Raw genomic sequence first — 72,089 nt, 5'->3', positions numbered from 1 at the left:
GCATACAAACAACAAGCGGAAGTTACATGTGTGGGTACATACGTCTACTAAAAGTGGCTGGAAGAGCCTGAAAAGCTACAACGACCCTACCATAGGAGCCAAACCACTATCTGGGTTCCCAAGCTATTCCATGAATGCCAATGTCAAGAGGAAAACATAAAGTGAACAACGTCTATCTCTGCAAATATGTAAATAAGCAAAAGTGAGTACAATGGTACTCAACAAGACTTACTTCAGAACTAACTACTTATGCATCATGTATCAACGAACGGGATTGTGGGGTTTACTGCAGAAATGCTAGCTTTGACCTTTGGCTAACCTAGACTGCGACAATGTATCATACCTCTCTCGTCTCCCTATGAGAAATCGCACACGAGTCCACATGTCCACCACATCAATACACCATCATGGATCCTCTCTCATCATCCTATGAGAAGGCCATCCATAGCACTCACACTTAACTAGACCATTTTAGAGTTTCCGTTAAAGTTTTCTATGAACCATGCAAGTCTACAAGTAGTTCGTATCCGAGGACGTGGCTATTCGAATAGATAGTTTACCCTCCAGGGGTGTAATTTGTCACACATTCTCCAGCCAGTTATCGCATGCGCACATCATGCACCTCGACAACCTTCAAGCAGAAGCCCAGCGAGGGAGTTGGCCACAGATGTTAACTTACAATCACTCATGTCCAAGGCAGTCACTTATCTGAGTTGGAACCCATAATGGAAGTCCGACCGAGGTTTCCAACATGGCCTCAATCGATGTGAGCAGGGCTCCAAGATGGTCCCGATTGGGCCGTTCATCCACTTCTTAGGCCGTGCGACAACCTATGAACATTTCGAACTACTGCGACTCCTAGACCGAGAACAAAGTAGTTAATAGGTCGAGAGAGCTCGAGTTACCGGAGCCCAATGTGCAGTAGTAGCTAGTCTTGGAACACCAACACAAGATCTCATGTACTAAGTACGGCGTCAATGAGACAACCCACCATGTACTCTTACACGGCCTCTCATCGCTACCTTTACCAAAACAGGTTCACATGCTTAACTCTCATCAATAGGACATGTTCATTCCAACTCATCATCCAGATGATCACACCAACTCAACTCTAAGCATACCATGCATAACTGTGTAATGGCCCAACATGGCTCAAGCATCTACCAAGTATGCTAGGTTGCTTGGTTTAGCTATTTACTGTGACAATGACATGTCATGCAAAGGAATGGGTTCATCTACTGTAACACAAATAGCAGTTGAATCATCTTGTCCCAATGCATTGAAATGAGAGCAAGAGTGAGAGAGTGCTATTGTATCGGAATGTTCAAGGGGGGGGGTGCTTGCCTGTTTATCAGAAGAACTCAATTGTTCTTCGATGTTGTCGATAACTATGACTCATAAGTCTATCGGCAAGGACAAACAAGGAACAAATTAAGCACAACAAATGCTTCACATTGATGCATGAGCAAGGCATGTTAACATGTTGATGGTTTTGTCTAATGCAAGTGACCACAAATTAAATGGATGTTATTTGACCAATATAGATCAATTCTAACTCCATTTATAAGCATTTAAATGCCTTTAATGAATTGACCTAAACAATGTGTATAAGTTGTTGAAACATGCATGAAATTGATACCATCAGATTCCTTGGATTTTTATGAATTGTTTTCATATATAATTTATTTCATTTGGAGCTATAGATTAATTTCTATAAATATTTGAAGTTTATACAATTGTCTGGAATTTCCTGAATTGATTTTATCCAAAAAATCTTTAATTGCATCACCCTAACGTCATCCTAGCATCAACAAGTCAAAGCTGCCCAGTACAGGTAAAACCTGACCAGTGGGAGCCACTAGTCAGTGACCCATGGGCTAAACCCAAGCTGACCGGGGTTTGACGTGCTTCTGGGGCGCACTGTTGGCGGGTGTGGGGCTTAATTAACACACATTTAGGCCCTAATGGCCATGCCACGTCGGCACTGGCCGGACTGTGTCCGGCGGCGACGAAACCCGTGGCAGAAGTTCGCCGAAGTTGCTCGAATTAGCGCTATAGAGCACCATTTCGTATGCGGTCTGCGGCTACAACGAGCTGGTGAAGCACCTCATCCAGCAGGGGTAGGAGGAGTAGTTGGGGTGGCCAGAGTAGGCGCCGACGGTGAAGCTTACGGTGGCTAGAGCTTGGGTCAGCATGGACTTGAGGCTAGGGGTACGGGAGGACAAGATGGAGGTGGCTACGACAAGCTAGCGAGGTGCAGAGCATGTTTCCGTGCTCAAACGCGGTCGATAGCTGTTGTGGCCATGGCTGCACCACGATCGATGTCAAGCACCTCTCAGCTCTGGCGAGGGGGCTAGCTTGGGGACGCGAGGAGGACGAGTGTCGAGGTTTTGTCAAGACATATGTCCTCGTGCAAGGACTTAGGTGTGAGGCCATCGCAACTATGTGGCGGCTTGATAGGGGTTGGTTGGAATCGAGGGACGCGGGTTTACCCAGGTTCGGCCACTGTGATGGAGGTAAAAGCCTATGTCCTGCTTGTGTTTCAATGATGAAGATGATTGCTACCTCTTGAGCTTGCGTTGGTTTTTCCCTTGAAGAGGGAAGGGTGATGCAGCAAAGTAGCGATAAGTATTTCCCTCAGTTTGAGAACCAAGGTATCAATCCAGTAGGAGTATCAAGATGAGGCACCAATGTACCTGCGCAAAAACAAACAAACTTGCACCCAACGCTATAAAGGGGTTGTCAATCCCTTCACGATTATTTGCAAGGTGAGATCTGAAGGTGAAAAGTGAAACAAAGTATTATTGGTATTTTTGTAGATCTGAATATATGATGTGAAGTAGACCCAGGGGCCATAGTGTTCACTAGAGGCTTCTCTCATAATAGCAAGTATTACGGTGGGTGAACGAATTACTGTCGAGCAATTGATAGAATCGCACAAAGTCATGACGATATCTAAGGCAATGATCATACATATAGGCATCACGTCCGAGACAAGTAGACCGATATTGTCTGCATCTACTACTATTACTCCACACATCGACCACTATCCAGCATGCATCTAGTGTATTGAGTTCATAACAAACAGAGCAATGCCTTAAGCAAGATGACATGATGTATAGGGATAAATTCATGCAATATGATATAAACCCCATCATTTTACCCTTGATGGCAACAACACGATGCGTGCCTCGCTACCCTTTCTGTCACTGGGTAAGGACACCGCACGGTATGAACCCAAAACCAAGCACTTCTCCCATTGCAAGAATTATAGATCAAGTTGGCCAAACGAAACCCATAACTCGAAGAGAATTACAAGGATACGAAATCATGTATATAAGAGGTTAGAGGAGACTCAAATAATAATCATAGATAATCTGATCATAAATCCATAATTCATCGGATCTCGACAAACACACCGCAAAAGAAAGTTACATCGGATAGATCTCCATGAAGATCATGGAGTACTTTGTATTGAAGATCCAAGAGAGAGAAGAAGCCATCTAGCTACTAGCTATGGACCCGAAGGTCTGTGGAACTACTCACGCATCATCGGAGAGGAAATGGTGTTGATGAAGAAGCCCTCCGAGTCCTAATCCCCCTCTGGCAGGGCACCAGAACGGTCCCTAGATGGGATCTTGCGGATCAGAAGCTTGCGGCGGCGGAAAAGTATTTTCGTGGCTCTCTTCTTTGGTTTCGGGATTTTAAAAAATTTATAGGCGAAAGAGGTAGGGTAAAGGAGGCACGTGGGGCCCACAAGCCTGCCAGGCGCGCCCCCCTAGGGCGCGGCTAGGGGGCTTGTGAGCTCCCACGAGGTCTCCTGCCTTGGTTCTCAAATCCCCTGCATATCTTTTGTCATGGAAAAAATCATCCGGCAGGTTTTATTCCGTTTAATATTCTTTTCTGAAAAAGTTCAAAAACACAGAAAAAACAGAAGCTGGCACGAGGCACTGAGTTAATAGGTTAGTCCCCAAAAATATATAAAATAGCATATTCATGCATATAAAACATCCAATGTTGACAATATAATAACATGGAACCATCAAAAATTATAGATACGTTGGAGACATATCAAGCATCCCCAAGCTTAACTCCTATCAAGTATCCCCAAGCTTAACTCCTGCTCGTCCTCGAGTAGGGAAGTGATAAAGACCGAATTTTTGATGTGGAATGCTACCTAACATATTTGTTCTTTGTAACTTGTTTCTTGTGGCATGAATGTTCAGATCCATTAGATTCAAAACAATAGTTTACTATTGACATGAAAACAATGATACTTCAAGCATACTAGCAAAATAATCATGAACTTTTGAAATAACAAGGCCAAAGAAAGTTATCCCTACAAAATCATATAGTCTGGCTATGCTCCATCATCCCCACACAACGAATTTAAATCGTGCACAACCCCGATATTGGCCAAGTAATTGTTTTCGCACTCTTACTTTCTCAAACTTTTTCAACTCTCACGCAATACATGAGCGTGAGCCGTGGATATAGCACTATAGGTGGAATAGAGTGTGGTGGAGGTTGTGAGGAAAAAAGGAGAAGATGGTCACATCGACTCGACGTATCAATGGGCTATGGAGATGCCCATCAATAGATATCAATGTGAATGAGTAGGGATTGCCATGCAAAGGATGCACTAGAGCTATAAGTGTATGGAAGCTCAAAAACAAAACTAGTGGGTGTGCACCCAACTTGCTTGCTCATGAAGACCTAGGGAAATTTTGAGGAAGCCCGTCATTGGAATATACAAGCCAAGTTATAAAATGAAAATTCCCACTAGTATATGGAAGTGACAAAACAAGAGACTCTCTATCATGAAGAACATGGTGCTATTTTGAAGCACAAGTGGGGAAAAAGATAGTAGCAGTGTCCCTTCTCTCTTTTTCTCTCATCATTTTTTTGTTTGGGCTCTTTGGCCTCTTTTTTCATTTTTTGGTGGGCATCTTTGGCCTCTTTTTTTATTTCCTCACATGGGACAATGCTCTAATAATGATGATCATCACACTTTTATTTACTTACAACTCAATACTTAGAACAATGATGACTCTATATGAAATGCCTCCGGCAGTGTACCGGGATGTGCAACGATCTAGCTTAGCGTATGACGTTGAAACATCTCGCTAGCTATCTTACGATCATGCAATGGCAATATGAAAGTGACGAAACATGTCATGAGACAGAACGGTGGTAGTTGCATGGCAATATCTCGGAATGACTATGAAATGCCATAATAGGTAGGTATGGTGGCCGTTTTGAGGAAGGTATATGGTGGGTTTGTGCACCGGCGAAAGTTGCGCGACACTAGAGAGGCTAGCAGTGGTGGAAGGTGAAAGTGCATCTATACCATGGACTCACATTAGTCATGAAGAACTCATATACTTATTGCAAAAGTTTTTATTAGTAATCGAAACAAAGTGTTAAACGCATACTCCTAGGGAAAGGGTTGGTAGGTGTTAACCATAGCGCGATCCCAACCGCCACACAAAGGATGACAATCAATAAATCAATTATGCTCTAACTTCCTAACATAGCGGTTCACCATACGTGCATGCTACGAGAATCACTAACTTCAACACAGGTATTTCTAGATTCACAACACCCTACTAACATAACTCTAATATCACCATATCCATATCTCAAAACTAATTGTGAGGAATCAAACTTCTCTTACTAATCAATGCACTTGAATATGAAAGTTTTTATTATATCCCCTTTGGATGACTATCATATTTGGGACTAATTGCATAGCACACGCCAATTATCAAGTTACTTAGAGAGAGCACTCTCAAAATGATATAATTGAAGATCGAGAGTTTTTATTTCTTCAAAATATGACACCCCCGTGCTCTACAAGAATTTAAGTGAAGCACTAGAGCAAAATTGTCTAGATCAAAAGATATAAGTGAAGCACATGCGAGCTAAATTGCTTCACTCAAAAGATATAAGTAAAGCTCATTGAGCATTCTAACAAATTCACGATGAGTGCATGTCTTTCTCAAAAAGGTGTGCAGCAAGGATGATTGTGACAAAACAAAAATCAAAGACTCCTATAATACACAACGCTCCAAGCAAAACACATATCATGTGGTGAATAAAAATATAGCTCCAAGTAACGTTACTGATGGATTGAAGACGAAAGAGGGGATGTCTTCCCGGGGCATCCCCAAGCTTAGGATTTTTGGTGTCCTTGAATTTGGCTTGGGATGTCTTGGCCATCCCCAAGCTTAATCTCTTTCCACTCTTTATTCCATTGTCCATGAGAACATCACCCAAAACTTGAAAACTTCACAACACAAAACTTAAACAGAAACTCGTGATATCATTAGCATAAGAAAACAAACCACCAACTCTTTAGGTACTGTAGTAAATTTAATTCCATTTAGATTGATGTTATATTACTGTATTCTCACTTTTCCATGGCTAGTACCCCCCGATACTAACCACAGTTTCGTCAAAATAAGCAATCAACAGAACAAAAAACAGAATCTGTCAAAAACAGACTAGTCTGTAGCAATCTGTATACTTCGTATACCTCTGGTATCCCAAAAATTCTGAAAAATTATGAAAATTAGGGAAATTTGCATATCGACCAGCAGAAAAAAGATTCAACTCAAAAGCTCTTTCTGGATAGGAATTAAAAATAATTTTGTGAGCACAAAGTTTCTGTATTTTTCAGCATGATCAAACAACTATCACCAAAGCTAATCATAAAGGTTATACTTGGCACAACCACTAACTAAAACATAAAAAACACAATCATAATAGAATTATGATGGTGTGGACACAAAAAAACAGAAAGTGAAAAGCAAAAAAAATTTATTCATTGGGTTGCCTCCCAATAAGCGCTATCGTTTAACGCCCTTAGCTAGGCATAACGATTTCAATGATACTCACATAAAAACAAGAATTGAAGCACAACGAGAGCATCATCAAGAATGTGAAAATCACATCTAAGTTTAACATACTTCCTATTCATAGGAATTTTATAGGAAAAAAAATTGTCAAGACAACCAATAGTTATCATATGCAAGGAAGAACAAAGAGACAATAGCAATCTCAACATAACGAGAGGTGAATTAGTGATATGAAAATTTCTACAAACATATTTTCCTCTCTAATAATAATTACATGTGGGATAATATTCAAATTCAACAATATAACTATCACATAGGATATTCTTTTCATGATCCATATGCATGCAAAGTTGACGCTCTTAAAAAATAGTGGGATTATCATCAACTAAAGTCCTGACTTCTCCAAACCCACTTCCAATATTATTGCAAACATTATTATCAATATCATATTCTTCATGAGGCTTAAACAAATTTTCAAGATCGTAAGAAAAATCATCACCCGAATCATGATCATTGCAACAATTAGTGGACATAGCAAAACTAGCATCCCCAAGCTTAGGGTTTTGCATATTTTTAGCATGCTTGTCATTAATAGAATTTATAGTGAAACCATTGCAATCATGCTTTTCATTCAAGGATCCCTCGTGAATCACTTCATAAATTTCTTCATCACAATTTCCAGATTCACGCATCTCAAGCAAAACTTCATAAAGAAAATCTAGTGCACAAAACTCATTAGCAATTGGTTCAACATAATTGGATCTCTTAAAGAGATTAGCAAGTGGATGAGGATCCATATCAATAGATTTTTAGCAAGCGAAGATGCAAGCAAATAGAAGCACATGGCAACACAAGCAAACATAGCAACAAAAGGGCGAACGGAAGAAGAGCGAATAAAAAGGAAAATCTTTTTGGTATTTTCGGAAAATCATTTTAGAAGTGGGGGAGAGGAAAACAAGAGGCAAAAGGCAAATAATGTAAATGCAAGAGATGAGTTTGCGATAGTTACGTGGTATGCTTCACTTGAATACTCCCCGGCAACGGTGCCAGAAATCCTTCATGCTACCTCTTGAGCTTGCGTTGGTTTTTCCCTTGAAGAGGAAAGGGTGATGCAGCAAAGTAGTGATAAGTATTTCCCTGAGTTTGAGAACCAAGGTATAAATCCAGTAGGAGTATCAAGATGAGGCACTAATGTACCTGCGCAAAAACAAACAAACCTGCACCCAACGCTATAAAGGGGTTGTCAATCCCTTCACGATTATTTGCAAGGTGAGATCTGAAGGTGAAAAGTGCAACAAAGTATTTTGGGTATTTTTGTAGATTTGAATATATGATGTGAAGTAGACCCGGGGGCCATATTGTTCACTAGAGGCTTCTCTCATGATAGGAAGTATTACGGTGGGTGAACGAATTACTGTCGAGCAATTGATAGAATCGCGCAAAGTCATGACGATATCTAAGGCAATGATCATACATATAGGCATCACGTCCGAGACAAGTATACCGATAATGTGTGCATCTACTACTATTATTCCACACATCGACCACTATCCAGCATGCATCTAGTGTATTGAGTTCATAATAAACAGAGTAACGCCTTAAGCAAGATGACATGATGTAGAGGGATAAATTCATGCAATATGATATAAACTCCATCTTTTTACGCTTGATGGCAACAACACGATGCGTGCCTCGCTACCCTTTCTATCACTGGGTGAGGACACTGCACGGTATGAACCCAAAACCAAGCACTTCTCCCATTGCAAGAATTATAGATCATGTTGGCCAAACGAAACCCATAACTCGAAGGGAATTACAAGGATACGAAATCGTGCATATAAGAGATCAGAGGAGACTCAAATAATATTCATAGATAATCTGATCATAAATCCACAATTCATCGGATCTCGACAAACACACCGCAAAAGAAAGTTACAACGGATAGATCTCCATGAAGATCATGGAGAACTTTGTATTGAAGATCCAAGAGAGAGAAGAAGCCATCTAGCTACTAGCTATGGACCCGAAGGTCTGTGGTGAACTACTCACGCATCATCAGAGAGGCAATGGTGTTGATGAAGAAGCCCTCCGTGTCCGAATCCCCTCCGGCAGGGCACCAGAACGGTCCCCAGATGGGATCTTGCGGAGACAGAAGCTTACGGCGGCGAAAAAGTATTTTCGTGGCTCTGTTCTTTTGTTTCGGTACTTTAGAGAATTTATAGGCAAAAGAGGTACGCAAAGGAGGCACGTGGGGCCCACAAGTCTGCCAGGCGCGCCCCCTAGCGCGCGCCTAGGGGGATTGTGACCTCACACGAGGTCTCCTGCCTTGGTTCTCAAGTCCCCTGCGTATCTTCTGTTATGGAAAAAAAATCATCCCACATGTTTTATTCCGTTTGGACTCCTTTTAATATTCTTTTCCGAAAAAGGTCAAAAACACGGAAAAAATAGAAACTGGCATGAGGCACTATGTTAATAGGTTAGTCCCAAAAAAGATATAAAATAGCATATTCATGCATATGAAACATCCAAAGTTGACAAGATAATAGCATGGAACCATCAAAAATTATAGGTACGTTGGAGACGTATCAATGATGATCTCGATTACAAGGATGCGGAATCGCTATCTCTAGTCTCGAGGGTTTCTAATCTGTTTATCTCTAATGACTTGAACTTGTCCATCTTGGGGCACCTTACGCCTCCTTATATAAGTGGAAGGGGTAGGTTTACGTGTAGAGTCCTACTAGGAGTAGGACTAGGACTAGACTCTCTTGAATCCTAATCCAGGTCTTGTTTCCATTGTGAGGGACTCCTTCCTTTCCTTGGGCCTTCTCTGTGAACCGGCCTTACCATAAGCCGCCGTCTTGGTCGTTGGGTCTTTGTTGTTCGTCTTAGTCGCTTGCCAGGTGTATGAGCTGCCCTCCAGGTCACTAATGAGTCGCAAGTGAGTCGCCAAGTCCCAACCGGGTCATACTTCAAGCCGGGCTACACCGTATATCCCCGACATTAGCCCCCAGGTTAGCATGAATTTATTCATGGTAATCTCCTAAAATAAGAATAATAAATATATTTAAAGGACCGATTTGCTCCTTGGCCATCTTATTTTAATGAAGTGGCTTCTCAAAAATCCTGGTTTCTTTGAGCCGTCTTCACAATCATCTTGCAGTTATGTGTCCTTTGCAATAAAATACATATGCCATTGAGTCGGCCTCCAATGCTTTGGCTTGATGACAATTTTGGGAATAAGAAATCCACATGATGTTGAACCAACTTCTGTTGCTTCGGCTAAATAAAATTATTGGGATGAAAAATCCCTCTCATGTTGAGCCGGCCTTTCATACAATTGATATCTTGAAAGTTCTCTTCAATTTTTTTGATATATCCATATTACCTGTAGACCCAAGATCCAAGTTTATTAGTTCATGATGACTTGGTGATTTGCAATAATATCTTTGACTATGTAGCCCCCCAAATGTCGGGTTGTCTTGCCTGCAGCAGCCTGGGACTTGTAACTGTCTTATTCTTTATAAAGCTTCAACTGGTGTAGCCTCCCAGGGCCGGCTCATCAGTGTGTGACGGGCCGGGTCTTCAATTTGGACCTCATAATCTGTTTAAACAACTATATGTTGTAGCCCCCAAGTGCCGTGTTGTCTTGCATGCAGCAACCTCGGACTTTGGAAATTTTTATCTGAGTGGTCTAGCCCCCAAGTGTCAGGTCGATTGTTTGGAGCGACTCGGGACCTGCACGTTCTTCTCCATTGAAAATAAAACATCATATGCTGTAGCCCCCAAGGACCGGGTCATTATGCAATAATGAGCAGGGACTTTGTAGATCCGATTATGTAAAGTTGAGCAGCAATGTGTAGCCCCAAGAATCGGGTCATTATAAAAATGATGAGCCGGTTCTTCCTTGAATCCATACTTGAATAAAGAGTGACCTGTAGCCCCCAGGGCCGGCTTACCTCCTTGAAATAGTCGGGTGTGTTGATGATGTGATGATTTGAAAAAGCAGTTTGCATTAGCCCCCAAGTGTCATGGTGCATGCTTGCAGCGACATGGGACTTTCATACTTTGATGTAGTCTTGATTTGAATAATGTATCCCCCAAGTGCCGGGTCGTGTGCCTGCAGCGACTCGTGACTATTCCTTCCATTGTAAAATAAAATCTTATCCACTCTGTGAACTGTTGATGTCTTTGTGATGAAAGAAATCCTTGACCGTGGTTGCAATGTAGCGCAGCAAATATATGTTTGAGAAATCCATACGTGTTGTAGTTTACGACAGAGCAAAAGTTGAAAAAATCCAAGAGCCGTTTAATTAGACGAACCAACATTATATGTGATGGGCCAGCTCTTAAAAAATAATCAATTCTTCCGAGCAGACTTAAAAAACCCCAATCATTGAACACTGGTTATGATAAACCATGATGAAGATACAACCATATTGGCTATCAAATATTTATTTGCTCCTGCACAAGTTTATGCTTTGACCCAGTTTGAAGACCGACATGTATGTATGTATGATGCATGATGCAATAGTGAGTACTGTTTTTTGAGAATAGGTAACACCATATAATGGCATCAAGTTACTTTTAATAAGCCCGCTTAGTGAGACTCGACAGGGAGACAAGCTTGCAAGGCTCTAGTCATGTCCTAAGCTGGGATTTTGCAATAACCCTTATGATTTAGACTGGCCGATCAGGCTCAAGTCAAGCTTCAATGAAGCGGATTTCATGAACCCATGGGTTTTCTATTTTCCATATGCCGGCTCCCGCACGACAACTCAATGTTTTAACCTTGACAAGTTCATGGTCCACAATGGATTGACTCGCCAAGAGTACACAGGGCCAATAAGGGGAGTCGCACAAACATACAGTCTAGTATAACCATTATAAAGCCGTAATTTTTCACACACCAAGAGGGTGAGAAAGCTAAACTCAGTGAGTTGGAAGCCCCCAAGTGACCCATGATCAGGGAAAAGCCAAGCATAGGATTGTAAAAGACACTGCTACTACTGCCAAACAATTTGGGAATGAGTGGACACCACATAAGCCTACTTGATTCTCCTCACCACAATTGGTGCCTATGTTTGAACTGTGCATCATGGTAACTGGTCCTCTTTGGCTCATAACACCTATGTTTGGACGGTCACATCATGGCGGCTCATCCTCTTTGGCATCGTTAACGTCCATGTTTGAATGACCATATCAAGGCGGCTCATCCTCTTCGGCGACTGTTAAATCATCCGGCAATGAGGCAGGTCACCCATGTTTGAACTGTCGCATCATGGCAGCTCGTCCTCTTGGGTGACTTTAGATCTTTTCGCCAATGAGGTAGCAACCCCCAGGACTGGCTTAACTTTCCTATAGTGACCTAGGGTTCTCGAATTGTTCAGTCCAGCTGAATGTGCCGATCCATGTCTGTATAGCCCCCGAGTTTTAAGTCGACTCAAGGAGGCGGCTTGAGAGTCTCTATACTTGATTGTGACATAAGCCGACATAAGGTTGATGGTTGAACGATGGATTTATCCGAATTGGAGACGACGTGGTGAACTAATGATCGAAGTGACGCTCATCGAATGTCTTTGGCAAATATTGTGGCCAAATTGAGTGTATATGCTTTTTGACCCATGCTTCATTCTCATGTAGTCCGGCTCTCCTGGCTCCTCCAGGGCCATTTTTCCTTTTTCTTTGCTGCTTGCTTTGAATTGCGAGCTCAATAATGGCGGGCTCAATTGTAGCTTCACCACAGATGCTCCTTCATGACAAGCCCTCCTGTTTCTTTTGTATATGTTGAAGTAGATAGTATTAGCAGGATAACAGGCCAATGCATCCACCCTTTGAGTAACCCGACGTGAGTGGGAACTGGTACGTGTTTTGATGATGTTGTGCAAGACATGAATGCCGTTTTCTTATTTTGCTCCAATATTGTTGGATGAGACAGACTGCAGGGGTGGTTCGCATGTGTTTGTTGGGCGGCTCGTACACATGAGCACTGCACCGGCGTATTGATGTAAACCAGACTGCGGGGGCAGTGTCTTGCGCGTGTCTGTTGGACGGCTCGTACATGCGAGCACTACATCAGTGGGTCGATGTCGTCCAGACCGCGAGGGTGGCGTCTTGCACGCGTCTGTTGGGCGGCTCGTACAAGCGAGCACTGCACCGGTATGTGGACGTAGACTGGACTGCAGAGGCGGCATCTTATGCGCGTCCATTGGGCAGCTTGCATAGGCAAGCACTGCACCGGTATGTTGTGTTGAATGTGAGAGCTATTTGGCAATTTGGCACGGACGCGAGAATCGGTTGCGGCATTATAAGCCGCCTTGGTTGCGCGTACGTGAGAGTTGGTCGCGTCATTGTAAGCCGTCTTGGTTGCACGGTCATGAGAGTTGGCTGCGTCATTGTAAGCCGTCTTGGTCGCTCGGACGTGAGAGTTGGCCACATCATTGTAAGCCGTCTTGGTCACACATACGTGAGAGTTTGCCGCATCATTGTAAGCCAGCATGGACGGTGAGTAGCCTGTGTCGATATAGACCAGCGTGGACGGTGAATCGCCCGTGACGATTGTAGGCCGGCGCGGATAGTGAATCGCCCGTGGTGTTGATTGACACGAACTTCGTACTCGCCATATGATGCTGCTTTTGTAATGAATAATTGTTCTCGGTATAAGAAATATCATAGGACAAAATAGTTATCCTTTAAAAAAATGTACTGATAAAATAAATAAATAAGATGGATATCACCTGATATTTTGGCGGGATGAACGCGAATGTTGTTGCAGGATAGAGCTGGATATTGTCGGAAAAATATAACCCGCATAGTTACATTTATTCTCCTGTTGATCCAACCAGACTTCCACGTCTCTCTTTTTCTCCTCAGTTGGTTCTTTCTTGGGCAGTCCCAGTCGATCCTTTCTCCGCCTCCACGCGGGGAGCCGGCACGCAGGGAGTGGATAGGGCGTCCGCAACGGCAAGGTACGGCGAGGCACGCAGAGGGCCGGCTTGAGGTGCAGCGCACTGGTGAGGTTGGGTCGCCACGGCGAGGCCATGCCGGAGGCTATGTGAAGTGGAGCCAGCCGGAGCGGTGCAGGCACGTGGGGCGTCGGCGCGGGGGGAGCAACGCAGCCAGAAAGTGGCCTAGCGGGTAAGGTTGAGCCGGCCATGATGCGGCGGGCGGAGCGAGGCCGAGGTGAGGTGAAGCCCTAGGACAATGTGATAGCTGTAGAGCGACCCGGGCTAAGGCGAGGCCAGGGCATGCGAGGTGGAACCTATCGGCTCTGGTGTGTTGCGGATGCAGCAGGTCGGAGCAGTGCGCGGCGCAGTGAGGGCGGAGCTGCGGCGTGGCGGGGCGACTCAAGCGCACGCGGCTTGCCCGAGGCCGCACGGGAGCTTACGCGCGTCGGAGAGGAAACCCCAGGCTACTGTGGCCTGCGGTTGTGGCGAGCACTGGTGGAAAAAAGGCCTTTGGTCGCGGTTCGCAACTGCCATTAGTCGCGGTTGCGCAACCGCGACCAACTAAGCGCGACTAAAGCCCCCCACCTTTAGTCGCGGTTCTTAAGAAACCGCGACTAAAGGCCCGTCCACGTGGGCGCCAGGCGGCCGTCGGGGCGGAGGACCTTTAGTCGCGGTTCTTCTGGCCAACCGCGACTAAAGGCCCCCGCGCCCCCCCTAAACCTGTTTTCTCTTAAATTTGTATTGTTTTATTTCTTTTGTGCTTTATTTTAATTTTGAAGGAATTTCATATATTCTACGGTACTACATAGATGCATATGAATGTACAATTTCAAACAAATTTGAAATTAGAACCAAAAAGAATTCAAGAGGAATATACAATATATATTCAATATCATCAGATGACCATATACAATTTTGAACAAGTTTCCATACATAATTTAATGCATATAAAGTTCTACGTCCTCGTAATGGTGTTCTCCTTTAGGATGGAGGACTTCCCTGCTGAACCATCCAGCTAGTTCCTCTTGAAGTGGTCGGAAGCGAGCTTCTGGACTAAGCATCATCCGGAGGTTATTCCTCTTAGCATTGGTATCACTCGGAACCCGCTCAGAGGTGTATCTCCGGATCATCTCACAGACATAGTATCCACATAGATTGGTCCCCGCTGGCTGAATATCCCCAGCATTCTTCGGCTTTGACCTTTTGAATTCTAGCTCTTTTTTGAATTCACCGACCTTTGTATCTACGAACCGTCTCCAAACCCTACGAGGCAAAGAAAATTAAATGAACAAGAGAGTTATTAGTTACTTGATATTAGGAAATGAACGAAATAGGCCGATCGATATAGAGCGCAAATGAATGAAAATAATTACTTCTGCAGCATTCTTCTCATGCCGCCCCAAAGCTTTGGATCCATATTCAGAGAGTCGTGGACGAGACATTCTGAGGTGTTAACTTTAATTACTAGCAGAATCCAGTGGAACCTGCGGACACGATACATGCACAGTACGTCATGCATAACTCATCGATTAGCCGGCCACATACCATGCATGGAGTAAACAAAAGAGAATGTGCTCAAGACAGAAACACTCACCCAAAATGGTAAGGAAATAGAATATCACTTTTGAGTTCCTGCTTTGTAAGAAACTGCCACAGGTCTGCCTCCATGTCGGCGGGGTGATGCTCCAACACATGTCCATTAACGATGTGTGGGTCAATGAACCCAACATCATGGATGTTCCTTACTCTGCATTCCTTAATCTTCATTCTGCATGTATAATAGCGGACACAACAATATAGTTAGGACATATATATAGTGCAGGCAATATGAACGAGATGGGGTAGAAATAAATCACTTACAGAACGTAGCAACTGATGATAGATTTGTCGAGATCGCGCAGATTGAAAAGCTGGAACAATTCACTCAGTTCAATTTGTACATAGTAATGTTTGAAGTGATGCTCATGTCTAACTTCCGCATAAATATAATCTTTGGCGCTTTTATTTTTTATGTAACCCTTGTACCATTTCAGCAGACCTTTCATTTGTGGAGGTAGATCCTTTTCCTGCGCAGGCTCGACGAGAGGCCCATTCTTGACATATGTAATTACTACCTCCTTCACTGGCGCCTCATCAAGGCCTAACAGTTCACGAAGAGTAATACCTAAGTTGGCCGCTTGTTCTCTGGCACTCGTTGCAGTCAATCCCTGTGCTGCCGCAGCTTGTATGATCTCGGGGGCATCCGGACCGGCGGCTTCCACTATAAGCGGGGCAATCGATTGTTTACTTTGTTCCCCGAGCTGGGCAACTTGTTTCCCGCTTTTTTTACTTTCGGCCTTCTCCCGCTCTTTGTTCTCCTTGAACATGAGTGCCTGCCTGCGAAGTTCACGTGCATAGTCGTCAGGCAGATTCTTCGCGGCTTGGGACGGTGTGCTCAAAAATGACTTAGCCCACTTCTTTTGCTCATCAGAAAATACTGGCTTGGGCTCGGGCTCTCTTTTCTTCTTGCAGTCCGCCTTCCATTTCTCCAAATCAGCAGCCGCGGCCGTGTCGACTTCCTCGGCACTACGTTCCCAAGGCCTTGTGGGGAGAGGCTTCAGTGATGGCTCCGGTACCTTTGTGGTCTTAGGTACATAAGGGTCCGGGTTAATAATCCAGGACTGCTTCTGCTTCTGCTTCTTTGCCGGAGGTGGATTGGGGGGCGGCGTCTGATCACCCGCCGGACGAGGACTGGGGGGCGGCGTCTGATCACCCGCCGGACGTTGTGGACTGGGGGGCGTCGGCTGACGTGACGGAGGTGTAGGTGAACCGCCACCACCACCACCACCACCACCACCGCCACCGCCACCACCACCACCGTAGGGGGGTGGACTTGTTGTCCTTGGCGCCTCGCCTGGAAACTTGATAAACTTCTTTTGCCATAGAATGAAATGGCGCTTGACATCTCCAAGTCTTTTCTCCCCTTCAGGTGTAGCAATGTCAATCTCCAGGTCCTCAAACCCTTGGACTATGTCCTCCACCGTGACACGAGCATAGCCATCTTGAATGGGGTTGTTGTGGTGGAGTGCTCCAGGTAAACATGGTAAAGCACTGCCGATGGCTACCTTCATGGACATGTTCCCGATAGGATAATACAGATGACATTCTTTCATCTCCTTTATATCGTCCACGGGGTAGCGAGGAGGCTCCGGTGCAGTAATTTCGACCACCAGAGGCTCCGGTGCAGTAATTTCGACCACCAGAGGCTCCGGTGCATTAATTTCGATCGTCGGTGCATCTGCACCAGCCGGTGGGGCCTCCGTGGAAGCCACGCTGCTTCTCCGCTGCTGGCTTCCGAGATCCGCTGGATGATCTTCATGCTGCACCCGAGCTGCATCTCTTTCGGCTACTAGTACACTCATGGTTTTCTTCATCACATCCATTTCCGATGCCAACCGCGCCACAACATCTGCTTCCCGATCCATCTTTCTCTTACGGCTTCTGTAACCGTACGGGTCATCGTTCTGGGGGAACCCTATTTTCCACGGAATGTGCCCCATGCCTCGTACACGTCCTCCGTGTTCAGGATTCCCGAGGGCTTTTGTCAGCGCGTCGTTCTCTCTGTTGAACTTGATCTTCCCCTCTTGAGCATCCCTCATTGCGTCAATAAGGGCTTGGGTGGGTTTAATTAATTTGCCCCGGTAAACACACTCCCCTGTCTCCGGGTTCAGCGTTCCCCCATGCCCGTACCACCAGCTTTTGGCCCTTGGGTCCCATCCCTCCGTACCTGGACGGATTCCTCGCGCCCTCAGCTCGTTCTCCATCTTCTCCAACCTAGGCAACAAAATGCGATACCCTCCTGGCCCCATAATATGATTGTACTCCTTCTTAGCCGCATTTTCCTTATTTTTTTTCGATATTTGAATGAACTGCTCCGATTTCTTTTGCTTCACAAATTCTGGCCAATCATGTTTCAGTTTCTCATATTGTCCTTTGAAATCCGGAGTCTTGTTCTGCTTGACAAAGTCATGGGCTAGATTTTGCTTGAATTTCCGGAATGCGTCGGCCATCTTATGAAGAGCGAACTGTTTGACTAGCCTCCTCCTCTCCTTGTTTTCCTCAATCTTGTTACCCTCCTCATCGAATTTGTTGTATTCCGGAGGTAGAACGAAATGTTCCATAAGCTTCTGGAAGCAATCTTTTTTTGTTCTCTTATCGACAAAAGTGAAACCTGCAGCAATTCGTGCCTTCTTTGGCTCATTCCACTCCTGGACGGTGATCGAGACGTTGTCTCTAACAACGGCTCCGCATTGGCTGACAAACTTGGTGGCGTTCTTGCGGGGCTCCAGCGGCCTGCCGGTTGCACTGTCGACAACCTCGATGGTGCATGTTTCTCCTTGTTTCATCGTCTTGGTTGTGCCACGCTTTGACGACGTACTCGATTGTTTCGACGATCCGGCCGAGGGCTAAAATAAGAAAGAGAGTCGCGCGCGTTAGTACACACATATTTATTCAAATCAGTTAGTTTGTATCACCAGAGGCTCAATGTATATATATACCTCGGCGCCGGAGGTGGTTGCTATTTCCATTTGAAGATCGTCGTTTATCGACGTTTGTTCGGCATCATCTTGCTGACGGCGCCCTTCATCTTCACCGTCAAGGTTCAGATAAGAAGAGATATCATCTTCTTCTTCTCCGGTCGGCACATATAGAATATCGCCGTTTATGATGCCGAACATATGTGCTTCACCGTCCGGATCATAGTTGTCCATAATCGGGTCAGCTCTATCGTCCGCCATTATGTCAGTCCTGAAAACATGTAGTAAAAACAAATTAATTAAGTGAAGAAGGGGGGCGGTGGCGGTGGCGGTGGCGAAAGGGCGGTGGCAAAAAAATTCTGGCCCGAATTTTCAAGCCCAATGGGCCAAGCCCAAAAATTCTGACATATGACATGGCCCAATTTTCACATATGACATGGCACGTGTTCGGATGCAATAAAATTAATATAAATTTTCAAGCCCAATGGGCCAAGCCCAAAAATTCTGGCCCATAAAACTCTTTTGCATTTTGTTGGACCACACGTTATATACAATACATTATTTCCACAATATATTTCTGATCTATTTTTTATTGTCTCATCTTTTTACACAAGAAATTTGAACTAGGGAATTTAAAAAAATGACATTTCATTGATATATAATTAGGACTGGATGCTGTATACATATTTCTTTTATTGACTCAAGTCACTAAGATAAGATTTTTTTACTCGTAAATTTTAATAATTGATACTTCATGAACCAAAAAATATGTGGCCAACAAGTTAAAATTAATGGAAAACATCAAAATTACAAGTTCAGTAATTGTATTTGACATATCCATATTATAAATAGCATTTTTATATGGTCATTAATATAGTATTATAATTATTATAAATAGCAAAATAAGCACTTAAACCTGCATATACATATTCAGATAACATATGTTATTTGATGTATGAATCCCAAATTTATACAATTAAAATTACACTTCAAAGCCACATGGAGACCAACTTGTTTTTTGGTGATGGTTAACACATTATAGAGCAAAGTACTTCTCTAAACAAAATATCTTCAAAAGTTAAGAAAAACCAAAATCATAATGCTTCATAGATTGTCGGTTCCCTAGATGTGCAAGATCAAATATATTTATTTCTTTCTTTTATCTCATTCGAAGGAAGGCATGTGAGTGAGACACCCTTCAAGATCGACGTTCAAGATCGACGTTCGTTCTTCCAAGATCGACTTGTTCAAGATCGACGTTCGTTCTTCCAAGATCGACGTTCGTTCTTCCAAGACGGCGTTCTTCCAAGGAAGCGAGGAAGGCGGGCGCGCGGCGCGGGAAAGATGAAAGGAACCAACCGCGACGGCGAGGGCGGCGACGGCGGCGACGACGGCGAGGGCGACGACGACGGCGAGGGCGACGGCGGGCGGCGTCGACGAGGGCGAGGGCGACGGCGGCGGCAGGCCTTCGGCGCGCGCGCGACGGTTGGAATCGGAGAAGACGAGAGAGATGGAGAAGACGGCGGCAGGGGAGGCGACCCGCACTGTATTTATAGCCCCCCCCTTTAGTCGCGGTTGGGGACGAGACCCGCGACTAAAGGTACCCTTTAGTCGCGGGTCGCCTCCCCAACCGCGACTAAAGGGTTTTTGGCGGGTTTTTTGCCTTCCCGCGCCCCCCCCTTTAGTCGCGGTTGGGGAGGCGACCCGCGACTAAAGGGTAACCTTTAGTCGCGGTTGGCCAGACCGACCGCGACTAAAGGGTAACCTTTAGTCGCGGTTTGCCAGACCAACCGCGACTAAAGGCCCCCCCCAAATCTTCTTTTATTTTCAGAACCTTTTATCTTTTTCTTTTCAGAAAAATCATCATTGCTTTTATAGAAACTTCAAACATTTTATTTTCTGTTTTCTAAGCATATTTTCGTAGGAAAAATATGCATAGAGACAATACTTCTCGCCCGAGCCGTGAGCGCGCCGCCCCTTTCTTCTCCTATCCGCCCGCTGAGAGGATTCCTCTTCTTCCCGCCATTTCTTCCCTGTCTTCCCGCCTCTTTCTTCCCGCCACTTTCTTCCCGCCTCCTGTCTTCCCGCCTCCTGTCTTCCCGCTCCCATTTTTCCCGCCATTTCTCACTACATATATGTAGCCCGGCTTGGCCAGCATTATCACATCTCTACAATCTCTCATCACTCTCTCATGGCTTCCACCGCACCCACTCTAACCTACCAGCAGGTGGAGGAGCTTTGCGCCTCGAACTACCCTTGTCCACCGGGCTACCGCGTCCCCACCGGCTGGAGCCTAAGCGCCGGCGGCGTGCCGGTCCCTCCCGTCCCTCAGGGTACTGCGCGCCGGGCGGCCATCACGAACCACTACTACCTCGACCTCACGCCGGAGCAGCGGATGAATCCCCGCTGGCATCCCGATAACCAGCATACTTGGGACGCCTTCTTCATCAATCGGCGTGAGAGGGCGCTCGCCAGGTATGAGGAGGACGGTCTGCCTCCTGGGAACTTCCACGAGGCCGGCCGTCGGCTATGGTGGTACGGCCGGACTCTGCAGAGCGTCATGGACTACATCACGGCCGGCGATATCCCCCGCCTGCGCTACCCTCAGTTCGAGCCACGAGCGCCGCCCGACGACAGCGACGACAGCAGCGACGACGACGGCGGCAACTTAGAAGGCGACGACTACCAGTACAACGACGACAGCGGCTATGAAGACTACGAGTATGCATATTATACGCCTAGGCAGGAGTATGACTAAATCACTCCAAATTTCATGTATCATCAGTGGTATCTCGAATCATTCGAAAATGGACACCAAACACATCACGGGTAATATAATTCACATGATCCATTCAACAAAGTTTGGTACAATAAATTATTACACATCATTTCTTCCCTTGTGTCCCTGCTTGCTTACGATTGTGCCGTATCCATGGAGCATCCTCATCATTTAACTTAATGCTTGGGTCGGTGTTCACTTTGAAGGGCGGAATTTCAGCAAACATATTATAATCTTCTGACATGTCTGTCTTGTCCTCCACTCCCACGATGTTTCTTTTCCCTGAAAGAACAATGTGGCGCTTTGGATCATCGCATGATGTACTGATCGTTTTCTTATCTTTCCGTTTCCTCGGTTTGCTACTCATGTCCTTCACATAGAAAACCTGAGCGACATCTTTCGCTAGGACGAATGGTTCGTCAAGGTAACCAAGATTGTTGAAATCCACCATTGTCATTCCGTATTGCTGGTCCACCTTTACCCCACCTCCTGTTAGCTTGAACCATTTGCACCGGAACAAAGGGACCTTAAAGGAGGGTCCATAGTCAAGTTCCCATATCTCCTCTATGTAACCATAATATGTGACCTCTTGCCCATTCTCGGTTGCTGCATCAAAGCGGACACCACTGTTTTGGTTGGTGCTCTTTTTATCTTGGGCGATCGTGTAAAATGTATTCCCATTTATCTCGTACCCTTGGAAAGTCGTTATAGTCGAAGATGGTGTCTTGGCCAACATGTACAGCTGATCTACAACATCATTGTCATTCATTAAATGTTTTCTCAACCAACTGCCGAAAGTCTCCATGTGGGCCTTCCTAATCCAGGATTCAGGCTTCCCCGGGTTGTCAGAGCGTAAAATATTCTTGTGTTTCTCAAAGTACGGAGCCACCAAGCTGGAATTGGTCAGTACAGTGCGGTGTGCTTCAGTCAGAGAATGGCCGTCCATACATATCGTTGATTTCCTTCCGATCGTGCCTTTTCCACTTAGTCTCCCCTCGTGCCGCGATCGAGGAAGACCAATCGGCTTAAGGTCAGGAACAAAGTCAACACAAAACTCAATTACCTCCTCATTTCCATAGCCCTTGGCGATGCTTCCTTCTGGCCTAGCACGGTTACGAACATATTTCTTTAATACTCCCATGAACCTCTCGAAGGGGAACATATTGTGTAGAAATACAGGACCGAGAACGAAAATCTCTTCGACTAGGTGAACCAGGAGGTGCGTCATAATATTGAAGAAGGATGGCGGGAACACCAGCTCGAAACTGACAAGACATTGGATCACATCGTTCTGTAACCGTGGTAGAACTTCTGGATTGATTACCTTCTGAGAGATTGCATTGAGGAATGCACATAGCTTCACAATGGCTACTCGAACATTTTCCGGCAGGAGCCCCCTCAAAGCAATCGGAAGCAATTGCGTCATAATCACGTGGCAGTCGTGAGACTTCAGGTTTTGGAACTTTTTCTCCGCCATGTTTATTATTCCCTTTATATTGGACGAGAATCCAGACGGGACCTTCATACTGCTCAGGCATTCAAAAAAGATGACCTTCTCTTCTTTGGTCAGAGCGTAGCTGGCACGACCTTGAAACCATTCCGGATGCCGGTCATCAGGGTCTTTCAAACGTTGCTGGTCCTGCCGTGCTTCCTTTGTATCATTTGTCTTCCCATACACGCCCAAGAAGCTTAGGAGGTTCACGCAAATATTCTTCGTAACGTGCATCACGTCGATTGCAGAGCGGACATCTAGGACTTTCCAATATTCTAGCTCCCAGAATATAGATTTCTTCTTCCACATGGCTGCGTGCCCGTCAGCTCCCTTCGGAACTGATTGTCCGCCAGGACCCTTTCCAAAGATGACTTTCAAATCCTTGACCATATCAAATACCTCAGCACCAGTGCGTTCCGCAGGCTTCGGCCGGTGATCTGCCTTGCCGTTGTAATGCTTGCCTTTCTTTCTTACTGGATGAATTTTCGAAAGAAATCGACGATGCCCAAGGTACACGTTCTTCTTACAATTTGGCAAATGTACACTTTCAGTCTCATGTAAGCAGTGCGTGCATGCATTGTATCCCTTATTTGACAGTCCCGAAAGGTTACTAAGAGCAGGCCAATCGTTGATGGTTACGAAAAGCAACGCTCGTAGGTCAAATTCCTCTTGTTTGTGCTCATCCCACACACGGACACCACCCCACAGCTGTAAAAGTTCATCAACTAATGGCCTTAGGTACACATCGATGTCGTTGCCGGGTTGCTTCGGACCTTGGATGAGCACTGGCATCATAATGAACTTCCGCTTCATGCACAACCAAGGAGGAAGGTTGTAGATGCATAGAGTCACGGGCCAGGTGCTATGGCTGGAGCTCTGCTCGCCAAAAGGATTCATGCCATCCGTACTTAGAGCAAATCTTATGTTCCTTGCGTCAGCTGCAAAATCTTTGAACCATCTGTCGATCTTTCTCCATTGCGTTCCATCTGCGGTGTGTCTCAACTCCCCGTCCGACTTACGGTCCTCTTTGTGCCATCGCAACAACTTGGCATGCTCTTTGTTCCTGAACAGACGTTTCAACCGTGGTATTATAGGAGCATACCACATCACCTTGGCGGGAACCCTCTTCCTGGGTTTCTGGCCCTCAACATCGTCACCAGGGTCATCGCCTCTGATCTTATAACGCAATGCAGTGCATACCGGGCATTCATTCAAATTCTCGTATTCACCGCGGTAGAGGATGCAGTCGTTGATGCATGCATGTATCTTCAGAACCTCTAAACCTAGAGGGCAGACAACCTTCTTTGCTTCGTACGTACTGGTGGGCAACTCGTTATCCTTTGGAAACATATTCTTCAACATTTTCAGCAAGTTTTCAAATGCCGAGTCAGCTACACCTGCCTCTGCCTTCCATTTCAGCAAATCCAGTGTGCAGCCCAGCTTTTTCAGACCATCATCGCATCCGGGGTACAGCGCCTTTCTGTGATCCTCTAACATGCGATCCAAATTCTCCCTCTCCTTTTCAGTTTCGCAGCGTCTCCGTGCATCAGCAATGGTCCGACCAAGATCATCAACGGGATCATCACGTGCCTCTTCTTCACCTTCCCCTTCACCTTCAGCATCCTCCATGAAAGTATCACCGAAATGAGCAAGATAGCTTTCATCGATGAAATCATCCCCTTCTTCATCTTCTTCCATTATAACCCCTCTTTCTCCATGCTTGGTCCAACAATTATAGCTTGGCATGAAACCGTGCCGAAGCAGATGCATGTGAACATCTCTTGAGGAAGAGTAACCCTTCTGATTCTTACAGTTAACACATGGACAGATAACAAAACCCCCCCGCTTGTTCGCATTAGCCACTACGAGGAAATCTTTCAAACCCGTACTGAACTCGCCGGAGAGTCGGTTAACGTACATCCATTGCCGATTCATCTGCATTATTATAATATAAAATATATAATTAACCATCATGCATATTTTATCAATGACACATCAAAGGTTCATCAAGTTGCTAACCGCGATCGAGGAGTGTGGCTCCAACACTTCATGTCATGTTTGTTTCATGCTCTTGGGGCATTTCATCAAACACCTTATGTGCATAAGAGGAACCAAAAGCAAACCTAAACCCTAAGTGTGAAGAGAATGGCTCTAAATGGCTAAGTGTTGGCTGCTGGATGGGTATATATAGGGGAGGGGCTTTAGTTGCGGTTGGCCTGGCAAACCGTGACTAAAGGTGCCCGAAGGCCTTTAGTCGCGGTTGGCCAGGACAACCGCGACTAAAGCCCCTCACGTGCACCAGCTGACCACCGAGCGCCCTGGGCCCAGGCCTTTGGTCGCGGTTCACCTCCAGAACCGCGACTAAAGGTCCCATTAGTCGCGGTTCCTACAGCTTCGCGACTTATGGGGCTGGACGGAAGCCTGTTTTTCCACCAGTGGAGCCGGTGGTCAACGAGCGTGTTGAGCCGGACCGCTGCCGAGGATCGGCTCGGCGAGGCTTCGGAGGTGGAGGCGAGGTGAGGCGTGGTACATAACCGGCGTAGTGGGGAGAGGCGGAGCAGTGGCGAGGTGATGCAAGGCACCGGCTAGCCAACAGCGGGGCACGGTAGCTGCGGCAGTTTGGAGCAGCGCGGGCGAGCAGGGACGAGAGCTGCCCGACGCGCAGAGGCAAGCAACGGCGGCGGCCCAAGGTCGCGGACGAAGAGCTTGGAGAGGGCTGTGTTGAATCTGAACTAGCACTCAGTCTTGCCCTTCACATGATGATGGAATCGATGGATCAACTTTGTTTTACATGAAAGGGTGTGTCTAGGTCTCACTCGACTAAGACTTCGCCAAGTCTCAGTCGGCTCAGACTTCCTAAAGTATGAGTTAAGTAGTATAGTATGTAGAAAGAAAAAAAAACTGAAAAAAATTATCTGCACGAATCTCAATGCAAAATCAACGAATTATATTATCGCGAAGTCTCAGTCGACTGATTTTTATCAAGCCGTACATGAAAGGTAGTGAGCAGCATCACAACGGATCGATGGATTGTTGAATATGTTATCGCGGCTGCTTCCGACGCCTTGATCTATCCTCGAAGCAGCGGAACTCGAACCCTCGTCGGATTCGACAAAAACGCCAGGTCGCGTGCGACGGCCTGGACAGAAACCCTAGAGGCGGTGGTAGGTGCGGCAGCGTCGCCGACTCGGACACGATGCGTGCCGAGTTTTCTTGGATGCGAGGCGTCGTAGGCTAGCTCGACGGGGCGAGGCCGCGGTGACTGAGGTGAGCCGACCCTGTGTGGGCGATGGAGGTCGAGTCCGCAACCATTGTTGTTTGAGCAGAGTAGTAGTAGTTTTTGATCTTCTCGACGTAGTGCAGATACTACTCGATTCTTTGAATTTTAATTAATCTTCTTTGCTAGGAAAAATTAGTAGCATCAATGGTTGATGAATTCCTCAGCACTCAAAGCCTGGGATGTGGACGTGGAGCAGCGGAACTTGGCGACAACAGGTGCACCCTCGTACAACAACTTTGCAATGGAATAGGTTTTTGGTGAAGCACGGTTGCTGCGGGGACTTGATTCGACGGCAACGCGAGGCGCGCGGTACGCTTTACTCCTGTAGATCTTGGACACGACGGTGTGCCTGACAGAAATCCTATCAGTCTCGGCGATTTCGGTGAAAACTGCAACTTGACGAATCGCCGGACAATAGCGGCGTATAAACCGCAACCCTAATTTCTCTTTATCTCACATCTGGTTATTTTGATTGTTCGTCGATGATGCGATCTTCCGTGTCGGCTCTTTTTCATCTAGTACATCGCGATCTTATTGATCCCTGAAGATATCCTCCAAGAACACACCACCAACATGCTCGGCCCCACGATGGGCGCAAATTGTCGTGGTTTTGTCACGACATTTGTCCTCGTGCAAGGATGTAGTTGTGAGACCATCACAACTATGTGGCGGCTTGAGAGGGGTTGGTCGGAATCGAGAGACGCGAATTTACACATGTTCGGCGCCTCCGACGGAGGTAAAAGCCTACGTCATGGTTGTGTTTCATTGATGAAGGTGATGATCTCGATTACAAGTATGCGGAATCGCTATCTCTAGTCTCAAGGGTTTCTAATCTGTCTATCTCTAATGACTTGAACTTGTCCCTCTTGGGGCGCCTTACCCCTCCTTATATAAGTGGAAGGGGTAGGTTTACATGTAGAGTCCTACTGGGAGTAGGACTAGGACTAGTCTCTCTTGAATCCTAATCCGCATCTTGTTTCCTTTGTGAGGGAGTCCTCCCTTTCCTTGGGCCTTATGTGTGCACCGGAGTTCCCATGAGCCGCCCTCTGGGCCGTTAGGTCTTTGTTGTTCGTCAGAGTCGCCTGCCGGGTCATGTATGAGCCGCTCGCCATGTTACTAATGAGTCACCAGCGAGTCGCCAAGTCCCAGCCGGATCATACTTCAAGCCGGGCTACACCGCATGGTATATCCCCGACAACGAGAGAAAGAGGGAAGCATGGCAGCAGCTGACCGCGGTGCGAATGGAAGTGATGGCGAGGTCGGAGGTGGTCAGGAGCTCGGAAATTAACGATGGCACTTCTCGGTTGCCGACGGTGGAATCGGCGAAACTATAATGCTGCACGGGCTCTGGCTTTGATTCCTCCGACAGGAAGGAGCTGTTCGAGGAGACAGATGTGTTGGGAAGCTCGGGGAGGCGGGTTAGCCATGGTGGCTGCGGTGGTGCTCGACGGTGACGACTGTGGCGACCGGGTCCGAGGGATAGTGAACAAAGAGTGGACAGCGCGAATGAGGAGGGGGAATGAATTCAAACGGCATCGACGAGGTCGTCCGAAGTGTCGTGCTGGACATGGACAGTCCAAGCACATAGGTAGGAGGTGGAGGTCTCGGGCGTGCTCGTGCTGCCACGCCTCGTTCTCCTAGCGAGAGGCGGATGATGACTCGCGGGCTGGGCTGGGCCGGATGCCTCCTGGGCATGTAAGTGGCCCAGGTATTTCCTCTCTCTTTTCTAATTTATTCTGTTTTTCTATTTTTTGCAATATGGTTTGATTTGAAAAAATAATATCAAACCACATTAGTAAATCCTGAAAAAAAATATATATGTGGTCTAATTGGAATTCATCACTGCCACACATTAAGTTTCAGAATATTTGGATCAATATTTTATATATAGCAAATATAACCCAACGCAAATTTTTTTTGGTTATTTTAAAATCCCAATATAAAATGTTTTTGTGATCCCAAAATATTGGTTGACAATTTTACGTCATGCCAATATTTTATTCGAAAACCAAGGACATTTTTTGGATTATTTTGAAGCAATTTTCATATTGCTTATTTGATAGAATTTGGTTTCTGAGGCTTGATTACTTCCTCATTTCAATTTGAAAATAAAATAAAAATGCATGCATGAATGCATTAGCAATCAAACTTAAACTTGGGCTGTGACAAAAGATTCACAGAAAATAGCTACTATCTCAGAGTCAAGGCCATATTTATTGCTAAACTCGTGAAAGGGGGTAAGTAGCTACTATCTCAGAGTCAAGGCCATATTTATTGCTAAACTCGTGAAAGGGGGTACTCTCCATGAAATATTTAACGCAAGAAAAATCAAGCGTTATACCTAACTCATTACCTTCATCGAGTTCCCAATCTTCATAGTTGTGTTTAGTCCTTTCCAAAAGATCCCATGTGAATTCAATAGTCTTCTTCATATAAGAACCAGCAACACAAGTACCAAGTAATGTTCGATCATCATGAGAAAGCCGAGCATAATTTTTTTTGTACTCAATTGTAATGCCCCAAGTGTAGAACCTACCCTATTTGGCATCTGTTGCATGTGGGACCACATTGTCAGAGTTATGATGATGTCACTTGTGTCTATGATTCCCTGTGTCACCTTGTGTCCCTTGCATATCTTCCATGCATGCGTAGCATAACATATCATAACATCTCCTTGTCCTTGTGATTTCATGTGTCTATTATTTATTTTAGCTTTCCCTTACGTGCATGCAATCCATAATACTTCATTTCATGTCTTGTGTGCACGTATCTTGCTAGGGGTGATTGTGTGATCTCGTGATTTCATGTGTTGATATTGCACATGTGAATTTTGTGGTGTGAAATAGTGGAGTGTGGTGCTTGGCTTTCTTTTCAAACCCCATTGTTAGAGACAAACCTTTTCTCTCTTTTATTCCACTTGTGCTATTTCAACTTGCTCCTAAACTGATTTGAAAAAGTCTGTTATTTAGGGGATATTGTGGGTGTTAAGTGGTGCAAGTTGGTGATTTTAACAAAATATTTTAAGCAGGGGCAAGGATAACAAAACAGAGGCATTAATTCTGTTTTTAGAAATATTAATTGCTCCTAAAAATCTTGACCTCATTTTATTTAAATAGGTCATACTTTTATATGACCAGGAGGTATTTCCTTTTGATTTTATCCCAGTAGTTTTTATCTTGTGTTAGTTTTCCCTTTCTGTGTGGTTTTCTAAATAGAACCCCCCCCCCAGCGAGTTCTCCTCTGCCCCGGCGAAGCATGGGCCTTCCCCCCTTCGGTGGCCCATGTCCCTCTCCGTCCAGCGAGAGCCCATGCGCGCGAGACCCCCTCCTCCTTTCCTGACGCCGTCACTCCTCCCCCGCGCGTCTCCTTTCCGTCAGAACGAGAGAGAGAGAGGGAGTTGACGGTGCCGTGGCACAAACGTCGAGGGTCCCCTATTTAGCTGGGCGTCCGAGCCCTCCCCTCGCCTAGGGTTCCCTCCGTTCCCTCCTGCCGCCGCCATCTCTCTCCTTCCCCTCCGTCTCTTCCTTCCTCCCCAAGTTAAGCTTCTGTAGGAGCTACAGACAGAGAAGACCGCAGCTCCTCGCCGGCGTCCGCTGCGCCCCCATCTCCGTTCGCCGCCATCGCCATGCCAGGGAGCTCGGGATGGATCCCCGTGATCCATTCCCGGCGCTAGGAGCCCCGGGGACCGACCACACCAACGGGGACGAGCACGTCAAGGGCGCGCCCACGGCGACCTCTCCCTCTTCTTCGGCTTGGCGACAGGAACCTCTCTGGCTTTCTTCTTCCTCTCCAGCGGCGCCAATGTCTCCGACTCGACCCCCCTTCCTTCCCAAGGTGAGGCTGCACCTCCCCCTTCCTTCCTCCTCCATAGCCCAGCTCGGATCCGACCTGGGGCGCGTGCATATCCTCTGTTCGTGCAGCAGCTGTAGTAGGTTGCTGTGGTAGTGGTTTGATCTTCATAAAGTAGTGCCTGTGGGGGTGCTACGCAGAGGGGGGCTTCCTCCGCCCTCGTGCCAGCAGCGCCGCGGCCAGGGAGCCTCCCCGTCAACGTTGGCGGGAGCAGTTTGGTCTGCGTGCGTTGCCTGCTGTGTCTCCGGCGAGTAGGTTAGTTCAGAGTGGCAGATCAGCACGGGAGAGTCCCTTCATCTTTCTTTCTTGCGCGTATTAGTTCAGATGTCGTGCCGTAATCCAGTGGTAGTGGTGCTGTGTGCCTGATGAGTAGGGTGTGGGTTCGATCCCCCCCTCGGCGCTGTTTTGATTTTCTGTTTTTTTCCTCTACGGTAGCCTATCCCAGCAGAATTGTTTAACCTTCTAGTCTGTCCTTCTGTGTCGAGCTGTTGCAGGCTAGCAGTGTGGTTGTGTTGCAATACCGAGGCAGAGGGTGCAGGGTTCGATTCCCCCACACCCCCTTTTTTTGTTGTTGTTTCCCTTGTTGTTTTCTCTTGTATTGCTAGATGTGATGCCATGTTATTGCTACATCATGTGCCAGTTATTATTTTCCCTCCTCTCTGTTGCAACTTGTGTAGCCTAGTATACTTTGGTGATGGTCATATTTGTAGTGTGTGTGGGTGCCTCCCCCTCACCACATGTATTTGGTGTGTATGTGATGCACTAGGTTGCTAGCTATGATTAGCATGTGTAGGTGGAGTTTGCTAGTTAAGTATGGGAAGATTCTTATGGGGGTTGCACCTTGTGGGTGACATGACTCCAAGGGTGTTCCTTGTGGTGCATGTGAGAGTGTGCACCATCACATGCCCATATGTGAGGGTGTGCATACTCTCTTGTTAGCATCGGAGTTATATTATTTGTTGTGCTTGATGCTAGTGATAGTGTGGTAGATGTGTTGGTGTTGTTGATGTGCATGACACAAACATGGGGTTCAAACCCCCATGTCACTTTGTCATTGTGCACATGAACTCAACCTATGTAGTTGTTATCTTAGAAGGGTACTTTATGGGGTGCATATACAGTTTTGTTGAAAGTTTGAACCTTGATTCCATGGAATAGGTGGAGCCCTAGGGCATGAGTATTTGTCTGATAGTAGTAGGGGTTTTTCTTTACACCATAGTGGTGTCAATTACCTATTGGTGTTATGTGTGTGCAAACTATGCCTAGACAAAGTGGGCATGTGGCTGAAAAATTCCAGATTAGTGAACTCTGAAATTTCACTAAGTCTGGGATGCTGGAAACATTTTCTTCCCTTATAGATGAGGATGTGCTGGTCATTCTGTTGAGAACTAGCTTTAGTTCAGTGCTAGGATTTTGAACCTGGTATGTTTGTGAAGCTCCCTGTCAAATTTCAAATCATTTGGAGTCCAGTAGCTTGTGTTTTGATTGCTGTCAAAAAGCTTCAGAACAGAGACAGAAACTCAGGTGCAGGAATTTTCACTAAGTCCCTGAGATCTGATGGTTTTGGGAAAGTTTGTGGCCTTGTATCTTCTAGAGTTTAATTCCTTTTGCTGTGATTCTTGCTGCTGCTTGTAGTGTTCTTGGTTGGAAACAGCCACATATATTATTTTTCATGTTGGAAGACACGTAGCTATGTTGCATGCAGCACCCAAAGAGCTAAGATGCAAATTATGGCAGATTATGTAGTTTTGTCATTTTGATCAAAGTATGTGCTTAATTGATGTTGTGGTGTTCTACCTTGCTCCAATTCATTCATGTTGGTTTCCCGTTGATCCGTAGCTCTGTTTGCAATGTTCTTTATATGGTTTTGCACCGTTTTCACGAGCCGCATTTGTTCATGTCATTCTCATGCATGTCAAAATAGCTTAGTGTTCAGTTCTGTCCAGAAACTTGCAGTAGTTTACTTTGCTTGTGCTAGTGATAGAATAGTGGTGCATGTTCAAATTTCATCTCATGCATCATGTGATTGTCGCATATTGTGGTGCTGCTGTTCATTGGCTGTTATTTTTATGTTGGGTAGCACCAGGATCGGAGAACGAATACGTGGAGTCAGGAGAGTACGTGCAGGACGAACCAGAACCATTGCAAGCTGAGGATATCACAGGCAAGATGATATGACCTTGATTCCATGTCTAGACTTGTTATGTTAGTTTCGTTTCCATGTCATATTTCTCGCTGCCTACCACTGAAATTAAATTGCCTCTTCATATGCCATGAGCCCAAACACCGTACTCCTTCCTAGCAAACTTGTATGGCTAAGTAGGCTTGCTCAGCTACTTATGTTAGCGTTGCTAGTTGCAGGTGTTTTGACTCATATGATAACGTGAGCTTGATATCATTATATTATATTCTTCTATTTATTAATGCACCTATGTACTTGGTAAATGACGGGAGGCCTAGCCTTTTGCCGGGTGCTTTGTTCTGTTATTGCCGCCTTAGTTACCGGTTACCGGTGTTTGATTCCATAATGATCGCTCCTAACATGTTCGGGGTTGTTATGGGGACCCCCTTGATAAATCCCGTAGTGCTAAGGCTTGTCCGGCAGGACCCAACATTGGTACTATTTGCTAATCACCTAATAAACTGCATAGGGAATAGCTACCCCGAGGAATTTAATCAACATCCCGGGCCAGTGCTCCTCTTGAGTGTTGGTCCAAACTAGAGCACCGTGCGGGGCCATCCCGGGGCAACTCGGGAGATTTCTCTGGCCACCGTATGCTTCGCTTATCCGGCGTGTCCTGAGACTGAGATACGCGGCTCTTATCAGGGTCGTCGACACGTCGGGAGGTCCTGCTAGCCTTGTCTTACCTTAGCGGTATATCTTGCGTATAGGAATCCCAGTGAAGCCTTGGGTTCCCCCAGAGTTGAGGTTTTCCTCTAAGGAATCCGACGAGATAACGAAATTCGTGATAGAGGATGCCTTTGTGGCCTGTGTTCGTTTGTGATGGACTAGTTGGAGCACCCCTGCAGGGTGTAATCTTTCGGAAAGCCGTGCCCGCGGTTATGTGAGAACTTGGAATATTTTGTTAACATCCGGTATTAGAGAACTTAAACATAAATTAATAAAACTGCCAACTGCCTGCGTAACCGTGACTGTCCCTTCGAAGATCTCCCTTCAATCGGGAACACGGTGGGGTTATGAATGCCGTAGGTAGGTGTTCAGGATCACTTAGTGATCAAGTAAACCCGACCGTTAGTATAGACCACCTTTACTTCTCCTTTGCGTAAGTTAGCCACTTATTCAAGCATAGGATGCTGCAGCCTGATACACTTCACCCCTACTTTACCCAATAACATGACTAGTTCTGGCATCAAGGTCTTAGATTGCTAAGTCCCCGTGGCTCACGGATTCCTCCGAAACTCCCAGCAGGTACAGGTACCCCAGAGACAGATGATCCCGACGGCACCCAGCTGGCGTGGCAGTACAACGAGGAGACAGACCGCCTTTACGTGAACTATCCAGAGGACTGAGCCGTGGTCGTGATCGTGGGCCTGCAGCAGGGTAGCATAGCATTTTCCATGTTTTGTAGTCCGTACCGGAACTACCTTGTTTGTATCTATGTTGTACTCTGAGTTATTAATAAGAAGACAGTTGAATCCCGAATTGTCTACTTGTATTATTATTTTGTGCTATGTTACTTGCTTGCGAAACGCTTAGCTGCGCTTCTTTCCTATTCGGGGGCCTCGACCCCCAGATCGGAAAGAACCGCATCTTGGTCGTTACATCAATTCTCTTGGAAGTTATGGTTGGGGAAAGTATGCATCATAGATTGAAGCCTCCCCAAGCTTGAGCGATACTTTCTTCTTTGTTAGGCCAACAATTCTAAAAAAATTCTGATCATGATTGAGTAGATACATGGGATAAAACTTTTGATGAAATTCCAACTTCGAGCAATTCTAGTCCCATGGTCCAATATCATCCAATAGCCTGTACCACATTAATGATTTTCCCTCCAAATATAAAGGGAAAACTTTCTTCTTCACTTTATTTCTTGACAGACCTGAAAGCTTAAACAATCCACAAATCTCATCGACAAATATCAAATGGTAATCAGGATGAGTTGTACCATCATATGTATTAGATAAGAGTTTTTCAAGGTTTTTAGAAAATTTCGAAGGGATTTCATAATAAATATTGTCAGTAGGTTCAGTATGTTGAGGAGAAATTTTCTCATCTTCAATTTGGGGCGAAGATGCCCCAAACAAACCACTCAAAGTGTGGCCGTTCATAGTGATAATCATTAGTAAATTTCAGCACACATAGAAAATGTTTCCTTACCAATTTCCAATTACCAGAGGCGCTTCACTCCTCCACAACGTCGCGAGAAAAGAGTCTTGATGACCCACAAGTATAGGGGATCAATCATAGTCCTTTCAATAAGTAGGAGTGTCGAACCCAACGAGGAGCAGAAGGAAATGATAAGTAGTTTTCAACAAGGTATTCTGTGCAAGTGCTATAAGTAACAATGATAAATTGTTTTGTAGCAACATAATTTTTAACAAGTTACGAGTAACAATATTAGCAATGGTGCAGAAAGGTAGCCCAATCCATTTTATAGAAAAGGACAAGCCTGAAAGTTCTCTTATATAAAGCAAGCGCTCCAGAGGACACATGGGAATTTCGGTCTAGTCATGTCCATCATATTGAGTTGATTCACATTCGCTAGTTTGATGATTTGATATGTGGGTGGACCAGTGCTAAGGTGTTGTTCTTACTTGAACTAAAAATCTACTTATGATTACCCCCTCTCGCAAGCATCTGCAACTATGAAAGAGGAATTAAGATAAATCTAACCATAACATGAAACATGTGGATCCAAACCAACCCCTTATGAAGCAATGCATAAACTGGGGTTTAAGCTTCTATCACTCTCGCAACCAATCATCTAATTGTTACTCTGAAGTGACTTCTCTTAGGCCCATAACATGGTGAAGTGTCACGTAGTCGACATTCACTTGGCACCACTAAGAGAAGTAACAACACCCATATCATTAAAATATCGAATGAATACCAACTTTATATGATTAGTTATAACAAGACATCTCCCATGTCCCTAGGAATAATAATTACTACTCACAGATCATCAAAATGTTCAAGATCAGAGGTGTAATAATAATAATTAAGGATCTGAACATAATTTCTTCCACCAAGTAATCAAACAAGCATCAACTACAAGATGTAATCAACACAACTAGTAACGCACACGTACCAATCTCAGGTTTTGATATATAGACTGAATACAAGAGATGAACTATGGTTGGAGGTAAGATGGTGCTCGTGAAGTTGTTGATGAATATTAGTCCGCCCATGAAGGAGGAAGCATTGGTGATGACGATGGCTTCGATTTCCCCCTCCCGGAGAGAAGTTTCCCCGGCTAAATCTCTATGCCGTAGAGCAAAAGGGCCTCTACCAAGCTTTCTGCCTCAATACGGCGCCACGTCATCCCGAAATATGAGTTATTATTTTTTCTATGGTAAAACAGACCATATAGGAGAAGATGGTTGCAAGAGGGCCAGCCGGGGCCCTACAAGCCATGAGGGCATGACCTGGGGGGGGGGGGCTGTTGGCTTGTGCCCAGCTGGTGGCTCCTCTACGGTATATTTTTAGCACACAAATTTTCAAATATTCCAGAAAAATTCTTCGTAAAGTTTGAGGTCATTTGGAGCACATTGATTTTTCTTCCTTTTTCTCGGTTTCCTAGTTCAGAATTCCAGCTTCCAGATATTTCCCTCTCAGTGATGTAACTTGTATATTAAAATAGAAAGAGCATAAGAATTGTATGTTAATAAGGGATAATGGGCAGGATCAACACAAATATCAATAGTAGTTCATGATGCAAAATGAGCATATCAGCTGACATTTTTCCACAAGACGTGTCACCGGGACTACCACCTATTAGAGGGATTGAGCATTAGATTGACTTAATTCCTGGTGCCTCGCTGCCCAGCCGTATGCCATACTATACATCCAGAGGAGATGTGCGTCAAGTATACGTGGTTCTTGACAGAGATTATATATGTGAATCCCGTAGTCCTTGTGCTATTCCTATTATTCTAGTGCCAAAAAATGATGGTACATCACGTATGTATGTTGATTGTAGAGGTGTTAATCATATTACTATTCGTTATTGTCATCCTATTCCTAGGCTAGACGATATGCTTCGTGAATTAAGTGGCTCTACCATCAAATTTGTATGAAATTAGGTGATGAATGGAGAAAAGCATTTAAAACTAAGTTTGGATTATATGAGTGGTTAGTCATGCCTTTTGGTCTAAGCAATGCACCTAGTACTTTCATGAGATTAATGAATGAGGTTTTACATGCTTTCATTGGATGATTTGTGGTAGTATATTTTGAAGATATAATGATTTATAGTAGATCCTTGGAGGAACACTTATAACATATAAATGCTATTTTTATTGCTCTACGTGATGCACATTTTTTTGGTAACCTTGGGAAGTGCACTTTTTGCACCCATCGAGTATCTTTTCTTGGCTATGTTGCTACTCCAAAGGAAATTGAAGTTGATAAAGTCATGATTGAAGCTATTAAGAGTTAGGCGCAACCCAAAACGGTCAGACAAGTGAGGAGTTTTCTTGGCCTCGCTGGTTTCTATAGGTGTTCTCTAAGAGATTTCAGAACCATTGCCGCCCCTCTCAATGAGCGTACAAAGAAGGATGAGCCTTTTTCTCGTGCTAGCGCACATGAAGAAGCCTTCACGGTATTGAAACATAAGTTAACACATGCTCCTTTACTCCAACTTCCTGATTTTAATAAAACTTCCAAGCTTGAATGTGATGCTAGTGGAATTGGATTGGGAGGTGTGTTATTACAAGATGGTAAACCTATTGTGTACTCTTCTGAAAAATTGAGTGGGGCTAGTTTGAATTATTCTACTTATGATAAGGAATTATACGCTCTTGTTTGTACTTTGGAAACATGGCAACATTATTTATGGACCAAATAATTTTTTATAGATTTTGATCCTGAATCTTTGAAACATAGTGAGATTCACGCAAAACTAAACCATAGACATGCTATATGGGTTGAATTCATTGATACTTTCCCTTATGTCATTAAACACAATAAGGGTAAATAAAATGTTATTGCTGATGCATTGTCTCGTCGTTATACTATGCTTTCACAACTTGACTTTAAAATATTTTATTTGGAGACCAAAAAAATCAATATGTGCATGACGCTGAATCTAAAGATGTGTTGCAGAATCGTAAAGAAGGGGGAACCTGGAACAAGTTCATCATTATTCATGCATTTGTGGTCCGTGCTAACAAGTTATGCATTCCAGCTAGCTTCGTTCGTCTTTTGTTGTTGCAGGAGGCGCATGGAGGAGGATTAATGGGACATTTTGGCATGAAGAAGACGGAGGACATACTCGCTACACATTTCTTTTGTCCAAATATGAGACGAGATGTTGAGCATTTTGTTGCTCGCTACACTACATGTGAAAAAGCTAAGTCACGACTCAATCCTCATGTTTTATATATGCCTTTTTCTATACCTAGTGTTCCTTGGGAGGATATATCTATGGACTTTGATTTAGGTTTACCTCGAACGAAGAAGGGGAGGGATATCATATTTTTTGTCGTGGGTAGATTTTCCAAAAATGGCACACTTTGTACCATGTCATAAAAGTGATGGTGCTTCTAATGTTGTTGATTTGTTCTTTCGTGAAATTATTCGCTTGCATGGTGTGACAAATACATTTGTTTCTCATCGTGATACTAAATTTCTTAGCCAGTTTCGAAGATGTTTATGGGCTAAGTTGGGGACTAAACCGCTTTTTAGTACTACATGTCACCCCCAAACTGATGGACAAACTAAAGTAGTCAATAGATCGTTGTCTATTATGCTTCGGGATGTTTTGAAGAATAACTTAAAAATGTGGTAATAATTCCTGCCTCATATTGAATTTTCTTATAATCATTCATTGCATTGTACTACTAAGATGTGCCCTTTTGAAATTGTGCATGGTTTCTTACCTCGTGCACCTATTGATTTGTTACCTCTTCAATCTTCGGAGAAGGTAAATTTCAATGCTAAACAACATTATGAATTGATATTAAAAATGAGGTAACTAAAGAAAATATTGAGCGTCTGAATGCTAAATACAAACTTTCTGGAGATAAGGGTAGAAAACACGTTGTCTTTGTACCTTGACATCTTGTTTGGTTGTATTTGCGTAATGACAGATTTCCCGATTTATGCAAGTCAAAGCAAATGCCATGTTCTGATGGACCTTTTGAGGTGTTAGTGAAAATAAATGATAATGCATATAAACTTCAGCTGCCTGCAGAGTTTGGGGTTAGTCCCACTTTTAACATTGCAGATTTCCAGCCTTATATTGGTGAGGAAGACGAGCTTTTGTCGAGGCTGACTTGATTTCAAGAAGGGGAGGATGATGAGGACATCAATACCATTGTTACACCCACAACACCTACTGTTATACATAGTGGACCAATTACTAGAGCTCGCGCATGCCAATGGAATTACCCAGTAATTTTGTTTCTTGAAAATCCTTCTAATGTTCATGAACAGACGATGCTACCTAAATTAGATACTTTTGTTTTACTTATGAATGAAGGACCTAGCATGGACAAGAAGGATGAATGTTGGAGCGGGATCAAGTATGGAGGAGAAGGTGCGCACGTGGGAAAGAACAATGAAGTTTCTAGTGGTGATTTTCGCACTTTGAACCACCATAAAGGAAGTATGAAGGCTTGGATAAAATATACAAGATGCCACTTCATAAATTTCGTTCATAGGCTATTACATGTCGTGCATCACCTAATGTTTTGGGCAGACCCATGTAATTTCGAAATACCACTTTATAAGTTGTTTTTAGAGCCCGTATGTGTGGGAAAACTGAGATAGGGTTGGTTTCAGACCCCTCCTCCAAGGGGTCACGAAATTCCCCTCTATTCCCTCATATATACATACCTTAGGGCGCCATTTACACTTGAGTTTTGTTTGGATTACAAGTTCTCCATAGCTGCAACGTCGCGTCTTTCGTTTGTGTTATATGCCCACACCAATACATCACAGAACCCCACTTCATTAATAAAGTTTTCTTCTTATATTCTCAATATCCAGATTGCAATTTTAGTTTCTTGCTTGTTCTTCGTATGCGTGCATGAAATAGACCTTTGTGGTCAGGTAGATCATGCTCCGGCGTGGTCAATAACCTCGCAGAGTTGGTTTAGAGATTGCTAAGGCGCGACATACTGACCTGTTTGTAGTGGTATCTCAACAAAAGACATACACAACTTCGCCTCTATGAGCGACGGTCGCTTGTTGATGTCGTCTTGCTCAAAGTGTACTTACACCAGAAGAGTACTCGGAAGAGTGGCGAGTGGAGTGGCGCCGGCTTTACAATGTAGATGTTGAGGAGGCACGGTTGACCATCAAGGCATGAAACTCGTCCCTTTGGCTTGATATCATGGTGTCTAGGTGGTCCCTCATATGCTCCTTGGATTCGTGCAAGGCCGTGGTGAGTTACTTGAGGCGGTCATTCAAGGCATCCTGCGATTGATGCATAGCTTTTTGTGCGCCAAAGAAGTGTAACTTGGAGACGTTGTTGTTCATTTTGTTGTCTTGTTATCCAAAGGCTGGCTTGGGTATGCTTGACCTATCCGTGACCACTGAAGCAAAGGTAAGTGGAAGAATGAGAAGAACAATACCAAATTTACCTTTCCCAATGTTGAAAATGGATCAATGATCACTCAATATGGTTTAATGGAAATAGTAGAATTGGTACCGGATCTTGTCGAACTCACACATACACAAGTAATGCTTATGGAGTAGCTTGGTTAGGAAGGTGGCACAGAATTCAAACAAAAGTGAGTCAAGGTATTGATAATGTTGAGAAAGGTTCACAAATTGCAAGTAAAAAAAATAGATCAAAACCTATGGTATCAGTTAGAACACACACACGAAAGATAGATGGGATTCGCACAACCAAGGAATGACCAGAAAATGTGATACCACCAGAAAGCTCTTGTTGCACAGATACAAGAGAGATGCTAGTACGATTGCCCAAATGGAAGGATACACACTTGTGCACAACCTATTGGAGACAAAACACGTCATCTTCCTATCCCAACTATGCTATGTATGTATGATCCGAGATGATGTATATTATTACATGTGGCCTGATGATATTGCTTATAAGCTCGTTGCATTTATTTGCTTAAAAGCTTGTCTTTTTTTGTATGATGGTCTTGCCACTTTTGTGAAATGCTCTATCCAAGATAGTAATGATCAAGGCATGGGAGTAACTTCTGACACAAAGTAAGATATTGAGATGTTTGCATACAATTGAAGGTATGCGGCGTATGTAACACTAAGGTGCACAAGTAAGTGGCCTAAAATTCTCAATTGCTAGTGTCGGTAGGTAAGTAACACAAAAGGGTCAGGCTATCAATGCAATGGCAAGGAAATGATGTCGTTGAAGTTGCCATCCATGCTTACGGTCTTGCTGATGAGAAGGTGGATGTTGTTGTGGTGCATGCATCTCTAGTTCGTTGGCAAATATGTCGCTGCACTGAGGGCGAAGATGCCTAGCTTGTAGAAGCATTCAAGTTGCAGAAGGCGACTGGGGGTAGGGGTTGTATCAGTCGATGGACCGGTTGTACTAGTAGAACGGTCGTAGAGCGACAGTTCACTGGTTGTACCAGTGTTCACAGGAAAATTCTCATATTTTGATTATGGGTAGAAAAATTTGAATTCCAACTCGGAAATTGAAGGGGAGAAGAAATTTTTTGGGCTGGGATGAGGAATTTCGTGGTGGGAAAGGTAGGGTGATCTAGATCTACTTGCTAAACACGAAATCCATGGATCAAATTCAACAAAATCTCACAAAAACAATGACTATTTTTTGTTATGGCTATTTTTGTGGGGATTTATGAAATTAGGTGAAAATAAACAAAAATAAGGTAGAATTTGGGGGGGGGGGAGGGGATCCAAGGTGTGAATCAACCTGTGGTCTTATCCAAGATGATATAGGGTGCAACCCTAGTGTTGATATTCTTTACACTTGGAGGTGGGTAGGAGGGAAAATCAACATGAACACATGAGGGAAAACTCTAAAGACAAGTTCCAATCACACATCCACTAATCCCAGAAATGCACAAGATGATACAAGATTCAAATCCAACGAGAGGAAATTGTAAATAAGATAGTTCTTCCCACAAGGGGGCCTTGAATCCTAGAAGGATCTTACCACAAGGGGCCTTGGACATCCACTAGGGATCTTCTCACATGGAGGCCTTGATCTCCATGGGAGAGGTAGTGGAAGGAGACAAAGCTCTAGTTGATCACATATGCTTTGCTAACCTATTTCGGAGCTAGGAGACGAGTATTTATAGTCCAAGGGGTATGTTCGGGTTACATGAGTTGTGACTCTTCCTATTGCATCGATGGCGGGCTGTTGTACTGGTGGATGGACCGGTTCTACCGGTATTGGCGGTTGTACCACTTCCTGGTGGCATCCTAGAAGTCGGGGGCCGGTTGTACCGATGGTTGGACCGGTTATGGAGAAACGGGCGGAACAAACGGGACGGTACCGGTCTCGAACCGCATCACAACAGAAGCTTGGGCGATGTTGGAGAGGTAGTTGGCGGGAGTGGACCAGTTGTACCGCTTGAACAGTAGTTCACCGGTTGTACAGGTTATCCTATGTTGGGGGCAATCCATCTCCATGTTCTTGGGGTCCATCTTGCTCCTTCCCTTCTTCTTGGTGTCTAAGTACACAAAGTGTTTGTGTTTGAGGTAGCATCCATGTCTCGAGGGTGTCAAATGGCAAATCACTAAGGAGATATGTCACCTCGGATTCGATGGCACGAGCACTGGTTCTTGTCATTGGACCACTTGGATCTTGAGGTGTTGGTCTCCCAATTTCATATGACTTTGATGGTATCCACTACAAAAATAAGCTTTGGAGAAAATTGTAGAGCTAATTAATTCAATAAGCATATCATCTAGCCTAGGAATAGGATGAAGATAAAAATCAACACACATACGCGATGTACCATCCTTTTAGGCACTAGGATAATAGGAACAACACAAGGACTAAGGGATTCTTGTATATAACCTTTGTCGAGCAGCTCCTATACTTGACGCATAATCTCCTTCATCTCTGCTGGATTGGTATGGTATGGTGTACAGTTGGGTAGTGATGCACCGAGAATTAAGTCAATCATATGCTCAATCCCTCTAATAGGTGGTAATTCCAGTGGCACGTGTTGTGGAAAGACGTCAACGAACTCCTGCAAAATGTTAGCGACATCAGGAGGTAAAGAGGGAGGCATGCACTCGAATGAAAATAATACCTCTTCGCACACAAATGCATAGCTAACAGATGTAGTAAAATCCAGCTCAGTAATATTAGATTTGGTGACAAGTAAACATCCACTCTTCAATTTTATATCAGATGTAACACTTGATGAAGGTTTATTAAGCTTATTGTGTTGCTCAAATTCCTTTGCCACAATATGATTTTCACTCTTATTTAGCTCTTGTTTTGCTTTACTAGCTCTAGCAATGTCATCTTTCATAATGTATTGAGGAGGCATAGGAAGAAAAGTCAAATTTTGATCCTTATGAACTAGAGTATACCGATTTGCCCTACGAGGGTGTACATATTTTTTTATCAAATTGCCATGGTCTACCAAGTAAAACAGAGCGTGCTTGTATGGGTACCACATCACAATCAACATAATCAGAATATGTAGGAATGCTAAAATGCACACAAACACTACGTGTTACCTTGACATTTCTAGTGTTGTTGAACCATTGGATGTAATAAGGATGATAATGTGGTCTGGTGGTGAGAGACAACTTCTCAACCATCTCCATGCTAGCCAAGTTGTTGCAAGGCACTCTATCGATGATGAAATGAACAAAACGTTCCTTCACAACTCCCTTTATGTGGAACAAATTGTGCCTCTTTTTTTGCTCAGCCTGTGTTACCTGCACACTCAAAACACATTGAGAACCTAAACTTTCATACATGTAAGTGTAGTCAGCACCCATGTTTTGTGTCTCTTGTTGAGTACCATTTATACGTCTCCAATGGATCTATAAGTTTTGATGGTTCCATGCTATTATATTATCATTCTAGGATACTTTTTGAGTAATTATTTACCAATTTATATTATTTTTGAGCACTAACCTACTCACCCAGTGCCCAGACACAGTTCCTATTTTATGTGTGTTTTTTGTTTTGCAGAAAATTGACTCCAAACGCGATAAAACTTTACGGAGATTTTTTTTGGAATATATGTGAATTTTGGGAGTCGAAATTGATGCAAGACGGCGCCCGAGGGTCCCACAAGCTAGCAGGGCGCAACGAGGGGGTGGGGTCGCGAACTGATAGCTTATGTCAAGCCCTTAAGTCTGTTGGAGCTCTCCTTTGGCCGCAAGAAATATAATTTTCCTATAAAAATCCCAAATTTCAGCCCGATCAGAGTTACATATCTCCGGATATTTAACAAACGGTGAAGGGAGAGAAAACAGGTCATGAAAATGGGAGAGAAACAGTGAGAGAGATCCAATCCCGGAGGGGCTGGTGCCCTTTGAGTGTCGTGGCAACCATGGACCAGAGGAGAAACCCTCCTCCCACCTAGGGAGGAGGCCAAGGAAGAAGAAGAAGGAGAGGGCTCTCCCCCCTTCTCTCCAAGTAGCGCCGGAGCGCCACCAGAACAACCATCGTGACGATGATCTACACCGACAACTTAGCTACCGTCATTACCAAATCTCTTCTTCTCTATGCAGCGGTGTAAAAACTCTCTTCTCCGCTATAATATCTACTTGAACATGGTGCTTAATGCTATATATTATTATCCAATGATGTGTGGACATCCTATGATGTTTGAGTAGATTTGTTTTGTCCTATGGGTATGATGTTATTGATATGAGTTATGTGTTGAGATGGTGCTGTCCCAAGGTGTCTTCTGTGAGGCGCACACATGAAGGATTAACGCTGGAGGGTTTGCAATATGTTCATGATTCCCTTAGAGTGGGTGGCTGGCGTGACAAAAGCTTACACCCGAGTAAGGGAGTTGTGTGCATATGCGAGTAAAGAGGACTTGATATTTAATGCTATGGTTGGGTTTACCTTAATGCTTTCTAGTAGTTGTGGATGCTTGCTAGAAGTCTAATCATAAGTGCATTTGATCCACCTATGGAAAGTGTGTTAGCGTATGCCTCTTCCTCATTGGATATCATAAGTATCTATAACGTTATATTCAATTGCCTATGGACAATATTTTTCTTGCATTACACAAAAAGATTTCTACTAAACCGCCCGTAACTTTTTTTCCACGCCCTTTATTTTCTTGCAAAACAACACCTAACTTTTATTTAATTGGTCTTTGTTACCTTGCAAAACTATCTATTATGCCTAGTAAGTACTTCTAGTTTCTTTCCACTTGAGGGATTCCGGTACTAAGGGGTTCTCGGACCGTCGGCCTATCTCTGCGGGCCGGACTCGTGTGCCACTTCGGGAAGCCGACGACATATACGAGGAAGATTCCTCAAGACTTGGTGATCAAAACAATGACTGCTCTCCACCATCGTAGCCCACTAGGACTCTTGTTATCCTAGGCCTTCGGTGTGTTATATAAGATGAGGCCATGCTAGTTGATAGATATTCATTAGACACAATGCCTACATCATTAGGGTTTAGCCACAACTTACGATCTCGAGGTAGATCAACTTTGTAATCTTTACTACTTCATCAATACAACAAGAGCATGATGTAGGGTTTTAGCTCCATCAAGATGGCCCGAAGGTGAGTAAACACTTTCTCCTTCGTCCCGTCTAACCCATCGATCCAACATCCACAACTAGGGACCCCCTATTTGAGATCCACCCGTTTTGACACCGACATTGGTTCTTTCATTGAGAGTGTCGCCGTGTGATCGACAGAAGGATTGGTGGCTCGTATGCAGATCGATTGCAGATTTTTCTGGACAACGAATTTGTGTTTGTCCTCTCCATTTCCTCGGGCACCGCTTTGACAATTGCTTTGGTGAAATTGTGCGGAATGTATATACAACAACCCTGCAAAATTTCATGGCGTTCCAATGGAGGAATATCCGGCGATCTCCGATATACCGGAGCCATGTCGAATCTAGACGGGAATGTGGACGAGTTTAGGGCGAGAAGTCCAGTATCAAGGTCGGACATCCATTGGAAAATACCATTGTTCATCGGCTGCATAATTTATATATGGACCACCCTCCCAATTCCAGCCTGATCCGACCGTGCAAACTCCGAGAAACATCCGATGCGTACAATGAATTTTGGATCTATTTTCTTCGCGAAAACGAATCCGACCCGAGTTCATCTTCCTTCATGAATGGGGTTTTGGACATCCTTTTTGATGGAACTTTTTTTCCAGGTATTATGTGATGTTCTAAAATAAACGCCCATAAATCTTCAACCATTTTTAGGCAATCTTCACCATTACGCTTGTGTCAAATCATCCCGGCAATGTTGCTTCACGACTGCCGACCTGCACTAGACATATCATTGCTTCGTCGAGCCAAGGTCAATCCCATCGGATCAACACCTCATCGATCCGACCAAGACTTCTGCATCGTGAGGGCCAAAAAATCCCTAGAGGATCTCGTCACCCACGGATTGCACGGGTCGGGCGCACTGTTGCTTCATCAAGCCAGCATTGACCGCATCCCAAATTTTGACGTGTGTCGGCATCGACACGCTGTCGCTTCTTCAAGCCAACATTCAACAACCGACATGCGTCGACACGTCGGCTGGCATGGGGGCTCTAGTGCCACCTTACCAAACTACTATGTCACCTCGGGTAGACCGGAGGCTTCACCATCTCTTCATCAACCTGCTCTGTGGACTTCGGCATCATCGACCGACCAGCTTCGTCATCTCGGCTGGACTCAGGGCCTCGCCTTGCCTCATCAGCCGTGCCACATCGCAACTTCATCAAGCTGAGCTCTTCTCTCGGGCACCTCGGTGCTCAGGCTATATTTTTTCTAATTATTACTTACTTCACTTATGTTAATTAAGTAGATGATTTTTATTATTATTTGATATTACTTTTGGCTAGCACTATTTTATGTGCACATGTGATCGGCTCTGAATATGTTAGACAATCACCTCCACGCGCCGATGTTGTCTTCACGCCTCCGTCCATCGAATTGCGTCGTCAACCTGGTCGACTAACATGGGGGCTTTGCTGTCACACTGCCGAACTACTTTGTCTCCTCGGCTAGACCTCGGGTTTCGCCTCGGCCCTTCTGAAGTGTTGTGTTGTCACATCATCATGTGGAGCTCTTGGTGAGCTACCTCGTGACCGGATTGGGGGATATGACCTTGACCTATGGATCTTGCAAATATTGGAAAAGATTGAATTAACTTGAAGGCAAGCAAACTGGTTGAAAATAATTTCATGACAACTCCGGTTGAAAAAATAGATTAGCATTCCCATAAAAATATGAGAACACCACTTACGAAAGAATAAAATCATCACTCGACATCGAAGCAACTCAAATTACCATATTCTAACAAAACAAAGGATGAGGCTTGCAGATTAAGCCGGAAACAAATACATAACTCACCATGCATTTGTTGGAAGGATAATCCTAGGTAACTACTTGAATTCCCCACCTGAGAACTTCAGAAATCTTTCTGGTTATGCAATCTGGTCCAACAGATATACGGAGCAATTACTAAGTAAATCACTCAACTCCTAGAAATAATACAACACATCGAGTGCATCACATAACCAGAGGTCTTGGAAACTCATGTACCTCAAACCCCTCGTAATCACAACGATACCAATTATGGTAGTATTAGGTGACACCAAACTCCTCTCGCCACAAATAGTATTGAAGCATTTTCGAACATCCTCCATCCTGAGATACTAAGGAAACTAAAAGATAACGATGTGTCAAGAATCCCCTAGAGATCTACTCCTCGGAAACAGGAGGCACCAAGTACAGAATTCCGTCGCATCGGTATCATAGAGATTCCAAAATACCCGCGTTATCCTAAAAATATTTTAGTAAGAAGAGGAGTAGACTTCAAATTCCTACGTCAAGATTCCTCATGAGAGCATAGAAGAGGGGTAAAAAGAATCCTACTCTCCGATATATAACTAGATTCAAAGTAATTTTTTACTAGACTTGACTGAGCCAAGCTTGATCAATCAAGGGGTCCTAGGTCGCCAGTGCTCATATACCAACTTGTAATGCCCAAGATGCGGTACGATCCGTATTTTGGCTCGAGGGACTCGACAAGTATAGAAGTGCATCTCATCATTTCACAAGAATGGATATTGTTACAAGTACATGTAAAGAAGAGATGAGTATATGGAATTGGATTACACTCGTCACAATCAAATCATGATCATCTCAATACAAACTTAAATTCAATCACCATGTAGAAGATCAGGGTCCATCTACGCACGAAATAAAATGATAAAAATGACATCCATGTTTTCCATACCACGGTGCTGGTGTGGAACCTACCCTATGATCGATGATGAAGAAGAAGAAGAACTTCAATCAACCTATACCTGCAACTATTGTTGTAGCAACCTTTGAGCCACAGAGACTCAACAATCTCATTTCCAAAGGTATCAAGACTAGCAAAGCTTAATGGGTGAGGCTACCGCAAGCACTAAGCATTTATTTGAGTGGCTAACTTACGAGTACAAGAATAAGAGGGGGGTGATCTACGCATAAACGTATGTGAACTAGTAATGATCAAGAAGTGATCCTGAACACCTCTCACACCCCAAAATTTTTGCCATGATTTTTATTATTAAAATTTGGCCATGGTTATTTTTTTAAAATTGTACTTTTGGGTTTTCTGCTATTTTCAGGTCGCTTCTTGCTTTAGTTTATAAAAGATCCCTTTCCTAAAATAGGAGTTTTTGGAAAAGTTTATTGACTTCAGTGTTGCCTCAAATATTTTTCCAATTATTTCCAAATCAAATGAAGGAATTTTATAAATATTTTATTTAGGGTTCATTTATTCAAAAGAATTACTTCTAAGGCCTGATTGGAACTACGTCCATTTGATAACTTCTTTTGTAAATTCCACAAAAACTTGGAAATGACCTACTATGTGTTTTGATTAATTTTATGAAAAAATCTAGCCAAGTGTTTTGGAATAAGTGAGCACATTATCTTTTTTTCTATTCTGATCCAATTTGGTGCTTTGTACTACAACTCCTAGTTACAATTCTTCAAAAATTCTACAAAAATTTGGCATGGTCAAGGAGTTCATATAAATAAGTTTTATGCAAAAACGTAAATTGGTCTTTTGAAAATTTTGAGCACCACCTCCTATTTTCTGTCCTGGACCAGTTTTACAGTTTGCACTGCAACCCTATTAATTTCTTGCCCAAAGCTTTTGAGAATTTTACTACTTGCAGAGGACGTTGCAAAAACCTTAAGTCCAGAAATTCAGCCGAGTCGCATTGTTTGAGACCATGTTGGAGCATCATTTTGTTTTTCCCGAGAATTGCACTTTTGCAAATGTTGCACTGACAAGTTTCTTAGTTTTGCAAACTAATTATGCCATCTTTGTTGGCATCCAAGTAGATCCCAAACTAGAAATTTTGGTGGCCAGAAATCTTTTCTAGACGCCCTTGGCATTCTGTCAAACACCTGGTGCCCCTAACGAGGATTGACATGCCTTTTAGAGTGTATTGTGAAGTTAGCCCTAGGACCAAACCAGCATGTCCTCTAAACGTGTTCCATCCCCATCAGTGGATACAGAGACTTTGGGATGCAACCAATGGCCCTCGCATGCCCTGGTATTATGTCGAACACCTTAGGGGCATGCCAAGAGCGCGCTCCAGAGCGTGGCTCTTGCAGCCAGTGCGTCCGAGCCGCCGCGTCTCACCTAGTCTTGCCCCGTGGCCTTTGCTCGCTCGAGGAGACACTCCCCGACCCCTCCCACTTGCTAGAGTCACGAGGCCACCTCCTGGAGCACCGCAGCCGTGCCGGCCGTCGAAGCAGCAGCACCTGCTGCGGCAATGGCAGCGCAACCGTGCCCTCTGCCATGGCCAGCACCGCCCATTTGCTCCCCGAGCGCCACGTGCCCTTGGGGCACTCCCTCTGCATCGTACAGTGATGCCCAGCTCTCCTGCCGCCCTCTGCTGCCCCTTTGCTATCACCAAGAAGTGTCACCGTCATTCTTATCCAAGACCGACGCGGGAACAAACACTCCACGACTATAAATGGAGCCCCCGAAGCCTCATTGTACACCACAAGCCCCCTAGCGATCATAGCAAGGCTTCCGTAGCACCAATTTGGCTGGTGGCCGTCATCTTCCCCGGATCCGGCGAGCTTCGGCCACCACAGCCCCGGTCGAATTTGACCCAGACAGGGCTCTTCTTTCCTCTTTCACGCCACCATCCGCCTTGCCCCAATCTCGTGGTGCCACCCCTACCTTTCAGCCTCAACCACGAGCCACCTAGCCAAGTTTTCCCTTCTGCCCGAAGCCTTCGCACCCTCGGAGCTCGCCGCCGGCAATTCCGTCCACTCCTCTGGTCATGACGACCACCTGGAGGACCAGACCAAAGGGATGGATCCATTCCCGCCCTCGGAAGGACCCTAGGAGGTTCTGTCTCACAGAGAGGACCGTCGGAGCCCAGCCTTCCCTTCGTACTAAGGAGGAAGACGAGAGGCTTGACCGTAGTCAAACCTACCCATGGGCCCTCTTTGCCAGCGGCAAGACCGAGCCATCGCCCGCGTAAGTGGAGGGGCATTCAACAGAGCTATGGAGAGAGGAGCAAAAACTTCAAAAGTTTTGGAGTGCAGCCTACCTCTCTACACTTGGAAGGCAAGCATCTTGAATCTTGATATACTTTGGTTGTGTGTGGTTTGCCTGTTGAAGTAACATGTTGGTTATGTTAAATAAGTGGTGATATTTCATGTGATGATTATGCATGTGACTTTCTAATTGGAAGTGCAATTATTGCATGAGAAGTGTGGGACATTAGTCACATTTATCTACCACACATGCCTACCGAATGGGATCCAAAGAGAGTCGGTGTCTCGTGAAGATACGACCTTGGTGTGACATATCGTGGGATGAGAGTGGTCAGCGAGGCATGTTGGGGCACGACGGGAGTGGCTTTGTCTGCATAAAACACCTTGATTATGCTAATCATGCAGGGAATAACTTACACCTCCTGAGTCCAGCGTAGATCCAGTCTTGTCAGTATGTCACGCTAGCCCTTCGTGCTGCCACAGATCTTCCTGAAAAGGAATATGGTTCAGTAGGTTGTAAACCTATTACCAGGTACACACCAAGTAGAGAGGTCGGGATGAAGCTATCCGCGCACTGGACTAAATCTAGTCATCCAGTCAGAGGGCATGGGTGTTTCTGGTCTGGGACCGAGAGGGAAGAGCTCTTCCCTTGTAGAGTGCGGTATAAATTTGATCCCATGCTAGTCGAGGCTGGAGCCTCCCCGTCTTTTGGTTTTTCTCTGGCAGCGTAGTTCGAGTGATATCGGTGTTCAGGGGAGTAAAATGGGTGTGTACTGGTTCTGAGTGTTTGCTTCTGAGATACCGTACGCGGGATTAGCCCGAGTGACTACTGAAACCGTGGGATGTGGGTAAAGAGTACACCCTCTGTAGAGTCAAAACTATTCGAGTAGTCGTGTCCACGGTCAAGGACGACTCGTTGACTAGTCAAGTGTCGGTCTTTGTAGGAAGTTAAGAAATCGTGAGACTAATCAGGAAATATGGTGGATGAACATAAATATGATTTTACTATGGACTAACCCCTATGATTATGATTGTTGAATATTCTTGGGACGGTCCTATCTCCTGGATATTTACTATTTATTATTATTCCATATAATCCCTTTATGTGGTGTCGCTTAGACGCCCGACTGCGACATGTTTATCATTTCATATAATCCCTTTATGTGGTGTCGCTCAGACGCTCGAGTGTGGCATGCTTGTTACTATTTTATTCAAGCCATGTATGTGGTATCGCTCAGACGCCCGACGGAGGCATGTTTTATATATCACATCCGTGAATCTTACTCTTATTGATTGCTTATTAATTTCTCAGTATGATTATATTTTCATTATTGGTACTTGAGAAGTACATCATGGTTAACAAAGTGTTGCGGTATATTGCAAGAGTATATTAAACCTGCCAATTTATGTTTGTTTTCATGATGTTTGCGAGTACATTCAAAGTACTCACTGGCTTGTCCATGGCTATTGTCTTGGCCAGATTGCGTGCTTGGAAAGAAGGAACCCGACGATAACCTCCGAACTAGGCACCGAAGACAACAGCCGAATGAGATAGGAGTTATCCAGGTTAGCTGTTCCTGTGGCAAATGGAGTCCCACAGACGCTGGAGATCCCCGAATTGCTTCCGCCATCAACCATTATCAACCCTTTTTGATGTACTCTATGTACCACCTCTGTCTTGTACTTCAAGTTTCTATTTTTGCTTGGACAAATGTATCAAGGATTTGTGCACCAGCTATTAGTATTCCTGGGGCTGGTATGCATAAGGGCCATTTTGAAGGGAAATTAAAATCCCCAAAAATCCGGTCCCGAGAACTCCTACTTACGAGTCAAACATAACCCCACCGTTTCCTCTCTCGGGTTCAGAACTCACGAGTATAGACAACCATGGTTACACACACAATTGGCATATTTTATTTGAGTTTACTTCAAGTTTGCTATGACCGGGTGTTAAACAAAGTTTACAAGTTGCCACATAACCGCACGCATGGCTCTCAGAAAGATTTAACACTATAGGGAGGCTCCAACTCATCCATCACAAAATAGCCACAAGTTGCGTGGAAAACCTCAACCACGGAAAACCTAGTCTCCTTGGAATCCCGATGGAAAACCTCAACCTGGAGATAGCTCAAAGTATCCTTGGAATCCCGGTGCACAAGACGTTCGACATGTCAAACAAATCCAGCAAGGGTGCTCGACATGTCGACGAATCCGATAGGAGCCCTGTATCACGTTCTCAAGACACAATAGATACGCGATGTGTATGGTGGCCTGATAGAAATTTCCCGAGTTGCCCTGGGTTGGCCCCGCACGATGCTCTAGTTTGGACCAACACTCATGAGGAGCACTGGCCTGGGTTGTTGATAAATTATCTACGGGGTCCGGAAAGTCCCTATGCAATTTTATTAGTTGTTAGGCAAATGTATTACTAATGTTGAGCCTTGCCATAAGAGTTTTATCCAAAAACGAAAATCAAGTGGGTCCCCATAACAACCCCAAGAATGTTAGGAGTGCTCAATATGGAACATAACACCGGTACACAAGTAACTAGGGTGGCAAAGGTGGAACAAAACACCAAGGAAAAGGCCAAGCCTTCCATCATATATCAAGTATATATGTGCATTAAATGAAATAGCAATAATATTGTGATATCTGAAGAAATCCTGGTTGCCACATGGAAAATATCTTGCACGAGCAACTAGCAGTGCTGTAAGAAAGGTTGAGCAAGTGGTATCTTAGCCAAACAAATGTTTGCTGGGATGAGGAGGGGTAGATGCTTTTCACGAAAATGTTGGGAGGCTTGACATTCAAGTGGTAGGTACCGCGACATAACTATAGAAGCGAGAGAACTAGCATAGCAGTAATAGTTGTGGTATCCAAGGAAATGGTCATCTTGCCTGAGACTCCGAGCACTTTCGGAACTCTATCGAGAACAAGAAAAATCAGAAACAAACAATCAACACACGATAAACACCACAACATATGCATAACATGATGCGGAAATATATATGATGCATATCCATACGATTATGCAAGGCATGACAAACACAATAATAAATACTACACTTTAAGCAAAGTTCAGTATGCAAAGAGTTACATATCGACGAAATTCCACATTTGAGTTACTTAGTTCACTCCCGTTTAGGTACACAACAATGTTAAATGTTGTTAAACATTGCAAGAGGTGAAGCATAAATAAACAACACTATTTAGGCATTTAAAATGAGGTTGGAAACAACTTACATTATTTGCAAAGCGACCCCATATGTTAATTTAGAAATTGGTCCAGATCTTATCAGATAACATTTTATATTTATTAAACTGGGAAACAAATTGCACCATGTGATTCTACACGTCATTCTAGTCGATTTACATATATGGATCATCTAAAACGGAGTTATGGTCTAAAAGATATGACCAACACAAGGTAAATATGTCATGAATGCAAAACTTATGCAAATGTCAATCACAATCATGTTAAATCATGTATGCAACAAGGTATTATGAAACTACATGATATTCTAAGCAAGTTTGATATATGGCATGTTCAAAACGGAGCAACGGTTCAACAAATACATCCAACACAAGTTATAGTTATAATCTGTCCAAAACACCAACATGGCATTTTGCACACTTCTGAACAACAAGCTATATGAATGTAAAATGCACAAGCAATACATGGGGCAGTAGTTGACATGATGTACAACAATTCATCTTATTACAACAAATTGAATAGAAGCATGGATCACTAGGAAGTGAGCTCATAAGATGGCTACTTGAACACAAATTCAGAGTTAGTGAAAATAACAGTTGTTAACATAGCAGTTTTATTATGAAGGCTTATTGGAATAAAGAAAAAAACATACTGGCATGAAAATATAAAGCATGGTAGTATGCATGATGCACTTCATTTCATTCCATTACACCAACCTCAAAAGGGTTGTAGAACAATAGCAAAAGGCATGGAAACATAGCAACAATATATAGCAAATTCGAGACTTCGAATTATTTTGACCCTCCAAACAACAACATTTTCATGGCATGTTCACATGATGAAACTACAAATAAACATGAAATTCATGGCATATCAAACCTACTAACAACAACTAGGCATGGCATACAACAATCACTCCACTGCACACATTCAAAAGAGGCATGGTTTGCTTAATACGAGCTTCGCAAAATGCAACATTACAAATACAGATTAGAAGTTTTAACATGATAACACCTTTAGAGCATCAAACAAGCATGCTAATGATGATTTACATGCCAACCAGAGGCATGGCATCAAAGTAGACAACATACAGAGAAATTCTCACGAAGGAACCACACGCAAAAGACCTACGAATTAGATGCAATCATCAACGCACGTGCGAATAAAACACCACTTATTAAACTTATCATGAAGCACTTTCAATAGATATTTGTGCATGTAGGTGCAACCTATTATGCATGCAAATGACACAACCATGTAGATCACGAAGAGTAGATGATTATTCATATAAATTTTATTTAATTCAAAGCTACCGTTATGTAGTTATGAATTAAACTGATTAACATGGCAATCATGCAATCAATGCAAACAACATGATTTAAACATTTTATCATGGCTGAAAGTTGAATATTATTAATATACACTAAATTTTACACTTTTGAAATATATAAAACATTTTAATCTGATGCAAGATTAATTATTTATTAGCAAATCTTAATCATGGCATTTTCTGTAATTAGTACATGTCCTGATAAATAGATAAATTCGGAGCACAAAAAACGTACACGGGAAAAACTGAGATAGGGCCAGAACAGTAACTAAGTTCAACATGCTATGCATCACATATGGCGGGGTTTAGAGCAGGAGTGCTCATTTTGCAGGGCATATGCAGTGGAGTAGGCCGACGGGAGCGGTTCAGGTGGCTGAGCTATTGGGCTGAGGGAGTGACACGGGTTGGGAGAACGGAGCTGCTCAGCTGGGCCGACAGATCTGCCACGCGTGTGTGGCGCACTGGGCAAGGGCCCATGGGGCCCGACTGGGCACTTTGTGCTCCTCCCGATCGGGTGAACCGGCGGCAAGAGGCGGCGATCGGCGGATCCAGGTTGGCTGATGAGGACAACAGGACTCCGACGAGCGCCGGGATGAACAGATCTGGTCTGCATGCATCGGATCCACGCGAGGGCGATGCAGAACCGGCGGTGGCGGCTGTCGTGGTTTTGTCACGGTAGATGTCCTTGAGGTAGGACTTAGTGGTGAGGCCATCGTCGTGGTGTGGCGACTCGAAGGGGTTGATTGGGGATGAGAGACGGATTTACACAGGTCCGGCCCCTCCAATGGAGGTAAAAGCCTAGGTCCTGCTTTTGTGTCTATATTGATGGGGATCTCGATTACAAGGATGCAGAATCACTAATCTAGCTCTCGAGAGTTTCTTCCTTGATCATTGTCACTCGAGAGATCTCCGTCATATGTTGGTAGAGGCCTCGAGATTACAACGGAGTCTGAGTCAAATAAACGCCCGTGACTTACTTTAACTCTATATTGTCTTACTTCCCAAGTTTAGGTAAAATCCCCGCGTGTTCTCCCTTCTGGGCCTTGAGTCACCATCTCCTGGTGTTGGGCCATACGATTATCTACTCGATAAATCTGTCAGCCCATCTTCTTGTCTTTTCATATGATTTGACTCAGCCCTTTATAGTGGGTTATATCCTGGGGTTATATCCCTGACATTAGACACTAGGTTGACTTGAACTCGTGCACGTCAAGCTATCTTAATCAAAAAATGAGTTGGCCATCGTTGCTTTTCATCGCCTTCTTAGTTTCTTCAAAACACCGGCTGGTAGATCTTACCGTCTTTAGCTATCTTTCCTTTGTTGTTTGTCCATGACGTCACTCGCAAGCATTTAATGTCATGTGGTGTCACTACGACTAATTCGTGCATGCATTCCTATCCCAAAAACCGAGGCATTGTCTCGTCAGGATTTTACTGCGACTCCTTGATTCCATGCTTTGCAGCTGTCACTTCAAACATTATAAATATAGGTGGAGGTCCCCTGTTCTTCACTTTTACCCCCTTCTTCTCATCATCTTATTCTTCCTCTGGCTTGAGCATCTAGTCACGCCATTGTTTTCGCTAGGCTTTTGATAACTGCCTCATGTTGCAGCCATTCCTCGTCTTCTTCCTAGTTTATCTTAGGAGTCTTTCAACATCTCCTCCAATCGACAAAGGTATGTTATTTCTATTCCTCTGTAAATATTCGTCCGTGTTATCTTTCGAAGTTCTTCGGGGAAACCAAGAGTGTCACATCTGTTCGTCGCCATTGTGGCTATCTGCACGCTTTGAATCTTCATAAACGGGGTATCAAACACAACGGTTTCTTTTTCCCGACGTAGTAGGCTCATATCCTTTCTTAAGAACTCGCGACACAAACCACTTCCATTTCCATGTTCTAGGCTCAGTAATTATTTTCTTTTTTCCGAACCTTTTCCAGATCTGTAGTTGTACCAATTTTGATAGGAAACTGTTTCTCTTATACCGAAGAGAATCAGAAAGATACTTTGTCTGGTGTAAGGTGCCTGTTATTGTCACTGTCTTAACACACCACATGTAAATATTGTCGGTTTTTGGGCACCGACTCATCTTTCTGGTGACTCTTCTATTAAGGATGTCCATACTATCTTATATTTGACCATAACACGAATGTTTTTGCAATCTTGTGATTGATGTCTACGTGTGTCATCATCTCGAAGATGTCCATCTACAATTGTGTGCCTTCACAAGTTTCGGAAGAGCTTCTCGATGGCTATGTAGACCAAAGTTTATTGTCTTCCAAGGAAGTACTCAGATGGTGGGTTCCTCAAGGGAGACACTCCCAAAGCCTAATGAACAAGAAGTTGTGGTTTTCATAGATCACCTTCTCAGAAGTTTTTCTCCTCCGTGATCAAAGTTCACCAGGATGTACTCAACTTTCTTCACCTTCATCCACAAGATTTGGCCCCAAATTCCATATCAAACTTATGCCAATTTGGAGTCTTATGTGAGGTGTATTTGAAAATGGAACCCACAGTTCCACTCTTTCTAGAATTCTTTTATCTAATCCTCCAGACTGAGCGCATGGATGGCCCCAGCCAAGAACTGGGTGGTATATCAATTGAAAGATGCAGAAATGATGGCTTTCGTTCTGCTGCCCTACCAAGTCATCCCAAAGGGTGGAACAAGGCTCGGTTCTGTTGTCAAAATACTTCCCCAAGACACGAACATCCCTTGCCGGGTTATAGACCCTATCGCCTTCCAATGGATTTTGAACTTGCTGGCCAAATTTCTCAACAAAAACATGATAAGTTTGCCTTTGTTTTCCAAAATTGGCAACTCTCCAAACTCAGGGTTTGACCAGAGTGCACTTGACCCGTTGCTAGGCATCATGGATGATCTTCCCGGTGAGCTATCGAAACACTCTTATGTGGAAGTACTCTGGTCGTGTAGATGACCCTCAGAGATATAGCACAATGATTTTGACAGATGATGATGTAAATAAGGTTGTGAAGAAACTTCTTGGGGAAACTCAGGCAACGTGCGCCAAGTCGGCTTGAAGCCTTTCAATGCTCTCAACCTGGCTCCTCCGGTATGAAACTTTTCCAGCTATTTACCTGATTATCTTTGCAACAACCCTTCCAAGATTTAAGTATTTTACTTTAATTCACCCAAATCTTGCAGGATTCTTCTTCATTTTGGCAGTTGAAAAGGAAAGTCCCGGCTAGCAAATCTGAAGTCGTCCCTTCCAAGAAGAAGAGTAAGGTGACTTCTACTACTTCAACTCTTTGGGGCGAGTCTCCATCAGCTAGTGTATCTGGCCAGGCAGCTACCCAGAAACTTCAAGACAATGTGCCTCATAGTCCAACTCCATCTCGTCCCCAAGCTGGTCTTTTTAAACAACCTCTCAATCCTGGTGATTCAAATTACCAGGAATTTCTCCCCTCATCTGGCGACTCATCTACTTTGAAGTTGTTTCCTTATGTTTTTAATAAAGGGTAAGTTTTTCCTTCTTTTGTGGCACATGTTTGACTACCGAGACTTCTGAAACTTTATCTTGTCTTCTTATACTGCAGTGCAAGGGCCAAGAAGAGGAATCTTGGCAGTTCTTTTAACACTCCTGATCTAGAGAATCTAGATACAGCGCCCGCTGGAGCCATGGGGCGAATCGAAGATCAAGATAGTCAAGTCTATTTACCTCAGACTGAAGCAGAAAAAGTTGTTGTCTCGCCTACGGGTGTCGAAGATGACCCAATGATGGGTATTGACCCGCTGATTCATGGAAGTTCTTCTAAAGGTGTTTCTTATGACAAGAACGCAAAAGTGGTCATCCTTGGGTCAAGTTGTAATACTCGTGGACCTTCTATCGTATTGGCAAAACAAACCACGAAAGAAGAAAATGTCCAATCTGAGAAAGGAAAGACTAAACTGAAGTCTCTGTACCATGATGCTTTTAATGTTGAATAATTGCATGCTGGTTATCCTGAACGTCTTTCTTCAAGCTAGGAGATGGAAGCTAGACTTGTAAACACAACGAAAATGAAATATGAGGTAAGCTATGTATTCCATACATATGTACCCTCCTATAGCCCCCAGGGTCAGCTCATCTTCTTGAGATGAGTCGTTTTTTTTTGAAGATAAATTCGACCTGTTGCCCCCAAGGGCCGACTCGTCTTGTTCAGATGAGTCGGGTCTTTTATTTTTTGAATATGAATTCGACATGTTGGTCCCAAGGGCTGGCTTATCTTCTTGAGATGTGTCCGGTCTTTTTCTATCGTTTGGTAACGAAATAAATTGACACGCATTAGCCCCAAAGTGCCAAGTATATTGCTTGAAATTTGCTTGGAACTTGTGTTATTGACTTGTTCATTCCTCGTGTTATCTTCATCTTAATTTGTGTGCAGGAAGCTTTGAAGTCCTCCAAATTGAAAATTATTGATTTATCAAAAGCTCTTGAAATAGGACAACATGCCCGAGCAGAACTTGGGGAAAAACTTCATTTATCATTGGAGCAAACGGACAAAATCAAGGCTGGTTTTGCACTAGAAAGGGAATCCTTTGAAAGTGAGAAAACCATCTTGGCCAAGCGCTCTATTGATGCTGAAGAGAAACTGAAAATTGTCTCTGCAGAACTTTCTGGGTTAAAAAGGCATAGTGATCCGATGACAAATGCTATCTTTGGTAAGTGTCTTTGAAACTTCCTCCTTAATCCAATGATCTCCTATTTGCCAAGGCCAAATATGTGGCGACTTATGTGCTTGGTTCTTTGCAGGCTTCCGTATGCGCAATATCCAAGATAATTTTTTGTTGAAGCTTAAAGTTGTATTTGATCTAACTGAGCATCTATATACTGGGAGCTTGTGCACAATCAAAGCTGTCACACGGAACAAAGAGCCGGTCAAGCTTATGAAAGATGTGCTGGCGTTCCTTTCCACCATCCCCAAACAGATTGGAGAACTCAAGAGATCAGCTGCTCATGCCGGAGCCACATATACTTTGGGTCATGCTTACGCTTACTCGTCAGAACTTGACCCAGTAGAAATGTCCGGAATGTTTCCGAAAGTGAAGGCAGATGGATCATCCTTCAATGATGATGATTATCATCAATGCTTCTTAGTAGTTTATAAATTTTCCAACCAGCTTGTAAGTGACATGTCCTTGAAGACCTATCATCATGTCTATGACTCAAACAACACAAAAATTAAGCCGCCCCAATTTAAATCAGTTAGCCTAACTCCATAGAGCCACAAGGAGATCTTTGCCCCTGATGTCGATCCATCACCTGTCTTCTACGAGGAAGCCATGCTTGAAGCTTTGGCCAACTACAAGTGGAACTTGGATGATCTTCAGATCGTTGAATGGTCGACTCGACTGGAAGATCAGCCGAAGGCGACTCAGGCCAAAAATCAAGATAAAGCGTAACCCCGAACTTTGTAAAAGCCGAGTTATAAGAATTCTGAATTCCTACTATTTGGGCCGGAAGCGCCTCTATAGTATGTTTGAATCAACAACTGGTTTTGGTTGTGCCCAACTTTTGCAAAGTTCATGAAAGTTCTTCTAAAGGTGTTTCCTTGAAAGCTCTTTTAACTTTGTGATAATGGCAAAGAAATCATGTTTGGGCAAGTCCTTGTTAACTCACAGTTACTCTTCGATGTTTATGAGCTGAATAAACCTTGCTTTTGTAGTCCTTTCAAAAACTGACCCTTAACTAGAAATCAGGTCGCCCCAAAAACACCTTGAGGTGAGTCATTACCGTGTGGCTTTTGTAACCTTTCTGCATGACTTTTCTCTGTCGATTGTAACATTATGGACCGTTCTCATTATTGTATTATGTTTTCATAACCCAAGTATTTTAATGATTCGGGAAATAGTCATTTGTACGTGGAAGGAAAACCAGTGATGGCAACAATAACAATCCGGCTGAGTGAGACGCGGCAAAAAGAGACCGACTTTCGAAGCTCAAGTATTGCTTCAGTGAAGCGGGTATGATAACCCATGGTTTATCCTTGCTTTCAATATGCCGGCTCTCACATGACAAACCAATGTTTTAACCTTGCTAATTCATGGTCCACAATGGGTTGAGTAGTCAAGAGTACATTGAGTGATCTTATCGGAGTCGCATCAAACATACCATCAGGTTTAACCATTTTGTGGTGTCTTTGCCAAATCAAGAGGTTGAGAAAGCTAAACTCAGTGAGTTGGAAACCCCCAAGTGACCCATGATCAAAATATAATGGCCTAGCATAGGATTGCAGAATAAAATGCTATTACTGCTAAAGAACCTGGGGACTAGTAGCCCCTAGATAAGCCGGCTTAATTCCATTCATCATGATAATTTATTAGGACTTGTAGCCCCCAGATAACATAAAAAATAAAGGCTCTTGATCAATTTTTGGCTAAAAATGAGCTTTATTCAGAAATACTGTAGGAATATGTACATATTTTTAGAGGAGGTACAAGAAAATAATGAGCCAATGACTCTATGAATAATAGGGCCGTAGGTGAGAAATATTCCAGGGTCGTGTAGCCTGTGCTTCAGAAGTGTTCTTACCTGGTCGCAGATCGATCAGGTAATATGTGCCATTGTTGAGATTTTTGCTGATGATAAATGAGCCTTCCCAGTGCTGCGAGAGTTTATGCATCCCTTCTTGATATTGGATTAGTCGGAGAACCAAGTCGCCTTCTTCAAATGTGCGGCTTTTAACCGTACGACTGTGATAACAACGTAGGTCTTGTTGGTATATGGCTGACCTAGCTGCTGCTAAGTCTTGCTCCTCCTCCAAAGCATCCAAAGAATCTTGTCTCACGTGTTCATTGTCGTTCTCAACATAAGCGGTGACTCTAGGTGTGTCATGACAGATATCACTTGGGAGCACCGACTCAACACCATAGACCAGAAAAATATTGTGTACCCCGTGGACCTATTTGGGGTTGTATTAATACTCCAAAGAAATGAAGGGAGCAATTCAAAACCTAGAGTGCATTGCAAAGGGACCATGAGCAGGGGTTTTATCCCTCTTAGAATCTCTTGATTCGCCCTTTGGGCTTTCCCATTGGATCGCAGATGTGCCATGATCGCCAGGTCGATCCAGATAAGATCTTTCTGACAAAATTGCTCCATAGCTCCTTATGATAAATTTGTGCCGTTATCCATGATAATGCTATGAGGATAACCAAAATGGTAAATTAACTTGTTCAAAAATTTCACCGTTGTTTCCGCGTCGCCATTGCTAACGGGTTCCGCCTCAACCCACTTGGTGAACTTATCAACCACCACTAGTAGGTGGGTCTTTTTATCTGGAGACATTTTGAATGGACGAATGATATCAAGCCCCGAGACCGCAAATGACCATGTGATTTGGATCATATGAAATTCTTGAGCCGGCACATGGACCTGCCATGCAAATTTTTGGCAACCATCGCATCTGCATACAAGTTCTTTTGCATCTGCATGAGCTGCCAACTAGTAATACCCATGTCGAAACACCTTTTCCGCCAAAGATCTTGAGCCGGCGTGATGCCCACAATCACCAGCGTGAATTTCACTTAGAATTTCTTGCCTCTTCAGGAGAGACAGATTGTTGGAAAACGCTAGTGTTGCTCCGTCGATGTAATTCTCCTTAGATAATGGTCATTAACTTAGATCGACGAACTATTTGGTGGGCCTCTACCTCCTCAATTGGGATCTCTCCTCGAGTGAGATATGTTAAATATGGCACCGTCCAATTCAGGGTCATGCGAAGAGTCGCCACCAGTTGTGACTCTAGATCCACAATTTATATGTCCTCTTCAGATTGTAATTTTGCCGAGGGATTGTGAAGAATATCTAGAAAAATATTGGGAGGGATAGTCTTTCGCTGAGAAACAAGCCATGAGAGGGCGTCCGCCGCCTCATTGAGCCAGCGATCTATATGATCGACTTGGTATCCATGAAAGTAACCCGCAACCTCAATGACCGCTCGTCGATAGGCCTCCATGAGGGGATCTTTAGAATCCCAGGTCCCAAAAACCAGTTGCGCCACCAAGTCCGAGTCGCCTAGACACCTGACCCGGCTAAGGTTCATCTCCTTAGCCATCCTTAACCAATGCAGCAAGGCCTCATATTCAGTCGCGTTATTAGTGTAGGGGAACATGTGATACATCCCAAACGTATCTATAATTTCTGCTTGTTCAATGATCTTTTGGGTGACATTGTTATATGTTTTGCTACACTTTTATACCATTTTACACATATTTGTACTAACCTACTAACTCAGTGCATCCAGTGCCAGTTTCTGTATGCTGATGTCTATTTTGTAGGGGCTTTTCCCAATTTTCCGAAGCCTGAAAAATTCCAGAAAAAATATAAAAAAAATCAATGCAACAGAAGCTTCCGGAGCATTGAAGATGGGCGACAGGAGGGACACGGGCCTCCCACGCGACCTGCTGGAGTGGCCAAGCCCTAGGCCGCGCCAGGAGGCCGCCTGGGTGGGTCCCACCTCCTCCGGTGCCCTCCTTTGGCCTATATTTAGAGTCCTGAGAGGAAACCCTTCTACAACTTCCGTAATCGTGAATTTCTCCATCGTTCTGGTGCCGCAGCGCTTCCGAGATAGGGAGCGTCAGGAGACCTCTTCCCGGCACCCTGCCGGAGGGAGGATTGACCTCCCGGAGGTTCTCCACCGTCATGGACACTTCTCGGATGTGCCGTGAGTAGTCCTCCTTGGACCATTGGTCCATGACCAGTAGCTATGTGATGTCTTCTCTCAAATCTTATGCTTCAATGGTTAGTCCTTGTGAGCTGCCCTACATGATCAAGGCATCTATGCAATTCTCTTGCTATTGCTTTGCTCGGTTTGTCCGGAACCGATGGATTATAAGATTATAGATTTTTATGAGTTATATATTTGATTATCCTTTTATATTATGTTCCTTAGTGATTCATGCATGTTCTCCGTTGCTATTTATTGCTTTGGACGAGTAGTAGATTGTAACTCCAGGAGGGAGCGTTATGCATGATTGTGGGTTCATGCCCCTCGATGTCTAGCTTGAGTGACAGAAACATGAGACTAGGGGATGTGCTTGTTGCCACCAGGGAGAAAACAACGATGCTTGTGACCATGGTTGCAAGGATTTTTTACCTTACACAAAGTTCGTTAATGCAGTTGTCCGTTGCTTTGAGTTTACACTTTGGGTGGGGCTCGCAACTTAATACCAGAGAGATGTTCTAGATAGATATCTCAAGGTGGATGATTAGTAAGTAGATGCTGATGAATAAACGGTTTACTAGTCTTGGCGTACTGCCCATTACTATTGAACCTCTACCTATCAATTAACGAAATTAGCATTGTGGTGCGTTCATAATTTTGTCAATTGCCCAACTGTGATTTGATTACCCTAGCATAATTGTTTATTGTATTTTGGGAGAGAGACATCAGTAGTGAACATGATGTGATTCTGGTCCAAATCACCATGATTGTTTACACCTCCATCATTTAGAGTTTTCATTTAATTTTCCACTACAATGATCCTTTGCAAACTACAAGGCCGGAGAGATTGACAACCTCTCTGTACTCATTGGGAGCACAGTTATTTGTTGTGTGTGCAGGTCCACGTCTTCTGCTAGCGCCAGGGTGGAATACACCTACTTGTTGAGCCCAGGAGTCCTCTTGGTTTGATAAGCCTTACAGTGTTGTGTGAGGGAAAACTTGCTGCTAACTACATCTCAACCTTCCACTTGGGGTAACCAACGAGGTGCGAGAAGTATATACATCATCTTGTCATCAAGCAAGAGTTTTCTGGCGGAGTTGCCGGGGACTCCAGTCTTCAAGATAGGGGAGTTGCACACTATCCTTTACCTTCGCTTTTTAGTCTTGTTAGTCTGCTTTTTTAGTTTTTGCTTTAGAGTCTTATGCACCATTGTTTTCTCCCTGGTGGCAACAAACACATCCCCTAGTATCATGTTTCTGTCACTCAAGCTAGACATCGAGGGGCATGAACCCACAATCATGCATAACGCTCCCTCTTGGAGTTACAATCTACTACTCGGCCAAAGCAATAAATAGCAATGGAGAACATGCATGAATCACTAAGGAACATAATATAAAAGGATAATAAAATATATAACTCATAACAATCTGAACATAATCTCATAATCCATCGGATCCCAACAAACCGAGCATAGCAATAGCAAGAGAATTACATAGATGCCTTGATCATGTAGGGCAGCTCACAAGGACTAACCATTGAAGCACAATATTGGAGCGAAGACATCACATAGCTACTAGTCATGGACCCATGGTCCAAGGAGGACTACTCACGACACGTCCGGGAAGCATCCATGGCGGTGGAGAAGCTCCCGGAGGTCAATCCTCCCTCTGACAGGGTGCGGGAAAGAGGTATCCTGACGCTCCCGTTCTCGGAAGCGCCGCGGCAATGGAACGATGGAGAAATTCGCGATTCTGGAAGTTGTAGACGGGTTTCCTCTTGGGACTCTCAATATAGGCCAAAGAAGGGCACCTGAGGAGGTGGGACCCACCTAGTCGGCCTCCTGACGCGACCTATGTTGGAAATATGCCCTAGAGGCAATAATAAAATGGTTATTATCATATTTCCTTGTTCATGATAATCGTCTATTGTTCATGCTATAATTGTATTAACAGGAAACAACAATACATGTGTGAATAAATAGATCACAATGTGTCCCTAGCAAGCCTCTAGTTGGCTAGCTCGTTAGTCAATAGATGATCATGGTTTCCTGATCATGGGCATTAGATGTCATTGATAACGGGATCACATCATTGGGAGAATGATGTGATGGACAAGACCCAATCCTAAGCATAGCACTAGATCGTATTGTTCGTATGCTAAAGCTTTTCTAATGTCAAGTATCTTTTCCTTCGACCGTGAGATTGTGCAACTCCCAGATACCGTAGGAGTGCTTTGGGTGTATCAAACGTCACAACGTAACTGGGTGACTATAAAGGTGCACTACGGGTACCTCCGAAAGTGTCTGTTGGGTTGGTACGAATCGAGATCGGGATTTGTCACTCCGTGTGACGGAGAGGTATCTCTGGACCCACTCGGTAGAACATCATCATGAGCTCAATGTGACTAAGGAGTTAGTCACACCATGACGTGCTACGGAACGAGTAAAGAGACTTACCGGTAACGAGATTGAACAAGGTATAGGTATACCGACGATCGAATCTCGGGCAAGTTCTATACCGACAGACAAAGGGAATCGTGTACGGGATTGATTGAATCCTTGACATCGTGGTTCATCCGATGAGATCATCGTGGAGCAAGTGGGAGCCACCATGGGTATCCAGACCCCGCTGATGGTTATTGGCTAGAGAGGTGTCTCGGTCATGTCTGCCTGTCTCTCGAACCCGTAGGGTCTACACACTTAAGGTTCGATGACGCTAGGGTTATAGGGAATTGTTATACAAGGTTACCGAAAGTTGTTCGGAGTCCCGCATGAGATCCCGGACGTCACGAGGAGCTCCGGAATGGTCTGGAGGTAAAGATTGATATATAGGATGGATGGTTTCGGATACCGGAAGTGTTTCGGGCATCATCTGTAACGTACCGGGACCACCGGAGGTGGCCCCGGGGGACCACCGAAGGGGGGCAACGACCACGGGAGATAAGGTGGGCCAAGTGGGGGTGGGAACCAGCCCCTAGGTGGGCTGGTGCGCCTCCCCACTCAGCCCATAGCGCAAGGGAGAGAAAAGGGGGGGCAAACCCTAGGCCAGGTGGGCCTAAGGCCCACCAGATGGTGCGCCACCCCCTCCTGCCCCCTGTGGCCGCCGCACCTCCCATCTGGGGGGGGGGCTGCCGCACCCCCTAGGGTGGGAACCCTAGGGGTGGCACCCCCTCTGCCCTCCCCCTATATATATCGGGCACTTTTGGCCATTGAGACATACGGTTTTTCCCTCTCTCTCGGTGCAGCCCTGCTCTTCTTCCTCCTCCTCTCCGCCGGTGCTTGGCGAAGCCCTGCCAGGAGACCTCTTCTCTCCATCGACATCACGCCATCGTGTTGTTGGAGTTCTTCCCCAACCTCTCCCCCCTCCTTGCTGGATCAAGGTGCGGGAGACGTCACCGGGCTGCACGTGTGTTGAACGCGGAGGTGCCGTTGTTCGGCACTAGATCGGAATCGCTGCGAGTACGACTCCATCAACCGCGTTCTAGCAACGCTTCCGCTTAGCGATCTTAAAAGGTATGAAGATGCTCTTACCCCTCTCTCGTTGCTGGTCTCTCCATAGGAAGATCTGAATATGCGTAGGAAAATTTTGAATTTATGGTACGTTACCCAACAACCTAGGGCCTGGCCGCGCTAGCAGGTCGCCTGGGAGGCCCCTGGCCCCCCTCTGGCCCATCTTCGGTGATTTGGAAGCTTCTGTTTCGCTGATTTTTATATATTTTTTCTGGAATTTTTTGAGCTTCGGAAAATTGGGTAAAAGCCCCTGAAAAATAGACATCAGCAGACAGAAACTGGGACTGGGTGCACTGAGTTGGTAGGTTAGTCCAAATATGTGTAAAGTGATATAAAAGTGTAGCAAAACATATAACAATGTCATCGAAAATATCATGGAACAAGCAAAAACTATAGATGCGTTTGGGACGTATCAACTTGATCTATAGAACATAGCAAAAAATTTCACCTCGTGGAGAAGTTAACATGAGCCTAGCCCCAGATCCTTCTAGCTATCTGGGCCCATCAAAATAAAGAGTCCAGTACATCTTGTCTCGCCTGTCCTCTGGAATTTGCAACTCTATCTAGTCGTTGATGAAATCTACCAATACTTGGTACTTGATAGACGTTCGAGGCATGTACTTCACCTGATGCAGACTAATCTCAATCACCCACTTAGCAATCCGCCCACTCGGCTCTCGATTTTGTATGTTATCACCAAGGGGTGCTGAAAGAACCACAGTGATTGGGTGCTCCTGAAAGTAATTTTCCAGCTTCCATCTTGCCATAAAGACCCCAAAGACGAGCTTCTGCCCATGTGGGTACCGTTGCTTGCATAGGGTCAAACCTCACTAACGAAATAAACCGACCCATTGGACTGGATATTGCTTTCCTTCCTCCTTTCATTCGATGACAACTGCAACACTTACCTCTTTGGAATTTGCAGCAATGTATAGGAGGATGGATTCATTGTCGGTCGGGGCGGCTAGAACCGGCGGTTCAGCTAACTGCCTCTTGACTATTCCGAAAGTCTCGTTAGCTGTGTCATTGCAAATGAAATTGGCTATTTTCCTCAGCAACTGATAGAGAGGGGTCACCTTCTCCCCTATGCGGCTTATAAACTCGCTCAATGATATGATGCGGCCCACCAGTCGTTTAACCTGGTATATGTTAGCCAGCTTACCCAACGAGGTCACCCCCTTGATCTTGTCAGGGTTGGCTTCAATGCCTCTTTCAGAGACTAAGAATCCGGGTAGTTTGCTGGCAAGGACCCCAAAGACACACTTTGCCGGGTTAAGCTTCATCTGTGAATGAAGGCAATTATGTCTTTGAGATTATGAAGACTAAGAATCCGAGTAGTTAACTCGAAGGTTATCAAATGTTTCTTTGAGATCATCCGAGAGTCATTCCTTCTTCTTAGATTTCACAACGATGTCATCAACATAAGCATGAGCATTGCACCCAATATGTGAATGAAGGCAATTATTTACACATTGCTGGTAAGTTGCCCCCGCGCTTTTAAGCCCAACATGCATAGAAACATAGTAGAAGGGGGTTATGAAAGCTGTTTTCTCGTGATCTTCCTTAGCTATTTTGACATGATGATAAGATGAATATGCATCTAGAAAGCACAAACGCCCGCAACCCGCCGTAGAGTCAATAATCTAGTCGATGCACGTAAGGGCGAAGGAGTCCTTGGGACAAGCTTTGTTGAGATCCGTATAATCTACACACATGAGCGAGGTGCCATTTTTCTTCAAAACAAGCACCGGGTTAGCCAGCCATTCAGGATGGAAAACTTCAAAGATAAAACCAGCAGCTAGGAGCCGGGCCACCTCTTCCCCAATAGCTTTGCGTCTCTCCTTGTTAAAACGACAGAGGTATTGCCGTATTAGTTTCATTTTGGGATCCACATTAGGATGGTTCTTAGCAAGTTCCCTCGGTACTCCAGGCATCTCAGAAGGTTATCATGCAAAGATGTCCCAATTCTCACAGATGAACTCGATGAGCGTGCTTTCATATTTGATATGTAGACTGGTCCCAATGGTTTACTGCTTGGATGAGTTGCGTGGGACGAAATCGATCTATTTAGTATCCTCTGTCGGCTTGAACTTGAGTTGGTTTTCGAACTCAATAGTCAACTTCTTGAGAGGACTCATATCTGTCGGGTCGACATTAGCCGTGTAAAACTTCAGTTCCTTCGCAGCACAGGCCGACTCAGTGTAGGCCGCGTCACCCCTTCACACTCTTGAGCTGTCATTCCGTTTCCCTTTACTGTGAAAGGGCCATTGGCCCCCGGTATTTTAAGATTGAGATAAACATAACAGGGGAGAGCCATGAAACGTGCATAAGCCGATCTTCCGAAAAGAGCGTGATAAGGACTTTGTATCTTCACCACTTCAAAAGTTAAGGGCTTGATCCTGTAGTTGTGTTCATCACCAAAGACCACGTCAAGCTTGATTTTCCCAACTGGGTATGTCGACTTCCCGGGTACAACGCCATGAAAAACAATGGTCAAAGTTTCCAGGCTGCTGTCGAGGAGATTCATCCACCGAAAGGTGTCGTAATATAATAGATTGATGCTGCTTTCTCCGTCCATAATGACCCTTGAAAGGTTGTAACGACCCACCCGAGGCACCACCACCAGCATCAGCTCTGTGGGATTGTCAACCCGTGGATGGTGATCGTGTCGGCTCCAAGTGATCTGCTGCTCACACCAGTGGAGATATTCGGGGCTCTCCCATTCAACCATGCCAATAGCTCTCTTTTTGACCTAGATACCTCGCTTTCAAGCATTGGTGGTGAAGACATGATACTGACTACAGCTTGGCTCTTTAAAGTCTCCATATGACCCGCCAGGGGTATCGTGACCCGGATGTTTATCCACATGCCTCTCAAGAATCCGCCTTTGGAACTCCTGAATGACACGACAGTCTTCCCATGATTGTTTAGCTGGCCTATCCCAAGTCCCGTGTTTGGGGCAAGGTGCCTTGAGTGTGGCCTCATAATCGGGCACATTGCTCGTCTGATGGTCCTTGGGGTGGCTGCTCCACCATTGGTTTTGGAACGAACATTGGTAGTGACCACAGTTTCTGACCCAGAATCTAATCGTTTTCGCTTGTTAGTGCTTTGGCCTTCAACATCCGTGTGTGCGTGAAGATGGGCTAAACTGGTGCTTTTCGCCATAGCATAACTCTGATCAGCCCTGCTCTAGCTGGAGTGAGTGCGATGAGCTGGTTTGACAACGTCGCTGCAGATGTCCGACTCAAGCACTGTTTGGTTAATCTTGCCTACGGAGATGTGGATCTTGCCGAAGGGGACTCGGTACCTGTACTTGAGTGAGTCGGCGTCTGGGCCCCAACTCGGATCGTCAATGTAGATCTTTCCACGACAAATCTTGGTCATATGACCTTCCACGTAGCTCACGAACCCCGGAAGAGCTCCCTCCGAGAACTCAACTCCACCTTGAGATTTCCCCATAGTGGGCGCTAACTGTCGTGGTTTTGTCACGGCAGATATCCTTGAGGTAGTACTTAGTGATGAGGCCATCATTGCGGTGTGGCGACTCGAAGGGGTTGATTAGGGACGAGAGACGGATTTATCTAGGTTCGGCCCCTCCAATGTGGGTAAAAGCCTACGTCCTACTTTTGTGTCTATATTGATGGGGATCTCATTTACAAGGATGCAGAATTGCTAAACTAGCTCTCGAGGGTTTCTTCCGTGATATTTCTGACTCGAGGGCTCTCCTTTATATACAGGTAGAGGCCTCGAGTTTACAACCTAGTTTGGGTCAAATAAACGCCCGTGACTTACTATAACTCCATCTTGTCTTACTTCCCAAGTTTAGGTAAACTCCTCGCGTCTGCTTCCTTCTGGGCCTTGAATCGCCATCTCGTAGTGTTGGGCCATAAGACGATCTACTCGATAAATCTATCGGCCCATCTTCGTGTCTTTTCATATGATTTGACCCGGCCCTTTACAACGGGTTATATCCTCGAGAGCAACGACCATGACTGAGCTCCTACGGGAGAAACGGGGAGATAATAGAGAGATTAGAGGCAGGGAGAAGAAAGGGAAGAAGAGGGGCGACCGACGATCTGGTCCAGCGACGGGGCTCCGGTCAGTCTAGGCGCGAGGCGCAAGGCAGCGTAGGTTTTCCAGTGAAGCGACACAGCGGGGAGGCTGTGGGAGGCGGGGAGGCTCTTGGGCGTGGGTGGAGCTGGGCAGCAGCACGACTCATCCGGGCCCCGTATGTGCTTCACACGACATAGCAGTTGGACAAGGATGAGAGGTGGCCGTGGTGGATGCACGGATTTCGAGGCAAATCTAGGGTTAGGAGAGATGTAGGTTGGGTAACTCCCTTGTATAGATGGGGTACCTATGGGGTTTTCTCTGATTCGAACCATACGATCACGATCGGACGTGTAACAGTCCAATTGCATTCTATTTCCACCTCTGTAATATTCTATGTATGACCTCCATATTTACCATCATGTGGTTTGAGTAATAATATTTTGCTTCATGTCATTTGCATCATGGCTTCATATCCTCATCTCATAAGTTCCATCATGCCTTGTGTTGAAGTGAGATGTTGAGTGTGAGTGTATGTGTGGGGTTTGTGTGCATGGAAGTGAGCTTTGTAGTGTGTGGATCATATTACAAATTCTTTTAAATCTATGCCTAAAAACCCCTTTTAATTCCAATGATAGATATATGCTGATATTACTTGCTCTAATGAAGTTCATAAAATGTTGAACTTCTTCCAAATATTCTGACAAGCATTTTAAAATAGGCTCTTAGCCATGTTCTATTCTGTTCCATTTTGATTCTTTGGAAAAACAGATTCCTATAGCATCATATGCGATTTATTTTATGTGCTCTAAAAATGGCCAAACCATTTGTATAGAATAGCGTTGATTTTTGTGAGTGCAAAACTATTTTTCTCTTCCTTTGTATTCCTTTCAACTTCGTGGATATTTATTTTGTTTGGTGCTATTTATTAAATAAAGGCAAGCCTTTATGTTTTTTCTGAGAGAGAGAGAGAGTTGCAGCAGCCAACCCATGAGCCGTGCAGCCCAGCAGCGCTACAGACGCCAAACCAGCTTCCAGCCGAGCAGACTCACATTTAGAAGCCCATCGCACCGGTTCACTCATGCCTTCTTCCTCCTTGGTACAGACTCCATCCAACATAGCCACATTGGTTTCCTGGTTGGTTTGACGGCCGGGAGCATCCTCTGCCCCCTGTAAGCACGCCCTAGTGCTCTACAGTTCCCTCCTTGCTCCATTTCCCCTCCTCCTCCTTACGCTGCCGCGGTGGCCTTTCATCGTCAAGTCATCGCCATGGTCGAGAGGATCGCGAGCTCCTCTCCTTTGTAACCCCAAGCAGCTTTAGTCGTCTTCTCGGGAGCGTCATGACCGTCAGTCCGTCATCTTCGTCTTCCCCACCACCGCGTGCATCTTCAAGGTCTCTAGGGTTTCCTCTTTGGCATCCTCTTCATTGTTGTGGACCGTCAAGGCACCGTCGCATTCATCTCCTTGTTCCTCGGACCGGGAGGTTGTTGTCCTAGTTCGTCTCTCCCGGTCATCCCCGAGCTCGATCGACTCCTCTAACCAACTCTACGTGGGCATGAGCACCTCCCCTACATGTTTCTCCTCTTGATTGCACCCTGTTTTGGCATGCCCACTTGAGCCTGAAAGCTTCATCGTCGGCATGGTCACCGGTGTAGTCCCGGTGACCTACTGTTTGCGTGCTTGGTTTTGCTACACCTGCACCGATGTGTAGGACATAGGGCCTTTATTTTTTTCATTTCCTGTTTGCCTAGCTC

The sequence above is a fragment of the Hordeum vulgare genome, chromosome 3H (genome assembly GCF_904849725.1).
Source record: "Hordeum vulgare subsp. vulgare chromosome 3H, MorexV3_pseudomolecules_assembly, whole genome shotgun sequence".
NCBI classification, from domain to species: domain Eukaryota; kingdom Viridiplantae; phylum Streptophyta; class Magnoliopsida; order Poales; family Poaceae; genus Hordeum; species Hordeum vulgare.
This window is presented reverse-complemented; position numbering follows the sequence as displayed.